Source organism: Triticum aestivum, chromosome 6B, assembly GCF_018294505.1.
Source record: "Triticum aestivum cultivar Chinese Spring chromosome 6B, IWGSC CS RefSeq v2.1, whole genome shotgun sequence".
NCBI classification, from domain to species: Eukaryota; Viridiplantae; Streptophyta; class Magnoliopsida; order Poales; family Poaceae; genus Triticum; species Triticum aestivum.
The window spans coordinates 312,831,874-312,902,450 of record NC_057810.1 but is presented as its reverse complement, the minus strand read 5'-3'; the positions used below and the strand labels follow the sequence as shown (position 1 = coordinate 312,902,450).

Sequence of the window (70,577 nt, the reverse complement as noted above, 5' to 3'; positions counted from 1 at the left end):
CTTTGAGGTATAGACCAATATTTTGACCAGTCAGTCTATAGGTCATTATAAATTCAAAAAAATTAAAATATATATATATATAACCTTGGAAACCTCTCTTTGTTTGTGCAAGAGGTCATGTGTGCAAAAGTTGAGTTGATTTGGAGGTGGTCGAAAAAATCACCGCAATCCGAAGGGGCCATTTGGTCTAACTTAAGCCAGTTTTTGAACAAAGGTGAATTTTTCCACCGCCTCCAAATCATCCAAGTTTTCTTGTACATGGTGACCCACATGTGCATAACATGGCTATGAAATAAAATTTGGAAAAAAGAATATTTTACAATGCCCCCTTGAGGTATAGACCGATGTTTTGACCAGTCGGTCTATAGGTCATTATAAATTCAAAAAAATTCAAAAAATATAAAACCTTGGAAACCTAGGTTAGTTTGTGCAAGAGATCATGTTTGCAAAAGTTGGGGGGTCATCTTATGCATGTCGCTGCCACATGCACAATGTACAAGCCGGACCATTCGGGTCTGCCGGAGGGCAAGTCTGAAAGAGGTTTTCCTTGCCGGTCCCACCAAATGATCCCAAACTTTATGCACACCCTACCATGACCATGGAATGCATGTGGGAGGAGAATTCATACACCACGGCCTCATTTTTGTTGAAATCCCATTAATAGCCATGTGTGCAAATGAGCATGTTTAAAGTTTACTAGGTGTTTTGAAGGTAGAAACATTAACTTGGCAGATATGCAAAAAAAATGTGCATTGAATGCAAGTGAGCATGTGTATAATTTAGTGTGTGAGTTGAAGAACAGGAGAATATGCCAAAAACACATGGCAATATGCCAAAAAAAAGTGCCCACCCACCAGAGCAGGAGAATTCATACACCACGGCCTGCATACGACTAGGAACCCAGCCGTTCATGGGCCAGGATGCAGGCCCGTGGTTCTGAATATCTGTGCTGCTAGTAGGCCCCACGGGGTAGAGGGGACGAGAGATAGACAATGTACTGCCTGCATATGATAGAAGCTTGGGAGGGGTTCGCAGCTGGGTATATAAACCGGTGCAGCGCTCTCTCGCTTGGCAAGGTGGGACTAAACTCCCACCACCCCACGGATGTGCGCTCTCTCGTTGTGCGCTGCGCTGTGCCCTCCGCGGCTCTGCCTTGGGCCCGATTCGGGCGGGCTGGCCCAGGGCAGCCTTACCCGCGTTGCGTTGATCTGTTTTATAAATTACTTTGTTTATCACTTCTTAACTACAAATTTTATTTTCTTGTTTATATTTCCAATATTTAAAATCAAATCTCTTTTTTCTATATTATTTCTAACAGTGTTTACTAAAATAAAAAAGTATGCCAAATTTTGTTCCGTTTTATTTCATTTGTTTGTTCTGTTTTTTATATTGATAATATTTACGAAATATAAACTAAAATGGTGTGTTTTATTTCAATTCTTCATTCTAATATTTCTTATTTTTATTATATTTGAAATATTTTTAGTTTGTAAGATAAAATGTACTGTTTTATTTCACTTCTTCATTCTAATATTTGTTCTCTTCTTTATATTTGAAATATTTTCAAAATGTAAGATAATATGTTGTCTTTTCTTGCACTTATTCATTCAAATTTTTCTTCTGTTTTCTATATTCTCCTCTTTTCTTTGTTCTGACAGTTATAAATTTAAATAATGTATGATATAATGTTGTCTTTTATTTCACTTTTCATGGTTGTCTTTCGTAATTATAAATTTTCTTTTCTGTTTCATACTTGAAATATTATTAAATCAAATCTAGTTGGGACAATCGCATGTGTGCCTCCACTTGCAGCATGTACTAGAAGCAGGTTTTTCTTCTCGGTCTCACCAATGGATACCAAACTTTATGCACACCCTACGATGAGCATAGCAAGCATGCATGGCAACTATTGTTCATTTCCGACACTCGATGCATTTTGTAGGCGTTTTGCATCGATAAAAGCCTATAACAGTGCCCCGACGTGACGCAACGTGCATATTGTGTCTGAATTCATGCACACCTTGCCTGGGGGACCACATTGGCCATGCCCGCGTGCTCCCAAAAGGTTGGGGGTCATCTCATGCATGCCTCCACATGAACCATGTACAAGCCGGACCATTCGGGTTTGCCGGAGGGTAAGTTTGAAAGAGGTTTTCCTTGCCGGTTCCACCAAATGATCCCAAACTTTATGCACACCCTACCATGACCATGGCATGCATCTGGGAGGAGATTTCATACACCACGGCCTCATTTTGTTGAAATCCCATTAATAGCCATGTGTATTACATGTAAGTAAGCATGTGTAAAATTTATTATGTGATTTGAAGGTCAAAATATTAACTTGGCATATATGCAAAAAGAAAATGTGTATTGAATGCAAGTGAGCATGTGTATGATTTAGTTTGTGATTTGAAGATCAAAACACCTGGCAATATGTGAAAAAAGTGCCCACCTACTAGAGCAGGATAATTCGTACACCACGGCCTGCATACAACTAGGAACCCAGCAGTTCATGGGCCAGGATTCAGGCCCGTGGTGCAGAATATCTCTGCTGCTAGTAGGCCGCACGGGGCAGAGGTGACTAGAGTTAGGCAATGTACTGCCTGCATATGATAGGAGCTTGGGAGGGGAGTCGTAGCCGGGTATATAAACCGGTGCGGTGCTCTCTCGCTTGGCGAGGTGGGACTAAACTCCCACCACCCCACGGCTGTGCGCTGCGCTGCAGCCTGCACGGCTTTGCCTTGGGCCCAATTCGGGTGGGCTGGCCCAGGGCAGCCTTACCAGCGGAGCTCTGATCTGGTCCAGGGCAGCCTTGGGCCCAATTCTGATATTTCTTATCTTTATTATATTTAAAACATTTTAGTTTGTAAGATAAAATGTTTTGTTTTATTTCACTTCTTCACTCTAATATTTGTTCTCTTCTTTATATTTGAAATATTTTCAAAATGTAAGATAATAGGTTGTATTTTATTTCACTTCTTCATTCTAATAGGTCTTATCTTTTTTATGTTTGAATTATTTTTCTAATGTAAGATAATATGTTGTCTTTTATTGCACTTATTCATTCAAATTTTTCTTCTATTTTGTATATTCTCCTCTTTTCTTTGTTCTGATAATTATAAATTTAAATAATGTATGATATAATGTTGTCTTTTATTTCACTTTTCATTGTTGTCTTTCCTAATTATAAATTTTCTTTTATGTTTCATACTTGAAATATTATTAAATCAAATGTAGTTGGGACAATCGCATGTATGACTCCACATGCACCATGTACTAGAAGCAGGTTTACCTTCCCGGTCCCACCGAATGATCCAAAACTTTATGCATACCCAAGGATGATCATGGCATGCATGCATGACAAGTATCGTTCATTTTCGACACTCAATACATTTTCTAGGGTTTTTCCGGCGATAAAACCCTACAACACTGCCCCCACATGACACAACGTGTGTTTTGTGTCCGAATTTGTGCACGCCTTGCCTGGGGGACCACATTGGCCATGCCCACAAGGTCCCAAAAGTTGGGGTCATCTCATGCATGCCTCCACATGCACCATGTATAAGCAGGACCATTCAGGTCTGCCGGAGGGCAGGTCTGAAAGTGGTTTACCTTCCCGATCCCACCAAATGATCCCAAACTTTATGCATACCCAAGGATGATCATGGCATGCATGGATGACAAGTATCGTTCATTTCTGACACTCGATGCATTTTCTATGGTTTTCCGGTGACAAAACCCTACAACACTGCCTCCACGTGACGCAACGTGCGTTTTGTGTCCGAATTTGTGCCCACCTTGTCTGGGGGACCACATTGGCCATGCCCACAAGGTCCCAAAAGTTGGGGTCATCTCATGCATGCCTCCACATGCACCATGTACAAGCAGGACCATTCGGGTCTGCCGGAGGGCAGGTCTGAAAGTGGTTTTCGTTGCCGGTCCCACCAATTAGCAAGTCATAAATAGGACAACATTTAATCATACATATTTGAAATGAATTTGAAAACTATGAGAAGAAGTGATATGGAATTATGATACATGAAAAAACAATTAGGAATAAGAAGGAGAAAACATAAAATAACAGGAAAATCAAATTAAAAGGGAAAGAGGAATAGTACATTTGAATATATAATGTTGCAGAAATGATAGAGATACTATAAATATTGTTGAACATATACAAGTATACAATAACTAATAGGTGTCACAAATATTTTTTATTGAGGGAAGAACCAATGATATTTATTTTGAGGAAAAAAACAATGTAGAGGTAGGTGGGTCGGCCCAGACCGCAAATAACTGTCGGATCCATATTGTGGGGGCCCACCACGCTGCGCTTTCCATGCACGTCGATCACGGAGTAGTTTCCGTTCTGTTACACAATTCCGGGATCGTGCTAATCCATATGTTCCTAATCCCTACGATTGAGGAGCACGTTCAGCCTCGACTCAACGGAGGAAAATATAGATCGCGAGATTGGCCACAGGGAAGTTACGACGACCTAGGAGACGACCTCGTATATAGTCTCCACCTCCTTGCACATGTCATCGTCTAGATCGCCTCCTGCCGGCGAGTCATCGACAGCTTCATCCGCCGCATCCCACACGCCACAAAAACCCTGAGAAGATCAAGGTCGTCCGCACGTGCTGGCCGCCCTCGACGAACTACGTCGACAATGCATCACCGACTTCTTTCATCTTCGTCGACCGATCAAGTAAGTTGTCCTCCTTACCTCGCGCCTTCATAGCAAGCTAGTTCCTCCATCTTGTTGCTTTCATGGACTTAGGTTTACCACATATTTTCAACTAGCTAGTATCAACTCGACTAGATGCGTTTTGGCCAGAAGGCGTACATGAACTAAATCTTTCATATCAGGGTAGAATAAGATGTTGTTTCTTGAGAAACCTGATGCAATAGATTTTTTGTCACATGATCCACTTATATTTTTGTCACACGATCCAATTATATTATTGTAGGCACAGAACATTAAAGAGCTATAAGCATTAGATGTTGATGAACCTCAAATAGGTACCATTGCTATAGACTGTAGTTATTTACAGCTGATCAATTTGTCACCCTATTAATAATTTATCTAACACTCAAAGAACTTGATCAGATGCAAGTAAATTCAATTACCAATTGTAGTTACTTTTTTATTGCCTCATATCAGCACACACTTGGGTGCATGTTGCTATATACATGGTGCTAGTTTTATATTTGCATTAGTGTTATTTTTGCATTTTTGTTTGCTACTGCCAGAAAGTTTTATATTTTTGCATGTCTATTGTTATTTTTGCATTGGTGTTGGCAAATGTCACGAAGTTTTATATTTTCTTTCTATAGGATGGACGAGCTGAATGGAGAAATAGTGTGCGCCATTGAAAAATGGTGCAAGCTTGTTGCCGCTCTATCGAGCGGTCAACACGCTAGAGTGGCTGATACAACATTGCACAGCATGCTGCAGATACCATCTATTAAGATGCGTACCCTTCTGATTAGGTATATGATTGAGAATTTTGATGCCAGGAAGTCCAGATTAATTATACAAGAGCAGGTTGGGGAGGTGACTCTCGGTGTGGTCGACGTCTAGTGCATCTTTAACCTCAAGAACTAAGGACTCTCCGCGGACATTCTGATTGAAGAAGGAGAGGACATGAAGGAGCGGGTGCCGCCACAATTTCTTAGTAAGACATCAGAAAACATAGTGATAGACAATCTCATTGAGGACATAATTAAAAGTAAAGCCACCGGCGACGATTTCCTTCGGAAATTAGTCCTTGTCCTATTAGGAACAATTATTGCTCCCATGTCGAGCAAGATTGTGCCAAAGCAGTACTACGCATTGGTCCATGATGTGAAACATATTTCAAAGATTAACTGGAATGCCTTCACCCTGCGTGTTCTCCTCAATTGCCTTCGCATAGTCAAGAAAGGCAAACACCTACGCCAATGGCCGAAAGGCAATTTGGCTCTGTTGCAGGTACACGAATGAGACCTGTTGCATAACATCAATTATTATATCATTGCAATTTTATGTGATGTATTGAACTAACTCTAAATCCTTATATTTTTTTCTAGTACTTGTACTGGGAGAAGGTGCAACCTGTTGAAGGCGATTGCGCCTATAATCCCAACTTGTCCATACAACGGTTGGCGATCACCACCTGCTGCTGGGTAAGAACTGGTAAGAATTTGAGATTCGCTTGAAGGATTTGTGACACACCACCACCACCACCGCTTCCTAGTAGTCTGTAGTATCATATTCTTTTGCGTTTCTATTGCTGCTAACCATGGCAGGATCACAAGCCGACGAGACTGACTGGGAGAACATGACGAACAAGGAGCTTCATGATAAGTTTCATCAAATGTTGGGTCAATAGGTGGAAGACGTGATGGCCAGTTTTGGGAAGGCATTGGAGAGGATGGATGACATTGAGAAGACAATTGACACCAAGTTGGACGCCAAGTTTGGTGAATTACTCAAACGTCTCCCACAACCAGTTCTACGCCGCGATACGATAGGGCGAGCGCAGTGTGTTCCTATTGAGCCAGGACAAAATTCTGGTGCCGCTGCTACTGTTGTTGGTGCTTCTGTAGCTCCTGCTGCTATTGCAGAGGTGGAGGACTATTATGAGGATGAGGTTGATCAAAATCAGGACTACGTGCAGCCACCAGCACCACCACCAGCAGGCCGACCTCAGGTATTTATTCACAATGGTAGGCCTGCACCACCACCTCAGGTACGAGATAATGACCATATTCCTAAACTGAAATTGAATATTCCACCATTTGAGGGTAGATATGTTCCTGATATATATCTTACTTGGGAGTTAGAAACTGAACAACGTTTTACATGTTTACAATATCCCGAGGAGAGACGGGTTGCTGCTGCTGTTTGTGCTTTCACTAGTTTTGCATGTGTATGGTGATCTGAACATTGTAGATTATATCCTATTCCAACTACTTGGGCTTCTTTGAAAACTGCTATGTGTACTCGTTGGGTTCCACCATATTATCAAAGTGAATTGCTTCAAAAATTACAGCGTTTAAGACAAGGGAAAAATTATGTAGAAGAATATTATCAGGAATTACAAACTGGCATGATTAGATGTGGTATTGTTTAGGAGAATGAAGCTATGCTTGCACGTTTTATGGGTGGATTAAATAGAGAGATTCAGACCATTCTAGAGTATAAGGGGTATACTAATATCACTCGTTTATTCCATCTTGCTTGTAAAGCTGAACGTGAAGTGCGGGATCGACAAGCATTGACGCGAACTAACTTTTATGCAGGTCTACCTTCATCATGGACACCGCGTGCATCCTCTACTTCCACTGCACCAGCACCTCCATCAGGTGCCACCTCCAGCCATGATACAAGAAAGCAGGCACAACCACCACTATCTGCCAAGAGCGCACCTGCCAAGCCTGCACAGAGCTCTTCTTCTTCTTCCATGGCATCAACTGGGCACACAAGTGATATTATTTGTCGTCGTTGTAAGGGAAGAGGTCATTATGCGAGAGAGTGCAAATCTCAGCGTGTGATGATTGCTACTGAGGATGGTGGGTATGAGTCCGCTAGTGACTATGATGAGGAGACTTTGGCTCTTATTACACGTGAAGAACATGGTGGAGATGATTCTGATCATGAGACGCAATACATGGCTCCTGAAGACGCTGACAGGTATGAATGTTTAGTTGCTCAATGTGTTTTGAGTGTGCAGGTCACACAAGCTGAGCAAAATCAGAGGCATAATTTGTTCCATATAAAGGGAGTTCTGAAGGAACGTTCTGTGCGCGTCATCATAGACGGAGGGAGCTGCAACAACTTAGCTAGCATGGAGATGGTGGAGAAGCTCTCTCTCACCACAAGACCACATCCACATCCTTACTACATCCAATGGTTCAACAACAGTGGCAAGGTTAAGGTAACACGTACTGTTCGTGTGCATTTTAGTATCTCTACATATGCTAATTATGTTGATTGTGATGTGGTACCTATGCAAGCATGTTCCTTATTACTTGGTAGACCATGGCAATTTGATAAAAATTATGTACACCATGGTAGAAACAATCAGTATACTCTTGTTCATAAGGATAAAAATATTACTTTGCTTCCTATGACTCCTGATTCCATTTTGAAAGATGATATTAATAGAGCTAATAAAGCAAAACAGGAGAAGAATAAGAGTGAAAATCAGATTGTGGCAAAAGAATTTGAGCAACAAATGAAGCCTAATAATAAACCATCTAGTGTTGCTTCTGAAATTAAATTGAAAAGTGCATGTTTATTTGCCACCAAATCTGATATTGATGAGCTAGATTTCAGCAAATCTGTTTTGCCATGATTTTGTGTGCAAAGAGGCATTATTTTCATTCGAGGACATGCCTTCCTCTTTGCCTCCTGCTGTCACTAACATTTTGCAGGAGTTCGCTGACGTCTTTCCACAAGACGTGCCACTGGGATTACCGCCTATTCGAGCGATTGAGCATCAGATTGACTTAATTCCCGGTGCTTCACTGCCAAACCGTGCGCCATACCGTACCAATCCAGAGGAGACGAAGGAGATTATGCGTTAAGTATAAGAGCTTCTCGACAAAGGTTATATATGCGAATCCCTTAGTCCTTGTGTTGTTCCTATTATTCTAGTGCCGAAAAAGGATGGTACATCGCGTATGTGTGTTGATTGTAGAGGCATTAATAATATTACTATTCGTTATCGTCATCCAATTCCTAGGCTAGATGATATGCTTGATGACTTGAGTGGCTCTACAATATTCTCCAAAGTTGATTTGCATAGTGGATACCATCAAATCCATATGAAATTGGGGGATGAATGGAAAACAGCATTTAAAAGTAAGTTTGGATTATATGAGTGGTTAGTCATGCCTTTTGGGTTAACTAATGCACCTAGTACTTTCATGTGATTAATGAACGAAGTTTTACGTGCTTCCATTGGACGATTTGTGGTAGTTTACTTTGATGACATATTGATTTAATTATAGCAGATCTTTGGAGGAACATTTGGAACATTTACGTGTTGTTTTTATTGCTCTACGTGATGCACGTTTGTTTGGTAACCTTGGGAAACGCAACTTTTGCACCGACCGAGTGTCTTTTCTTGGCTATGTTGTTACTCCACGGGGAATTGAAGTTGATAAAGCCAAGATTGAAGCTATTGAGAGTTGGCCGCAGCCCAAAACGGTCACACAAGTGAGGAGTTTTCTTGGCCTTGCTGGATTCTATGGGCGTTTTCTGAGAGATTTTAGCACCATTGCTGCACCTCTCAATCAGCTTACAAAGAAGGATGTGCCTTTTATTTGGGGTACCGCACAGGAAGAAGCCTTCACGGTGTTGAAAGATAGTTGCCACATGCTCCTTTACTCCAACTTCCTGATTTTAATAAGACATTTGAGCTTGAATGTGATGCTAGTGGAATTGGATTAGGAGGTGTGTTATTACAAGATGGAAAACCTATTGCATAGTTTTCTGAAAAATTGAGTGGGCCTAGTCTAAATTATTCTACTTATGATAAAGAATTATATGCTCTTGTTCGGACTTTAGAAACATGGCAACATTATTTATGGCCCAAAGAATTTGTTATACATTCTGATCATGAATCTTTGAAACATATTAAAAGTCAAGCTAAACTGAATCGTAGACATGCTAAATGGGTTGAATTCATTGAGACTTTCCCTTATGTCATTAAACATAAGAAGGGTAAAGAAAATGTTATTGCTGATGCATTGTCTCGTTGCTATACTATGCTTTGGCAACTTGACTTCAAAATATTTGGTTTGGAGACCATCAAAGATCAATATGTGCATGATATTGATTTTAAAGATGTATTGCAGAATTGTAAAGAAGGAAGAACATGGAACAAGTTCGTCGTTAATGATGGATTTGCGTTCCGTGCTAACAAGCTATGCATTCCAGCTAGCTCCGTTCGTATTTTGTTGTTGCAGGAGGCGCATGGAGGAGGACTAATGGGACACATTGGCGTGAAGAAGACGGAGGACGTACTTGCTAAACATTTCTTTTGGCCAAAGATGAGACGGGATGTTGAGCGCTTTGTTGCTCGCTGCACTACATGTCAAAAAGCTAAGTCATGACTCAATCCTCATGGTTTGTATATGCCTTTGCCTGTACCTAGTGTTCCTTGGGAGGATATATTTATGGACTTTGTTTTAGGTTTACCTCGAACAAAGAAGGGGAGGGATAGCATATTTGTTGCCGTGGATAGATTCTCGAAAATGGCACACTTTATACCATGTCATAAAAGCGATGATGCTGTTAATGTTGCTGATTTGTTCTTTCGTGAAATTATTCGCTTGCATGGTGTGCCAAATACTATTTTTCAGATCGTGATACTAAATTTCTTAGCCACTTTTGGAGATGTTTATGGGCTAAGTTGGGGACTAAATTACTTTTTAGTACTACTTGTCACCCCCAAACTGATGGACAAACTGAAGTAGTCAATAGAACATTGTCTACTATGCTTAGGGCTATTTTGAAGAATAATAAGAAAATGTGGGAAGAATGCTTGCCTCATATTGAATTTGCTTATAATCGTTCATTGCATTCTACTACTAAGATGTGCCCTTTTGAAATTGTGTATGGTTTCCTACCTCGTGCACCTATTGATTTGTTGCCTCTTCCATCTTCGGAGAAGGTTAATTTTCATGCTAAGCAACATGCTGAATTGATTTTAAAAATGCATGAGTTAACTAAGGAAAACATTGAGCATATGAATGCTAAATATAAACTTGCCGGAGATAAAGGTAGAAAACATGTTGTGTTTGAACCTGGAGATCTTGTTTGGTTACATTTGCGTAAGGATAGATTTATTGATTTGCGCAAATCAAAGCTAATGCCACATGTTGATGGTCCTTTTAAGGTGTTAGAGAAAATAAATGATAATGCATATAAACTTGAGCTGCCTGCAGATTTGGGGTTAGTCCCACTTTTAACATTGCAGATTTGAAGCCTTATTTGGGTGAGGAAGATGAGCTTCCGTCGAGGACGACTTCATTTCAAGAAGGGGAGGGTGATGAGGACATCAATACCATTGTTACACCCAGAGCCCCTGCTGCTATACATATTGGACCAATTACTAGAGCTCGCGCACGCTAATTAAATTAGCAGGTACTTTTGTTTCTTGGTAATGATTCTAATGTTCATGAGAATATGATGCTGCCTAAATTGGATACATTTGTTTTGCTTACAAATGAAGGGCCTAGCTTGGAGAAGGATGAACATTGGAGCAAGAAAAAGCATGGAGATGATGGCATGCGCAAGGGGAACAAGAACGGAGTTACAAGTGATGATTTCAGGACGTTGAAGCCACCATAATGAGTGCATGAAGCCTTGGAAGAAATATACAAGATGCTACTTCATAACTTTCATCAAGAGGCTATTCTAGGTGCTGTGTCACCTTATTATTGGGCCAGGCCCATGTATTTTCAAAATACTTGAGTATAGGCTGTTTTTAGATTCCGTATGTGTGGGGAAAAAAGAGATAGGGTTTGTTTCGGACCCCTTCCCCAAGGGCCACGAAATTCCCCCCTCTTCCTCCATATATATAGCCCTTAGGGCGTCGTTTAGACTTTGGGTTTTGTTTAGATTAAAAGTTTGCCATAGTTGCAACTTCGTGTACTTCGTTTGTGTTCAACGACCAGACCAAGACGCCACAGAACCCCATCTTAATCAATAAAGCTTTCATCTTATATTCGCAATATCCAGATTGCAATCTCAGTTTCTTGCTTGTTCTTCATTTGCTCGCAGGAAATAGACCCTCGTGGTCAGGTTAATCATGCTCCGGCGTGGTCAATAACCTCTCGGAGTTGGTTTAGCGACTGCTAAGGTGCGACGTCCTCGCACGTACGTAGTCGGATCGTCAAAGTCTACTCCTCCAAAATGACAATCACCATCTCATCGAAATACGGGACACCTTTGCCTCTATCAACATGTTGGCCAACTAGAATTGTTTCGCTTAAACTACGGTGAGATTATTTTACCACTTAAGGTTAATGAGGCTGAAAGGATACAACAACATAGACCTATTTGCCTCCTTAATGTTAGTTTTAAAATATTCACGAAGGTTGCAACAATCAGGCTAAATTCGGTTGCTGGACATGTGGTTCATCCTTCACAAACATCTTTTATGGAAGGCGGGCGCATCCTAGATGGAGCTGTTATCCTTCATGAAACAGTCCATGAATTACACCATAAAAAGTTGAATGCGGTGGTACTCAAAATAGACTTTGAAAAGGCTTATGACAAAGTCAAGTGGCCCTTTCTTCAACAGGCTCAGAATGAAAAGATTTTCTGCAGAGTGGCATGCTATGATCCATAGCTTCGTTTCTTGAGGTAGTGTTGCCATTAAGGTCAATGATGACGTTGAACACTATTTCCAAATGAAGAAGGGATTGCGACAAGGTGACTCCGCATCGCCCATGCTATTCAATATAGTGGTGGATATGCTAGCAGTCATGATTGAGCATGCCAAGGTTGATGGCCAAATTGATGGGTAGTAAATCATCTAGTTGATGGTGGTCTCTCTATACTTCAGTATGCCAACAATATGGTTCTCGTCATGGATCATGACCTGGAGAAAGCGAGAAATATGACACTAATATTATCAGCATTCGAGCAACTCTCGGGTCTTAAGACCAATTTTCATAAAAGTGAATTGTTTTGCTTTGGCAATGCTCAAGACGAGGCCCACCTGTACGCTGAACTGTTCGGATGCAGGTTGCGCCAGTTTTCGATCACATTTTTGGGGATACTGATACATTATTGGAGACTCACAAAGGCTGAATGGAAACACGCTGAGGAGAGACTGCAAAAAAGATTTAACAGTTGGAAAGGTAAACTGCTGTCTATGGGTGGAAGATTGGTCCTCATAAATTCAGTACTAAGTAATATGACACTATATATGATTTCCTTCTTCCAGTTGGCGAAAGGATTTTTACATAGGTTGGATTATTTCCGATCAAGATTCTTTTGGCAAGGAGATAGCGAGAGAAAGAAATATCGACTGGCTAAATGGAGTGTGGTTTGCCGTCCCAAAGAGCAAGGCAGGTTGGGCATTCATGACCTTGAGGTTAAGAATATGGCCCTCCTCGGCAAATGGTTGTTTAAATTACTGACGAAAGATGTATGGCAAAACCCTCCTAAGGAGGAAATATGTGGGTTCGAAGGCGGTATCCCAAGTACAGTGGAAGCCTGGGGATTCACACTTTTGGGCAGGTCTAATGGCTATGAAGAAATAATTTTTTTCTGCTATGGATCCTTCCTTATTAACGATGGCTCGAAAATTAGATTCTGGGAGGACAAGTGGCTAGGAAACCACACTCGGGAGAAATATCCGGCTCTATACAACATTGTGCGCCGCAAGGTTGATACTATCGCCACGGTAATGGAATCATTTCCGCCAAACATGACGTTCAGAAGAGATTTAATTGGACCCAGACTCCAATTGTGGAACATCCTGCTCGAGCGGTTGTCCACGGTGCAATTGTCACATGGGTCTGATGTATTTTGATGGAACCTCCATAGGAATGGATAATTCTTAGTGGAGTCCATGTATAGAGCGGTAATCCAGTCTGATGTACCAGTAGATAATAACAAGAAGATCTCGAAGATGAAGATACCTCTTAAGAATAAACTCTTTGCATGGCATCTTCGTCGCAGAGTCATTCTTACTGAAAATAACCTTATTAAGAGGAATTGGCATGGAAGTCCTCAATGTGTCTTTTGTCATCATGAGGAGACAGTTAAATATTTATCCTTCCAATGCAAATTGGTTCGGTCTATATGGTCAGTCATCCAAATAGCTTCTGGCTTGTATCCTCCTTGTAGTGTTGCCAATGTATTTGGCAACTGGTTACATGTGATTGATCACAGGTTTAGAATTCTTCTTAGGGTGGGAGAGCTTGCCGTTATTTGGTCTCTTTGGCTATATAGAAATGATAAGGTTTTTAATGATAAAAATACTTCTGTGATGCAGGTTATCTACAGATGTACTGAGACTCTTAGTTTATGATCCTCTCTACATTGTGTAGAGAATCGAGACCTATTTACGGAGGTGTGTACACGATTTGAGGATACAACGGGGATACTTTTACCCGACATGGGTGACAGCATGATCTTAGGATTGCCCCCCCCCCTCCGCTTTAGGCGTTATACGAACTCTACATGTCCTTTGTATTTCACTTTTCTTATTTTTCATTTCTATAAGAGGACCTTGTTTGGTTATGTGCATCTTAGTTATGCAGAGACCGGGTGTGATGCTTAAACCTTTTAAGTAATAAAGCGCCTCTTTTCAAAAAAAATTAGCACACCTACCACCATCAATCATCAACTTGCATGTTCTGCCCTTTGTATGAAACTGAGTCTGAAATAAAGTCCAACATTGACCTTTGTCAACTGCCATGCAAGTGTCATCATGTACCTTCTTGAGTTGCACATTCAACCCACTCAATGTTGCAGTCTCCTCTGCCTCGTTTCTGTGGATACTACTGTGGTTGGTGCAACCAAAATCGTGTTAACAATAATATTCTTCTCTGGGAAGTACTCAAGGGTGTTATTGCCTTGTTGTCATTCTCCATCCAAACTACTGCCTTGTCCTTCTCGGATGATGAGGACATCGCTACCATGGATACAGCTACGACCACATTACTTACTGTACATTTGGTCAAGAAATGATAGAAAAACAAAGGGACATGATTATGTTATGTACAAGGTCTCCACATGGCCTTTGGCCCACCAGAAGTTAGAGACCAAGTCCGTCTAGACATGGACTCAGATTCTGACTACACAGACATATCTGACCTCAAACATTTATAACTTTCATCCAATTTGGATATTTGTTCAGATCACATGAATTTCATTAACCTTTCAACCCAATTGGATTCGTCTTAAGCGAGCCGCTACTACCAAAATGGTTTGGTGCTATTGCAGAATCCGAGTCAAAAATCTCGGTTAATAAGTTAAGTGTCACCTATATGACCTAGGGTTAAGTTTCGCTGCCTTGGGACGTGCGTCCACCCCATTGGTCGCCACCTCTCAGTCTTATACAAGTTGATCAATCTCATAGTGTTTTCTTTAGATTTTGTTTTTGACAAGTTTTCTTTGTGTTTTGTTAGTTACTACCTTTGTCTTGGTTTATTGGCCCCCATTGTATCCTATGCCAAATTTTGACCATAAGTTCAACTTATAAAATGTTCATGCATGTCATTAAAAAATTATATTATTAAAAACTATATATAAATACGAATCCAACGATATAATTTTTGTTGACATGCATTAACGTATTGTTAGTTAAATTTTTGGTCAAAATTTGACACAAATTATAAAGAAGACCAACAAACAAGGATGGAGGTAGTAATAACGTATTGTTAGTTAAATTTTTGGTCAAAATTTGACACAAATTATAAAGGAGACCAACAAACCAGGATGGATGTAGTAAAAGTTAGTGATGGTTATTGTTTGTTCTTCGTCGGTTAGATCATGCTCCGTCGCGATCAATAACTTCTTAGAGTTGGCTTAACGATGCTAAGACACGTTGTGGTCAGAAAGTCAAAGTCTACTCCAAAATCAATCGATAGTTACTGTCTCATCGAAAGATATTAATCTTTGATAGGATCTACCTCATTTTAAGTTGGACGTTTTTTTCTTTCTATTTTGCTAGAAAACCATGCTTTATTTTATTTTTTTGTGTTGGATGTTTGTCCGTGTTATGCGGGCCAGGTTCATCTCGACATATCGATCGAATAAAGATGTCCTTTATCAAAGAAAAAAGAGAGCAATTTTTCGGTATTTGATCTGATCGTCATTACTGCAAGGTTCATCTCGCTATAACTCTTAGTATACAGCAAAGAACAACAAAGCAATTTTTCGGTATTTGATCTGATCATCATTAATGCGAACTTCATCTCGCTATAACTCGTAGTATACATCAAAGACTGATTCAAGCCCTACCACAGCCATAGAAAACAACAGCTAGATAGAAAAAGGAAATAGCATAACAAGCAGGCACCCGTCAAATTGCCCAACATTAATCAAAGGGATCTATACGTGGGTCATGCTCACTTGCCATTGCCATTCCCGTGCACAAGCATGTTGGGCACATCACCTGGAAATCACCGACACGCATGAATTAAGATAGATTGGGTGCTCAAGTATGATGGACCATTTGGTTGTTTTTCAGCTGAATCTTCCAGAAAGCATCAAATCGAATATTGTGAAAATAAACATAGATTAGACACCATACCTTCCCAGCTCCTGAACAATTGGAACAGCGTTCAGTTGTAGAAAGTGAAAAGCGTTTGGTGCCCAACAACATTTTGCTGGCAGAGCAACGGGCACATGGCAGGTATCCTGTGGTACGGAATCAAGTTTAGATAGGCAAATGAAGTAGAGTACAAAAAGCAGGGATTTTCAAGGTAATCCTCTTTGCTTATGTGCCAGATAGTTGAAAAGGAATATACTCATACCTGTCCCATGGCAATATGTGCATCTGTTCTTTTCTTGCTGCCTCACATTTTTCACTTCAACCAACATTAAGGCTGAAATTACACCAACTGCACCACCTGAAAAGGACGCCACTATGGGATCTACCTGACTGATAGATGGCCAAGAAGAAGTACAAATTATTATTCTATAAACACCGCTGGATAATCCTTTAAGAGGACAAGTTTCTTTAAATCACCTTAACTGAAGAGGCAAATACATGTTCCGTATAAAATCTTCATAAGAGGTACCACCAAGCCCTAATTTCAGTTCAAGCTGCACCAAATAATCATTTTTTAAGAAGAGTTATTACTTCAAATTACCAACATAGTCTCTGGTTTTAAGAGGACAAGGAACAACAAATTTTCAGAGAGATGAAGCTGGCACTTACTATTGGGGCTATTAAGCCACCAAAAATGATTATCCCAGATATGAAAGAGAATGATGTCAAGTAGAGTTGCTTCATTGTCTTTGGTGACTACTTCATACAAAACAAAAGAAATGAATATTACCAAGAAGAACTCAAAAGGCCATTTGCCCATAAAATAATTCAGGGTCGGGGGTCGGTCACCGTATAAGGCAAAAACGGAATGGTAGATGGCATCTCCGGCATCTCATTTTCTTCACTGCTGGAACATCTGCTTTCAGCAGCTCTGATTCGCTGCTGCACCCGCAGTCGTCTGACCTGAGAACATTGCTTATATTGAGGTAAGCTAAGTGCGCTGTTAATTACTCCCTCCGTCCGGAAATACTCGTCGGAGAAATGGATGTATCTAGACTTATTTTAGTTCTAGATACATCCATTTCTATCAATTTCTCCGACAAGTATTTTTGGATGGAGGGAGTACGAAGTTAGAAAAAAATTACAAGTGCGAAAAACAGGCACCTCTTCCATCAAAACGAATATTTTGCTGCGCCGACTCTTGATGTTGTCTTGAATCTCTTGTGATTGCATCTGAACGAAGTCTTGTATTGTCTCTGGGCCTTCAATAATGCAAAAACTAGAGAAGAGAACCATGAGTGAGTGGTCGTGGATCTAGCGGGTTTCTTGTAAACTAAGTTTACAGCGAATGTTTGTAGATGTTAGTCTAGTACTCCCTCCGTCCCAAAATAAGTGTCTTGACTTTAGTATAACTTTGTACTAGAGTTAGTATAAAATTAAGACACATATTTTGGGTACATAAGAGATAAGTCATTCACTGTAGGTAAGTATAAGTATATCTACCAGTTTGATGCAGAATTTTACGCTTTAGCACACTAATGATACTGTATCCACTCACGAGTCAAAGATAAACATTGAAAACTTGTATATACTCGGCTAGGAAGTTGTAAAATCTCAAGCACAAACCATGAATTATCGTACAAAGCAGCAAGTACAGTACTAACTTAACAACCCTGTCATTCCATCAATTTTGTACACCAGGGGAATTTTGATTTGATGTGGAGGCTGGTGTAAAAGGCAACCTGGAAAGGCTGCCGTCTCCGGGCGCCCTGGAGTCGCCGGCGGGAGAGCACCTCCGTAGCATCGTTAGAGCCCGGGGGCCTTCACTCCTCCATACAGCGGGATGAGGCTCAACGGACCGCCAACGGGGAGGAGCGGCCACCGCAACAAACAGACGCTGGGCCGTAGGCCTTGACGCTGGCGGCGTCGCCGAGGCCGCGGCTAGGCAAGACATGGCCGGTCCGCGACACGCAGTGTGGTGAGGGCGTAGGAAGAAGGCGGTGTTTGGATAAATGCCGGGCGGCTCGGGGCGACGGGCGGTTGTTTCGCGGTGGGATCTGACAAGGCGAGCAGTAGATGACAAACGTGGAGAGACGAAGCATCTCTTCACTCCCCCGTTCACAGTGAAGGATGATTCTGCATTAAAAAAAGAAGAATTGGCACTACCGGTCAAATCACTATTCCATGAGAAACAAATTTAGATACAATATAACTGAGTGTATTTCCAGCCATCTCAGTCCTGAGCCTCTTTCCAACCATCCCAGTTTATTAGCATTTTAAGCCTTTAGAACAGCAGTTTGGGATGATTTTGGCCGTTAAATTTCCACTTAATCCCGTGTCACGTCACTTCATTAGCTATTCCGAGCAGAATTCGTAGTGGGCCGCTACTCCGGTGATAATTTTGGAAGCCTGGTGTGAAATTGGGCCTGGGCTTCTACCCAGCCAGAAAAAAAAACAGCAAGCACGCCTTCCATTTCTTCATCCTTGCCACGACCAGTCGCTCATGATCTCGTGATTAGGGTTGCGTCTGCCGCCACTAGCACTCCTGGCTCTTCCGGCGTCGTCGACCGCCTAATCGGATCATGGCCGCGCCCCGCGATCCCCTCTTGACCCGGGGACAAATATGATCCTCCTCCTCCTCACCCCCGTTCCCGTGGGTCGAGCCGCCGCCTCCTCCTGGTCATCTCTGTTGTTCCCTTTTGGCTCGCATCCGTTCGCGGGGCAGTCCTCTGTCATCCCTATGCTTCATGGCGGAAGGATTCATTTGTCTTTGCCCAATCGCCGCCTACTTCCGTCGGTGCAGCTCTAGGAGAGAGGATGGGGTGGAAGATCTATATGGTTTAAGAGCCACATCCCACGTCGACATGGTAAATCCTTACCCAAGACCCCCCGTGCCATTCTCGATCTGGCAACCTTGAATTTTCATTGATGCCAGCATGCACCCGCTTGCAGAGTTGTAGGTATATCTCGCCTCTGTTCTCTTGTGTGTTGTACATCCCAGGAGATAGTCATGGTGTTATTGATGAGATCCCTCCAGCAAATATAGTACCAACCACATGGCTGCTGCTGATTAGGAGCTACACTACATAACGTGCTGCACCATGATGTGGTTCTGTGGTATTCTTCCTTGCATTGAGGAATTAATCACTATGGTTTACAAGTTTATGCAAATGTGTACATATAATTGACAAGTCTAGGCTCATTCCAAGCTCCATGGCTCATGATGCGAAATTTTGTTGCTAATAGGATTTCATCTATGGCAATTAGTATTTTCAAGTTGTAAGACTGATGGAAAGAAGACCCACGTAAATTTGTGTGATGTTATAATAAGAAATTCAAAATATGTGTTTTCCTCTTATGGGCTAATAAACTATTTTTCCTGTAACATGCGCATTGCAGCTAGGATATGCTATTCACATAAACTGCTCACCTGGAAATGAGAGTGTTATATTGCTTCATGTCCATTAATAACTAATATCGCTATGCATGGTTGGAGGCAATTTTAGATATCTGAATTACACAGTTGGTAAATAATGCCAATAATGTACTCCCTTAATTCCTAAATACAAGCCCTTTTAGAGATTCTAATATGGATTACATATGGAGCAAAGTGTGTGAATCTACACTTTAAAACATGTCTATATACATTCGTATGTAGTCCATATTGATTTTTTTTTAAAAACAAAGGGAGTAGATAGCTATCATGTCCGGATGTGCCTCCGTCAAAGGTACATGTTCAATTTCTATAATATGTTCTCGAATATGTAATTGTGCATGGTGTTAATTATTACTATAATTTGGCTTTTCATATTTCTGTACTCTGTGGTCACATTGCTCTTTTCGCAGTTTTGACTTTTTTTGCAATCAAGAACTACTCCCTCCGTCCCATAATATAAGAACGTTTTTGATACTAGTGTAGTGTTAAAAACTTTCTTATATTTTGGGATAGAGGAAGTACATTTTATCAAATAATCACAAATGCCGCGTGTCTTAATGGACAACTCTTAGAATGTATGATGAATCTTATACCATAGCATCGACATCCTGTTGTTAGTTCTGAATCACCTTCTAGGTTTTCGGCTCATAGTATTAGCCCATCACATATTGCAACATGGGCATGAAGCTGTACCTCTCCTCCATCACCCAATTTATATTCCTGTTTGAGCAAAGCATAAGCATATATGTTTAAATCCAAAATCTAAATATGTGTTTGGATGTCAATTCATTAGGCAAAAATAGAATGGTGCAGAAAAAATAGGATTGCCCAAACTTTTTCAGTTCAATGAACTGAACTTGACAATCCAAATCAGAAGATACATGTATTAGCATTACAAAGAAACATTAGAGACAATCTATAGAGCACAATACTAATGGAATCTGGCACTTTGCCATCTGCCATGGCAGATGGCAAAGGCATGGTCGACGGATGGCAAAGGCTTTGCCATCTGCCAGCAGATGGCAAACAGTTTGTCTGAAACCCTGCCGGTAAAGGCTTCTTTGCCGCCTGCTGGCTGATGGCAAAGAGCCTGTGCCTTTGCCATCAGCTGGCAGATGGCAAAGCCTCTTAACAGGGTTAGCCCCGTTAGAAGGCTAACGGCATACTTTGCCATCTGCCAGCAGATGGCAAAGGCTGCAGGCTCTTTGCCGTCTGCCAGCAGATGGCAAAGGCTGCATGCTTTGCCATCTGCTGGCAGATGGCAAAGAGCCCAAATAGGCCAGCCCAAATTTTACATGTAGATGACACGTGGCCTCTTTGCCATCTGCCAGCTGATGGCAAAGTGACTATATTGCCCCATTTAATTTTGATTTTTCTTATATCAGTTCCTTTTCACAGAAAATCAAACACAAATATATTTATATGACCAATATAGCATATTCAGCACATATTACCAATAGTCATGAACACATATATATCCAACACATGTTACCAATAGTAGCAAGTTTCATCCGTACATATACATAGTTTCATCAATATTACACAGTTTCATCCATAGGTAGCAAGTTTCACAAGGTCAAAACAAAAACTAAATACAAGCACTCCATCAATCCAAACTTCCGTGATCTTAAGTAAATCTGTAAAATAGGAAAGAAGAAAGTTAGAAGAAGAAGACTAGAAGAAGAAGATTATTATGATGCGGAAATATGCATGGATTGTCAAAACTTGCATTATCCTACTATCACTAGTACAACAAAGCTGCAGGTTGGCATAGTTCATGAACCATGTACATCATGACAAATACAATATCATCCAATGCTCAACTATGAACAAAATTGAACAATTACACCTCACAAAGGCAGAGCATAGAACCAACAAGCAAGTAGGAGGGGTATAAGAGGACTTGAGGAGCTCACTGGAGGGGGTTCTAGCCTAGGCCGAGCTTCATCACCATGGATGCAGCTAGGGGAATCAGACGAGTCTACCATCATAGGAGCACCAGCACCACCACCGCCAAAACTGGAATGGCCGGAGCGAATCACCATCATATGTGTACAACTACCAGTGTTGTAGTACTTGAGGAAGATGAATGCAACACAGCTCACACACATAGGTACAAAGTAATAGAATACAGACAAGTTACTAAGTGGAGTAGTAGTAGAAGGGACCTAAGCTAGCACCCATGCCAAGAGACATACTACTAGTAAATTGTTGTTATGGGTGAGACAAGAGCACAGGTGGTGCTGCTAGAGAGGGAACTATGGGCACTCGGAATAAATTAACAGAGTATGCATGCATGGGAAAACTCAAGAGTAAAATTGGAAGTAAACTGAGCCATCTAAACAGTACTAGTAAGCATGCACGTGCAACGCACGTTTCAAACGTTGATCAACTGAGTTCACGTGGTATAAAACTAAAATATGTTTTGCAAATAAATAAATTAAATGGATACAAAATAGCATGTCGTTCAAATTGTATTTTAAAAAGTGAGACATCACTGTGATCCAACAACCAGATGAAGAATCAGTGTCTGGCCTCGACAACCAATGTTTTTATGCAAAATGATTTCTGATATGAATTTACACACAACCAATATGTAAGTTCCGAGCAGATGCAAAATGATTTCTGGGGGCGGCGACGATGGAGTGGGATGGGATAGGGTTTGGGTGGTTGGGCTGCCCGGGGGGTAGGGGTTCTTTTTCTTTCTTTCTCTTTTTTTGTTTAGATAAATGGGATGGATGGATGGATGCCATGTCATCAATCCATGACACAAACATTTCAACCAATGAGAACAAAAATAACCCCACAATTTTTTTACCTGGAAAAAAATTACCCCATCTCTTTGCCATCTGCCAGCAGATGGCAAAGAGGTGGGGCTGGTACGCCATTACACTCTTGACGGCCACAGGATTTGCCAACCTCTTTGCCATCTGCTGGAAGATGGCAAAGATTATTTGCCATCCACTAGCAGATGGCAAAGAATTGGCTGATGGCAACCATGTTCTTTGGCATCTATCAGTTCTTTACCAACTGTTTTTTATAAGCAGATGGCAAAGACGTTCTTTGCCATCAGTTGGCAGATGGCAAAGAGCTGGCTGATGGCAAATTCCCTGTTTCCAGTAGTGCAAGGAGCAAATCAAACGTATGATGGAAACTACGAAGGGACGGAACTTTAGAATTATTTGGCAGTCCATGGCAGAAACAGGACTATAGATATGCCTTTGTTACTTCTCCAAGTTAATGTTCCTTTCTTAAAGAATCGGTGGATACATTTTGTGAGCTCCCATGCAACCACTTCAACACCTTTTACCATAGTCAGTTCATCCATGCCATCGTATTTACTATTTAGCAATCATTTTTTCAACTTCAACTATGTATCTGACATGAGGTGTATCAATTTATTTAATACACGTAAGTAGAAAACCAATTGATAATATGTGAAAATAAAAGAGTTCTGTATAGTTTTTTTGGGTTAATTTTTGCCTTTTCATTGTGGATCCATGCCCTTAAATTATGTAGCAAAACAAATGATTTCTATATTTTTATGAATGCTTTCCTCTTTGACAGGTGATGTTGTTATAAAAAACACCTTCAGCTTGTGTTCAAGGTAGTGATAGACCTCCTACTGGAAACATGACAATGGCAAACCCAATGGTTTCAGAAGGACTAAAAAGGAAGTATTCAACATAAAAAGGTTATCTAATGTAGTGGTAATGTTTTTCTTCTTATAGTGTCTGATATGCTTTTCTTCTTATGAACCTATACTACAGTGGTAATTTCCTGAGCGTGCATGTACAAATTATATCATAAATTCATAATATACTCTATATTGTATCTTTAGTTTAGTGCTCACTTCTGTTGTTTTCATTGAATTAAGTGAAATCTTGATGATGTTGCACTTTGAAGTGCTAGTGATGCCTATGCGTCCACTGAATCAACTGAATTTGTACTGATTTTGTAGTTGATGTCATGGTAACAGTAAATACTCTTCAAATCGTTGACATGTAATTAAGTTTGTAATGTACGACCAAGTGCAGCTCCATTTACCTTCTGTGATCCTTATTGTGTTTTAGAATTATAATCCATTTTATTAGAAAATTCTTGATAGCCAGATGTGTCGAGGCCTTGGGACAAGTGCTATCTGTAGATTCTGCATGGACTTTGCCTGGCTACGGCTGTTGGAATATTAGGATAATCTGACAAATATTGAAGAAAGATATCATGTAAATGATCAACATTAAATTTGAGCATGTGAAAGGAAGCAAAAGTTTAAATGTTCCACTGGAAGTAGAATGAAATTCATTTACACTTATTTACAGATATTTCGATATTCTATAGAATTCAATCGAAGACAGCACATTTAGCGGACTCAATCCCTACGGCTGTTTGTATGCTATTTAGTATTACCATTTATTTCATTTCCTAACTAATTGAAATCCTTGTTAGCACTCTTGTTCATGAATGTGATGCACTCCACAAGATAAGTACACCAGGATTACCTAATTCTTTGTTCCAACCATGACAGACCATTGGGTAGGGAAGAATGTGACTACTTATTAATGCATCATGTATATATAATTTGTAATGAAAACTTATGTCTCCTGTTGCATGTTTATTTTTTCTTCATTATGCTTCCTGGAAGTATTGATTAGTTGTATTTACTACATACATTATTGTGTGTGTTGTCATACCAAGTCAATTTGTGTATGTGAACCTTGGTTTTTTTACCGAGCATATATATGAGATTTTTTGTTGACTATGTTTGTATAAGTATAATATATTTTATGAGCCCATAATTTTACAGAAATTCATATCATGTATTGCACAAAATAGATGGGTGCGGCAATGCGCGCCATCAGTGATCTAGTTACTAGCATAAAACTAGAGTCTCTTAGAGCATCTACAGCCGAACTTTGCAAATGTGACGCCCCGATTCAATCGTACACTAATCATGCACGCAAACGTGTACGATCAAGATCAGGGACTCACGGGAAGATATCACAACACAACTCTAAAAACATAAATAAGTCTTACAAGCAACATATTACAAGCTAGGGGCCTCGAGGGCTCGAATACAAGTGCTCGATCATAGACGAGTCAGCGGAAGCAACAATATCTGAGTACAGACATAAGTTAAACAAGTTTGCCTTAAGAAGGCTAGCACAAACTGGGATACAGATCGAAAGAGGCACAAGCCTCCTGCCTGGGATCCTCCTAAACTACTCATGATCGTCGTCAGCAGCCTGCACGTAGTAGTAGGCACCTCCAGTGTAGTAGTCGCCGTCGACGGTGGCGTCTGGCTCCAGGGCTCCAACATCTAGTTGCAACAACCAGGTAGAAGGGAAAGGGGAAAAGAGGGAGAAAAGCAACCGTGAGTACTCATCCAAAGTACTCGCAAGCAAGGAGCTACACTACATATGCATGGGTATATGTGTAAAGGGCCATATCAGTGGACTGAACTGCAGAATGCCAGAATAAGAGGGGGATAGCTAATCCTGTCGAAGACTACGTGTGATGCCCGGATAATTAAGCTACAGCAACCATCTACTAATGATGCCACGTCACCTCGATTACTGATGCTAATCTTGCATTAGTTCGAAACCGATTCTAATTCAAATTCAAAATCAGGCAAACATCAAAAGTTTTCAAATATTAAAAACCAAAATGTCCGGGTTGTGTCAGTTATTGCACAGATGACTATGATGAATAATCCACATTTTTATATAATGTATAAATGCACTAAAATGATTTAAACGGTAGGAAAACCATTTTTTAAATGCCTTTGGTATTTTATAAAACACAAAACTAATTTATTTTGGGTTAAAACCTTTTGTGGCTGAGGGTTATTTTGAAACGTTATTTTAGGAGTTGTTGTCATATTTTACTAAGTAAAAATAATGTGGGTCTAAAATTTAAAACAGAAAATAAATATAATAAGAGAAAAAAAAACAAAAAAAGGGAAACAAGGGAGGCCACCCCCCGGCCACACTAGGCCTTGGCCCAGATGGCCGGCCCAGCCGCCCGAACAGGCCGGCCCACCCGCACCACCACTTAACCCCCTCGGTCCTCTGACCGAAACCCTAACCCCCACTTCTCCCCTGATCCCCCACTCGCACCCACTCCTCCCTCTCGCCCTTCCCCGATCTGGATCGGGGCAACCCCCCAGATCCCATCGCCCCATCGCCGCCTCGACGTCGCCGTCACCCCTCTCGCGGAGCCGGCCCCTCCTGGCGCCCCACCGACGCCCCGTCGCTCGTCCAGGACCACGCTGACGCGGGACCCCGCCCGGAGCTACCTCGCCCCCACATCGGACGAGGACCGCGCCGCCGGAGCCCCTCACCGTCTTCCCCGAATCGCCGTCGCCTCGTCGTCCTTGCCGGATCTCTTCCCCGCCGGAACATCGTCTTCGACCTCCTCCCCGAGCACGCCTCGCTCAACTACAGGGCGCTGTGAGCCCTCTCCCTTTCCCTCCCTGATGGATTCGTCACCGTGGCCTCCTCCCCATGCGCGCCCACCGTGGCCGCGCCCCGCACGCGCCCCGTCCCGTGCACGCCCACCATGGCCGCGCCCCGCCCCGTGCGCGCCCACCATGGCCGCCTTTCCCCGCTCTGCTACGGCCTCGCCGGCCCGCGCCCCCTCCCCCCCCACAAACCCTTGCTCCGGCTCTGCCGCGCCATGGCCGCCCCCTTCCCTTCCCCGGCGGCTGCGGCCGCCCGTTGCAGTGGCCGGCGACGCCTCGCCGTTCCCCCAGTTGGCCTGGGCGGGCGCCCGTTCGGGCTGGCGCTCGTCGCCTGCACGCCCGAACCCGATAGGCCCCTAAGGGCCTATGACAAACGGGGCCCGTGCCCTAGAACGTTTTATAAAAAAAGGAATTAAAATAAAAATGAATTAATAAAATTAATAATTAATTAGTTAGTTAATTAGTGAATTAATTAACTTAATTAATCTTGTTTAATTAACCTAATTAACTATTGATAATTAATTAAACTATAATTAGATTAGTTAAATCCTAATTAGTATATGGAGAGTATGACATGTGGGACCCACACGTCAGGTTGACCAGTCAACTCTGTTGACTGCTGACGTCAGCATGACATCATGCTGATGTCATTATTCCATTTTCGAATTAATTTAAATAACTAATTAAATTCCAGAAATTAATAAAATCTTTAGAAAATCATAACTTTTAATCCGTAACTCGGATTAAATTATTTTCAACATGAAAGTTGCTTAGAACGACGAGACGATTCCGGATACACAACCCGTTCGTCCGCCACACCCCCCTAACCTATCGAACTCGCAACTTTCCCCCTCCGGCTCCTCTGCCCGAAAACACGGAACCCCGGGAATACTTCCTGGATGCTTCCCCCCTTCACCGGTATCACCTCATACCGCGTTAGAACACGTCTAGCTCTGCCTGTTATCCTGTTATGCACTTGCTTGCTATGTATTTACTGTTTCTCCCCCCTCTTCTCTTTGGTAGACCCCGTGACGATGCTGATGCCCCAGTTCGACTACGGAGTTGACGACCCCTCTCTCTTGCCAAAGCAACCAGGCAAGCCCCTCCCTTTGATCACCAGATATCGCCTATTCTTCTCTATACTGCTTGCATTAGAGTAGTGTAGCATGTTACTGTTCGGTTACTCCTATTCTGTTGCATAGCCTGTCATTGTTGCTACAGTCATCGATACCTTACCCGCAATCCTAAATGCTTAGTATAGGATGCTAGTTTATCATCATTGGCCCTACATCCTTGTCAGTCTGCTTTGCTATACTATTGGGTCGTGATCACTTGGGAGGTGATCACGGGTATATACTATACATACATACATACTATACAGATGGTGACTAAAGTCGGGTCAGCTCGATGAGTACCCGCAAGTGATTCTGATGAGGGGGCTGAAAGGACAGGTGGCTCCATCCCGGTAGAGGTGGGCCTGGGTTCCCGACGGCCCCCGACTGTTACTTTGTGGTGGAGCGACAGGGCAGGTTGAGACCACCTAGGAGACAGGTGGGCCTGGCCCTGTTCGGCGTTCGCGGATACTTAACACGCTTAACGAGATCTTGGTATTTGATCTGAGTCTGGCCATTTGGTCTATACGCACTAACCATCTACGCGGGAGTAGTTATGGGTATCCCGGCGTCGTGGTATCAGCCGAAGCCTTCTTGACGTCAGCGACGGAGCGGCGCGCGCCGGATTGGACTGTGTTAACGCAACTTCCTTTGTAATGGAGGTTGCTAGGTCTGCTTCCGGCCGCCCTCGCAACGTGCAGGTGAGCAATGGGCGATGGGACCAGACCCCTGCGCGCATAGGATTTAGACCGGCGGGCTGACCTCTCTGTTGTGCCTAGGTGGGGCTGCGACGTGTTGATCTTCCGAGGCCGGGCATGACCCAAGAAAGTGTGTCCGGCCAAATGGGATCGAGCGTGTTGGGTTATGTGGTGCACCCCGGCAGGGAAGTTAATCTATTCGAATAGCCGTGATCTTCGGTAACAGGACGACTTGGAGTTGTACCTTGACCTTATGACAACTAGAACCGGATACTTAATAAAACACACCCTTCCAAGTTCCACAGACAACCCGGTGATCGCTTTTCCATAGGGCGACAAGGGGAGGATCGCCGGGTAGGATTATGCTATGCGATGCTGCTTGGAGATGCTACTTGGAGATGCTACTTGGAGGACTTCAATCTACTCTCTTCTACATGCTGCAAGAGGGAGGCTGCCAGAAGCGTAGTCTTCGACAGGATTAGCTATCCCCCTTTTATTTTGGCATTCTGCAGTTCAGTCCACCGATATGGCCCTTTACACATATACCCATGCATATGTAGTGTAGCTCCTTGCTTGCAAGTACTTTGGATGAGTACTCACGGTTGCTTTTCTCCCTCTTTTCCCCTTTCCCTTCTACCTGGTTGTCGCAACCAGATGCTGGAGCCCTGGAGCCAGACGCCACCGTCGACGATGATTCGTACTACACTGGAGGTGCCTACTACTACGTGCAGGCCGCTGACGACGACCAAGAGTAGTTAGGAGGATCCCAGGCAGGAGGCATGCGCCTCTTTCGATCTGTATCCCAGTTTGTGCTAGCCATCTTATGGCAACTTGTTTAACTTATGTCTGTACTCAGATATTGTTGCTTCCGCTGACTCGTCTATGATCGAGCACTTGTATTCGAGCCCTCGAGGCCCCTGGCTTGTATTATGATGCTTGTATGACTCATTTATGTTTTAGAGTTGTGTTGTGATATCTTCCCGTGAGTCCCTGATCTTGATCGTACACATTTGCGTGCATGATTAGTGTATGATTGAATCAGGGGCGTCACAAGTTGGTATGAGAGCCGACTGCCTGTAGGAATCCCCCTTCCTAACTCCTTGGCCGAAGTCGAGTCTAGAAGTTGCAAAAACTTTTACTAACATGGCTGTGTGTCTTACCAGCACACGTTGCCATTGGGTGGAAGTAGGATCTTTTATTCCTCGACCTATGCTCTGGGACTCTGACATCTCTTCTAGTCGGGTTAAACGATTTTACTAACTCGGACTCTAGGTTCTCGATAATACTTTCTCTCGGAGAGCCCCTTCAGTCCAGATGATTACTTTGTGCATCGAAGGATTCCGAAGATACCTTCCGATATTCTCCCGAGACCTTGTGCCTGTTGCTTTTGCAATTCCCTACCACTGCAATATCCCTAAGGACAAATACTTACACCCGTCATTCTTACTTTATACCCAGCTGATCTTGTTACTACAAGATACCTCGAAATTCTCTCTAATGTTCCGACAATACTTTGTGCCTACTGCCTTGCAGTTCCTTGCCACCTGAATACCCCTAAGAATAATTTCTCACACTTTCCGAGTATCCGCTCATCCCTAGTTGTTCAGATGTTTCACAAAAGTCTTTGGAATACTATTCAATCCTCCGAAAATCCTTAGCAGCTTTATTGCTCTACAAATACTTGTCTACTTGCATTATGGATGCTTCCCATATAGTATCTGGCAATATTCACTAGTATCTTTTGACACCGTCATTTTGATCCTATTGATTCAACATGTGTGCGAATGCACACAATCATCTATCAACCCTTCTAAATTATCTTTCCGGCTCAGACATCATTTTTGAACATGAGCTGGTTCTCGACCAAACTATTTGTCGTCAATTGTGCCTCTGGTCTATCCAACTTATCCATCCTTGATCAAAGCGACTGCCTCTGATCCTTTGTTTCAGAAATCGAAATTCCTTTGTTATCTAAGAATCGAATTATTCAGATGTTCTATAATATGATGCCCGTGCATTCTTCTTCCTCTGGTTGAGTACCGATGCTCACATCAGATCCCTTGTGGACCATCAGTTCCTTTGTTGGATTTTATCTGACAGTGTCCTTCATATTGAATAACCTTGAGAGCCTTTCCATGGGTATATAATGCCTTTGATAAATTGTATCATCTGCTTTTGAACAATGCTCTACTTTCGAGCTTGTATTATTTACCCCGAAGTTTGTGGTATATGTTCCTAAGAATCCCCGATGGGTTGAACCAATGCCTTCCCTAATCTGTGCAAACCCGAAAGATTTCACAGGTCATACGTATCTGGTATTGCACCAGGTAAAACTTTCAACAGCTAATGCCATTTCGAAAAGAAACGAGAAGTGAATGGAAGATTATGCATTGATGAAGTGGGAGTCGACCTTGAACCTTTGTGTTCATGCCCATGGACACGATGTATATCCTATCATGGAAACTTCTTGTAATAATAACTATTTCCTTGATAACTAACATGTGGTATCTGTGAATTGATCCCTTGCAGCCGTGGTTCCGACCATGATTGTTCTTCTTTGATCCCATTTCTTGGACAAGTTAAAACAATTGTCTTCTATGGACCATTACACCAGTCCAACCTTTACTTTGATCTTGTGTCGAGTATTAACCCCCTGGTATCTCGAGATTATCATGGAACTGCATAACTTCTTATGAGTTCTTCATCAAGTGCTACCTTCCAACTGATTCCAATTTTTCACGGGCTCTGAGTTATTAAACACTCAAAGACACCGATAACTGAACCGAGTCCGCACTATGGTTCAACAACTCTTCAGTAAGCTTCTATAAGTATGAGTTTGTACTCGATCACGTCATTCCTAGCCTATTTGACTATATCATTATCATGATGATTTTAATTGTGCTACCTGGTCCTTATTCCCGGAGCACAGCTTTCAACGATAAGCTAAGCTTGCATCGATTTTCGTCGTCATATCATTTCTCCTTGAACAACAAACTTGATTTCGAGTTTGTGTCCTAATCGTGGTTCCAATAACCTTTCGCTTCATCATTCCTTTGACTTGATGTCATCGTCGATCGATTACATCTTCGTGAAATCTCTCGACAATTGTGTCGTGATCATCATCAACATTTTGAGCTCTTCCGAGATATCAATTGAATTCATGGAGAGAAATACCGTCCTTTCCCCTCGATGGTTTGTGTTATCATCGACCACTTTATTGCCTTCCGTTCAACACAAACTTATTCGTGTTTTGTGTTATACCTGGAGACCCTTACTATCCAGCATCTGTTCTTCTTTGCCTTCGAGTATTACCATCTTTTATGTCAAGGATGTCGTGGGAAATTCACCACCCTTAAGAATTCTTGATACCAGTGATGCTTATTAACATCACCATTCTTTTCTTGGTCCCCGTGATGTTTCTAACCGAAATACCGACAGATGGTCTGTGATGTGTAAATTCTAAACTTCGAGCAACCCTCTTGCTTTGAAGTTATTGGTCTATAGCTTCATTCTACGACTATGGCTTGCTGAATCACCATTCTGACATTGGTCGTGCAACCCAACCCATATTTTGGGCGCACCTTTCAACCAATGTTTAATTGTGTATGTTTTCCTCGAGCATACTTCCTTATATCATTTGATCTGACAAATGCTATCTCCTTGTTCACTTAATTGTGGAGATTCATCTTTTGGAAATCTCGATGAATTGCCGTTGAGTTCACCAGACACCTCCTTGTCCTCTCCTTGGGATAATGATGAACTCTTGTTAACGGAAATCACTTCATAGTTCCTTTCCCGAGAATCTTACAGTGTTATCCCGTCAATTTGTGTTGCACCTTTCTTCTCAGGCATCCTGAGCCTGAGGTATCATGACACCAATCATACCTGAACCTCGGTCAGATGTGATGGTTTGAACATATTTCCAAGGGTTATAACATTGGTCTTTAACCCGATAAGGTGATGTCATCCTAACACACCTGCCCGGAGGGCCTATTGTTATAGTTCTTCCTTTTAGCAGTGTTAGTCATTCTTCCGTGAGGAAATTGGAAGACTTATTCTATAAGTTGTTCCTGATGGATCCTTTGTGTTTCCAAAGTTTGATCTTCACCTGATGACCATGTCAATGCTATCTCGAAGCATGCATGTGGTACTCCAATTTTCAATAAGAACATTTGAAGCCCAATGCTAAATGTTTCCTGCTCAATTATCCAAACACCACTGTATGGGTAATGTCATGAAATTTCTCTCCCCTTGCCTAAAAGGGTTTTCTACTTTATATCCTGTCATGGATATCATGCTCTATTTGCCCTTGGAAAGGATATACCCCTGAATTATGTATTTAAACACATTTTCCTTTCCATTGTTTTGTTTAAACCTTCTTGTGATCTATATGAGCGGTAATAATTCCCTGCTTATGTAAACACCTCGGTGTACCATCTTGTCTGGTGTAACCCTGTTACTATTGTTGATGACATTCCGGTAGCCACCGATGGACGAGAACTTGGCCTATTGGTTCGCCTCGTTCAACGAGCAGGAATTGGTTCTCTTCGTCCCTCGCCCTTGGTATCGATGTTGTTGCCGACATAACTAACATGGTACTCTCTGACATGCCTTGCAATCATGACCGTGCAAGATGACACTACTCCTATAAAAAAAACCACATGGTGGGCCCATAACCCATAGTTCCACAGGATCAAAACCTGATTCTCCTGTACACCCCCTATTCCCAAAGCTATTCCCCGCACGTGGCCTCGTATGTAATTCACGGGCTACCGTCCTAGTGATCTATTCTGGTAACAGACGCAATATTCAATCTCATTGCTCTGAACCCCTTTCACACTTTATTTCAGGCATCGAACGATTGCCTGCCCGCTGGAAACTTCCCATGATACTTTCTTACCTTGCTCTCGATATTTTCGTAAGTTTCAATTCGAGAGTTACTTTCGCCACCTTCCTCGATGTTATCGACCAGATTGTCGACCTTGCAGAGGTCTGTTCTCCCGGTATGCCCACCCTTTATCCTTTCGTAAGTACGATGGGTTCCTGAAGAAAGGACGCCAACTTCATCATGATGACCTAAAGCAGAGAAATGAAGACACCAATGTATTGGACCGGCCTCGTCGAGAAGAGCAAGCCAGGATGAGAAGACCCGCTAGATTCGTTACCAAACCTTCCCCCCTTTCACTACCTCTTAAATCTCGGGACGAGATTTCTTGTAGTGGAGGAGAATTGTGACGCCCGCATAATTAAGCTACAGCAACCATCTACTAATGATGCCACGTCACCTCGATTATTGATGCTAATCTTGCGTTAGTTCGAAACCGATTCTAATTCAAATTCAAAATCAGGCAAACATCAAAAGTTTTCAAATATTCAAAACCAAAATGTCCGGGTTGTGTCAGTTATTGCACAGATGACTATGATGAATAATCCACATTTTTTTATAATGTATAAATGCACTAAAATGATTTAAACGGTAGCAAAAACATTTTTTAAATGCCTTTGGTATTTTATAAAACACAGAACTAATTTATTTTGGGTTAAAACCTTTTGTGGCTGAGGGTTATTTTGAAACGTTATTTTAGGAGTTGTTGTCATATTTTAATAAGTAAAAATAATGTGGGTCTAAAATTTAAAATAGAGAATAAATATAATAAGAGAAAAAAACAAAAAAAGGGAAACAAGGGAGGCCACCCCCCCGGCCACACTAGGCCTTGGCCAAGATGGCCGGCCCAGCCGCCCGAACAGGCCGGCCCACCCGCCCGAACAGGCCGGCCCACCCGCACCACCACTTAACCCCCTCGGTCCTCTGACCAAAACCCTAACCCCCACTTCTCCCTTGATCCCCCACTCGCACCCACTCCTCCCTCTCGCCCTTCCCCGATCTGGATCGGGGCAACCCCCCAGATCCCATCGCCCCATCGCCGCCTCGACGTTGCCGTCACCCCTCTCGCGGAGCCGGCCCCTCCTGGCGCCCCACCGACGCCCCGTCGCCCGTCCAGGACCACGCTGACGCGGGACCCCGCCCGGAGCTACCTCGCCCCCACATCGGACGAAGACAGCGCCGCCGAAGCCCCTCACCGTCTTCCCCGAATCGCCGTCGCCTCGTCGTCCTCGCCGGATCTCTTCCCCGCCGGAACATCGTCTTCGACCTCCTCCCCGAGCACGCCTCGCTCAACTATAGGGCGCTGTGAGCCCTCTCCCTTTCCCTTTTCCTCCCTGATGGATTCGTCACCGTGGTCTCCTCCCCATGCGCGCCCACCGTGGCCGCACCCCGCACGCGCCCCGTCCCGTGCGCGCCCACCGTGGCCGCGCCCGCCCCGTGCGCGCCCACCATGGCCGCCTTTTCCCGCTCTGCTGCGGCCTCGCCGGCCCGCGCCCCCCCCACAAACCCTCGCTCCGGCTCTGCCGCGCCATGGCCGCCCCCTTCCCTTCCCCGGCGGCTGCGGTCGCCCGTTGCAGTGGCCGGCGACGCCTCGCCGTTCCCCCAGTTGGCCTGGGCGGGCGCCCATTCGGGCTGGCGCCCGTCGCCTGCACGCCCGAACCCGATAGGCCCCTAGGGGCCTATGACAAACGGGGCCCGTGCCCCAAAATGTTTTATAAAAGAAAGGAATTGAAATAAAAATGAATTAATAAAATTAATAATTAATTAATTAGTTAATTAGTGAATTAATTAACTTAATTAATCTTGTTTAATTAACCTAATTAACTATTGATAATTAATTTAACTATAATTAGATTAGTTAAATCCTAATTAGTATAAGCAGAGTATGACATGTGGGACCCACACGTCAGGTTGACCAGTCAACTCTGTTGACTGCTGATGTCAGCATGACATCATGCTAATGTCATTATTCCATTTTCAAATTAATTTAAATAAATAATTAAATTCCAGAAATTAATAAAATCTTTAGAAAATCATAACTTTTAATCCATAACTCGGATTAAATTATTTTCAACATGAAAGTTGCTCAGAACGACGAGACGATTCCGGATACACAACCCGTTCGTCTGCCACACCCCCCTAACCTATCGAACTCGCAACTTTCCCCCTCTGGCTCCTCTGCCCGAAAACACGGAACCCCGGGAATACTTCCCGGATGCTTCCCCCCTTCACCGGTATCACCTCATACCGCATTAGAACACGTCTAGCTCTGCCTGTTATCCCTTTATGCACTTGCTTGCTATGTATTTACTATTTCTCCCCCCTCTTCTCTTTGGTAGACTCCGTGACGATGCTGATGCCCCAGTTCGACTACTGAGTTGACGACCCCTCTCTCTTGCCAGAGCAACCAGGCAAGCCCCCCCTTTGATCACCAGATATCGCCTATTCTTCTCTATACTGCTTGCATTAGAGTAGTGTAGCATGTTACTGTTCGGTTACTCCTATTCTGTTGCATAGCCTGTCATTGTTGCTACAGTCATTGATACCTTACCCGCAATCCTAAATGCTTAGTATAGGATGCTAGTTTATCATCATTGGCCCTACATCCTTGTCAGTCTGCCTTGCTATACTATTGGGCCGTGATCACTCGGGAGGTGATCACGGGTATATACTATACATACATACATACTATACAGATGGTGACTAAAGTCGGGTCAGCTCGATGAGTACCCGCAAGTGATTCTGATGAGGGGGCTGAAAGGACAGGTGGCTCCATCCCGGTAGAGGTGGGCTTGGGTTCCCGACGGCCCTCGACTGTTACTTTGTGGCGGAGCGACAGGGCAGGTTGAGACCACCTAGGAGACAGGTGGGCCTGGCCCTGTTCGACGTTCGCAGATACTTAACACGCTTAACGAGATCTTGGTATTTGATCTGAGTTTGGCCATTTGGTCTATACGCACTAACCATCTACGTGGGAGTAGTTATGGGTATCCCGCCGTCGTGGTATCAGCCGAAGCCTTCTTGACGTCAGCGACGGAGCGGCGCGCGCCGGATTGGACTGCGTTAATGCAACTTCCTTTGTAATGGAGGTTTCTAGGTCTGCTTCCGGCCGCCCTCGCAACATGCAGGTGAGCAATGGGCGATGGGCCCAGACCCCTGCGCGCATAGGATTTAGACCGGCGGGCTAACCTCTCTGTTGTGCCTAGGTGGGGCTACGACGTGTTGATCTTCCGAGGCCGGGCATGACCCAAGAAAGTGTGTCCGGCCAAATGGGATGGAGCGTGTTGGGTTATGTGGTGCACCCCGGCAGGGAAGTTAATCTATTCGAATAGCCGTGATCTTCGGTAACAGGACGACTTGGAGTTGTACCTTGACCTTATGACAACTAGAATCGGATACTTAATAAAACACACCCTTCCAAGTTCCACAAACAACCCGGTGATCGCTTTTCCACAGGGCGACGAGGGGAGGATCGCCGGGTAGGATTATGCTATGCGATGCTGCTTGGAGATGATACTTGGAGATGCTACTTGGAGGACTTCAATCTACTCTCTTCTACATGCTACAAGACGGAGGCTGCCAGAAGTGTAGTCTTCGACAGGATTAGCTATCCCCCTTTTATTCTGGCATTCTGCAGTTCAGTCCACCGATATGGCCCTTTACACATATACCCATGCATATGTAGTGTAGCTCCTTGCTTGCGAGTACTTTGGATGAGTACTCACGGTTGCTTTTCTCCCTCTTTTCCCCTTTCCCTTCTACCTGGTTGTCGCAACCAGATGCTGGAGCCCTGGAGCCAGATGCCACCGTCGACGATGATTCCTACTACACTGGAGGTGCCTACTACTACGTGCAGGCCGCTGACGACGACCAAGAGTAGTTAGGAGGATCCCAGGTAGGAGGCCTGCGCCTCTTTCGATCTGTATCCCAGTTTGTGCTAGCCATCTTATGGCAACTTGTTTAACTTATGTCTGTACTCAGATATTGTTGCTTCCGCTGACTCGTCTATGATCGAGCACTTGTATTCGAGCCCTCGAGGCCCCTGGCTTGTATTATGATGCTTGTATGACTCATTTATGTTTTAGAGTTGTGTTGTGATATCTTCCCGTGAGTCCCTGATCTTGATCGTACACATTTGCGTGCATGATTAGTGTACGATTGAATCGGGGGCATCACACTACGCTTCTGGCAGCCTCCGTCTTGCAGCATGTAGAAGAGAGTAGACTGAAGTCCTCCAAGTAGCATCTCCAAGTAGCATAGCATAGCGTAATCCTACCCGGCGATCCTCCCCTCGTCGCCCTGTGGAAAAGCGACCACCGGGTTGTATCTGGCACTTGGAAGGCTGTCTTTTATTAAGTATCCGGTTCTAGTTGTCATAAGGTCAAGGTACAACTCCAAGTCGTCCTGTTACCGAAGATCACGGCTATTCAAATAGATTAACTTCCCTGTAGGGGTGCACCACATAACCCAACACGCTCGATCCCATTTGGCCGGACACACTTTCCTGGGTCATGCCCGGCCTCGGAAGATCAACACGTCGCAGCCCCACCTAGGCACAACAGAGAGGTCAGCCCGCCGGTCTAAATCCTATGCACGCAGGGGTCTGGGCCCATCGCCCATTGCACACCTGCACGTTGCAAGGGCGGCCGGAAGTAGACCTAGCAACCTCCATTACAAAGGAAGTCACGTTACGCGGTCCAATCCGGCGCGTGCCGCTCCGTCGCTGACGTCAAGAAGGCTTCGGCTGATACCACGACGTCGAGTGCCCATAACTGTTCCTGCGTAGTTGGTTAGTGCGTATAGGCCAGTAGCCAGACTCAGATCAAATACCATGATCTCGGTAAGCGTGTTAAGTATCCGCAAACACCGAACAGGGCTAGGCCCACCTGTCTCCTAGGTGTTCTCAACCTGCCCTGTCGCTCCGCCTCAAAGTAACAGTCGGGGGCCGTCGGGAACCCAGGCCCATCTCTACCGGGATGGAGCCACCTGTCCTTTCAGCCCCCTCATCAGAATCACTTGCGGGTACTCAACGAGCTGACCCGACTTTAGTCACCACCTGTATAGTATGGATATATGTATGGTATATACCCGTGATCACCTCCCGAGTGATCACGACCCAATAGTATAGCAAGGCAGACTGACAAGAATGTAGGGCCACAGATGATAAACTAGCATCCTATACTAAGTATTTAGGATTGCAGGTAAGGTATCAACAGATGTAGCAACAATGTCAGGCTATGCATCAGAATAGGATTAACGGAAAGCAGTAACATGCTACACTACTCTAATGCAAGCAGTATAGAGGAGAATAGGTGATATCTAGTGATCAAGGAGGGGCTTGCCTGGTTGCTCTGGCAAGAAGGAGGGGTCGTCAACTTCGTAGTCGAACTGTGCAGCAGCAACGTCAGTCTTGTCGTCTACCGGAGAGAAGAAGGGGAAGAAACAGTAAATACGGAGCAAACAAAGCATCAGAAAACATAACGAGGCAATACGCGGTGCTAGGTATGCCCTAACGCGGTACTAGGCGATGCCGGCGAATGGGGGAAACATTCGGGAAAGTATCCCTGAAGTTTCGCGTTTTCGGACAGATGAACCAAAGGGGAAAAGTTGCATGCTCGCTATGCTAGAGATGTGTGGCGGACAAACGGGCTGCGTATTCGGATTCGTCTCGTCGTTCTGAGCAACTTTCATGTACAAAGTTTTTTCATGCGAGTTACCGTTTATTTTATATGATTTTTCAAAGTTTTAAACATTTTTCTAAAATTTAATCTAATTCCAAAATAAGAGTGAAATGGCTAGGTGCACCCGGTGCAGTGCACCAGACGTGCACCTGTGAGGCTAGCTAGCGGGTCCAGTCAACTACTGAGTCAGCAGTTGACTGGTCCAAGGTTGACTGGTCAACTGGTCCGGTGGGACCTGCGTGTCAGCGGCCCAAGTTTTAATAGTGTTTTATTTTACTTCTTTTTTTAACCAAACGGGTTAACTATGCAGCGGGGCCCCCGTCAGTGAATGATTAGGGGGCCATTAGTACTAATTGCGGCCACGTCAGCGCCTTAAAGACGCCAGGGCCGAGCACACCGGAGTTTGGCCGTCCGGCCATTTCCGTTGACGTGGGGAGGCGCGGCTGAAGCTGTTGGGGAGCTGGGAGCCGCGCGCGTCGGACGGTGGTCGTGGGACGGCCGGGGGTGCAACGCAGTGACGCCAGCGGCGAGCGGGGCAGCGGACGATGAAGGCGGGCGCGGGCGCGGTCGCAGTCGCCGTGCGTGGGTGCCGGACTCGGGCGGGGAGGGGCGGCACCGGGGGCAGAGACCGAGCGGCGGAGGGCGCAACGGGGCGCGGAGGCGAAGCAGGGGCGGTGGTGTACGGGAGCAGCGGGCGGACGGGCGCGGGACAACTCGTCGGGATTCGGCTACGGTCACCCAAATCGAGCGCAGAAAGGCGTGTTCGAATGAGTGAACGACCATGTGTTCAACGGTGTGAGCAACACGAGCAGAACTGGCCGGAGTCAATCGCTGCGGCAGAAGGTGGGCGTCTCGGGCATCGGTGCTACGCGAGGAGATCGAGTGAGCTACGGCCGTAGGCAGCATCAGCGCGAGGCAACAGATCGAGGGGGGGGGGACAGAGGGGAAACGCGTGTATGCTCACCGCGGAGGCACACAGTGGCCCGATGAAAGCTTAGTAGCAGCAGAACGACGGCAATCGTCGATGGCGCGATGGTGGCCAAAGAAGGAGGAAGACGACATCGATCCCGGTGATGGAGAGGCAGAGAGCTCGAACTCGAGGGTGCTGGCGATGTAGTCGAGTATGACGGAGCTTCAGGACAAGTTACGAGCTTGCGGGAACGATGGAGAGCACGCAGGTGAGAAGATCCATGGAGACGGCGGCTCGGGTTCGTGTTGAGGAGAAGAGAGCGCCGCGAGGGAGAGGGGAAAGTGAGCTAGGGTTTCGGGGAGGAGGGGCCGGTCTCGGGGGCGACTAGTAGGCGGGCAAAGGGGACCGATGGCCGCCACGCACGGGCATCGCCGGCGGATGGCCGCCACGGCACCCCTGCCTCCTGTAGCGGGAGGTGGGAGGTAAGCTAAGTTGGGCTGGTCCTTGGGGTGGCCTGGCCAGCTGGGCCGGTGGCCCAGGGGGGCTTTATTTTATTTTATTTTACTCTGTTCTGTTTGCTTTTGTTTTGTTTATCTTTTTAGTCATCCTTTTCTGTTTTCTTTTAGTTTCTTTTTAAATTTAGTTTTACAAAAGTTACCACTAACACCTAAATTGGTATTAGCAAATATACTACCGCCACAATAATTATGTTACCCTAATAAAATAGTTTAACATTTTATTAATTGTAAAATGCACTTAATTAATTGTTTTTGCTGCTGTTTTATTTATTTTAGTGCATTAATTATTTTTGAGCACTTAGACAAATTATAAAAAGATGATTTCTCCACCAATATTTTCTATGGATTATTTGTCACAATTTGCACATTTTAGTTTAGACATTTTGAAAACTTTTGTTGTTTGCCTTTAATTTTGAATTTGAATTTGGAACGGTTTCGAATCAACGCGAGTTTATCAGGTGACGTGGCATCATTAGCGGGGATCACTGTAGCTTAATTGTCCGGGCGTCACAGCAAATCTGGCCCCTCAAACACCCGCGGGCGCGTCCGCGGACTCACGCGTCAAATAACACAATTCACATCTGGATACCTCAAATTAGAAATCTTAAATCCATATTATTACATGCAATGTAGCGATCTTTAAGAGGACCTCATCCGGTCATTGTGGCCATGTCTGATGGCCGGCTGCACTCACCATAGTGTTGCCCCAGTCACCGATAAGGTAGAGTAGGGCATGGGACACGAACCAGCTCACGGGACTCAAGGCACCGCCATCTCCCATGACTTACTCTTCCTCGCCGAAGCCCCTAATCCATTGGGTGCCGATGGATGTCGGGTCGATGATGGATCCGTCCTGGGGAGTTGGCGACGTCCCCCATGATGCGATTGTGGCGCCCCTACTGGTGCATCATACTGGGCGCTGGAGAATGTGACTCCGCCTCGCTGATGTCCACTTTGTCATGCGCCCGCTACGCACGGTGGGCATGCCACGCCGTGTTTGCGTTGGATGTCGCCCACGATGCTTCCATGCCCTCGGCGCATCAACGGAGGGGTTGCGCGTCTCCCACCGTGTTGAGACGCCAGATTGACCACACTGCATCCGGTGAGGCAGCGACAACTGCCCTAGTGCCGGATGCATGGACCATTAGGGCGGACGCAATGTGTTGAGGATATAACTACTGAGTGTAAACCGCCCAGGAGGGGCCGGTTCACGCTCATCTATATTGAAGCCCATGAAGACAAAGAAGATGGTGCTCTACTATTAAAGATTAGAGGCCAAGAGCCCAAAGGCGGATTAGGACCCATAGTTGTAAACCACCATAGTTGTATAACTTGTATTGTAAATTAGAGAAAGGAAGAGACCAAGCCCGACACTTGTATGAGCCGGCCTCGGGACTCTGTAAACCGGCCGGGCGTTCACCTGTGTATATAAAAGGACGACCCGGTGGCGGTTCAGGGACAAGAAACAACATCTCGAGAGATAGGTAAAGCGGATTCGCTCCCTGCTCATTGAGATCAAGCAATCCCAGAACAACTGGATCGTAGGCTTTTACCTTCACCGCAAGGGACTGAACCAGTATAAACTTCCTGTGTCCCTTGTTCCGGTTTAACCCCTTTAAGCTAATCTCGTTGCGATGGCTCCACGACTAAGTCCTTCTGCTAGGACATCTCACGTGTTAATTCCACGACAGTTGGCACCCACCATGGGGCTATCGCATGATGGTTTCGAGTTCTTAAAGGGCTACTTTGAAGGACTCAAAGGGTACACGGTTGGCCGGATGACCAAGAGTCGTCGCGGCAAGCTTTACATCGACGACGCAGGCTGGGCCCCCGAGGCCGGCTCAATCGAGTATGGGTACCGGGTCCCCTTCGGCAGAATTCACGTTTTCATCGGCAAGATCGGCGAACCGGGCCCTGAGCCGGACATCTCCAACAACCTCGTCGAAACGGCTCAGCGTGCAAATCTTACCCGAGTTCAGCCTGTCATGAAGCATGCATTCATATGGTTCATCCATGGTGCGGAATCTGAACCGGTGTTTGACGGTGATACGGCCATCTACTCAGATGGTGAATCATCCACTGGTGAAACCGAGTCACTGTATCAATTACAAGATGGCCGGATTGGGGGATATTCCGATGGCGACAGTATTCCGGGCCCCTTTGAACCGCCAAAACGGGTTGCAATCTTCATGGCCGGTACACAGCCCACCGTGCAATCTTCATCTACAGCAACAATGATCTCTGGATAGGCAGCCGCGGCAGGAGGCCCGGCGCGCCGGTCGGCTCAAGTTCTTGCCGGTTTGTTGGACGCTTTGACGACATTGTTTACCACGACAGTCACCCCGGAGACCCAAGATCAGCATAATGCGGATGTTACAAAACTGAAGGATTAGATAACTCAGGCCAAAGCGGACTTGGCGGCTGAGGAGGCCAGGTTGGCTGAGGAGCGGGCCGCTTTAGATGCCCAATCACAGCAGATCCAGGCACAGAATTACCGGCTTATGTTGGATCAGAACGCGTCAAATGAAGTAATGAGGAGGAAGTATCGGTCTCGTCTGCCGCCGGTTTATGAGGGTATGAATCTCTTCAATACACCAGGAGCCGGGCCTAGTAATCTGGCAGCAGTAAACCGGACCAAGGCACCTAGGGCGGCACCGGATCAGCCATGGGTGATGGACCCGCCTCGACGGACGGACAACCCGCCGCAATACATAACAACGCCACTAGGTCACTTCTCTAGCCCTTTGGATAACATGATTGCTGTAGCGTCGCGTTTGGCGGCTATTCCGATGGAGGGTGACTCATTAACAGCGGTTGAGACACGACGGGCCAGGGATCTTCTTCAAACCGCTATTGTGCAGCAGCAGGCTTACTCCTACAGCCGAGACAGAATACATTCAACCCCTCGTCCGAGCAAGAGTTATAGCAGGAACATGGACGAACTGGCCGTGTCAAGCAGTGCGCGACGTCGTGATGCCCCTCGAGGGCCTAATCCAGCGCACGGTGGTTTGAATGCACAGGATGTGGAGAACAATGGCAGAGCATGGCACGAGGCAGAGTTAGCAGCACAGTTGGCAGCGCAATACTAGAATCAACCTGCTTCGGTTTAGCCAGCAGCATCAGTTGAACGTGGTTTGGCCTTTAGCTCTTGGGGAGTACCGTGCCACACCCCGGCTCTGCGTAATGTGCAGCTGCCCAAGGATTTCAAAGGTCCGCGTAAAGTGCCTAATTATACCGCTGATCAACCCCTCGAGGCGTGGGTTGAAAGTTATGAGATGGCAATGGAGATGCTAGATGTGGATGAAGCGGCATGTGCGAAATACTTCACCATGATGTTAGAAGAAACGGCTCGTACCTGGCCGAAGAGTCTGCCTGTTAACTCGATCGGCTCATGGGATGAGTTGAAGGCCAAATTTATAGCAAACTTCAAGGATACCTGCAAGCAACCTATGTCCATTGTAGATCTGGCGGCTTGTGTCCAAGGAGAGAATGAATCAACAACTCATTGGGTGCACCAGGTTTCAGAAATTTTGCATTCATCAGGCCGCATCAATCCTGACACGGCAATTGTGAACTTGGAAGGTAATTGCCGGTTTAAGTCACTGAAGATGAAGTTGGGACGGCTCAAGCGTCACTGCAATGATATGGGAACGCTCATGGCGGCTCTGGTTAAGTATGCTGATTCTGATAATACCAAGGACCCCGATTCTGATGAAGAAAAGCAGGAGAAGGGAAAGAAGAATGCCGGTACAAAAGGACAGCATAACCAGGCGAGCCACCGGAACAATGGTAAGCGTAAAGCGGACAATTCAGATTTTGTGGCTAACACCAATATGCAGGGCAATATGCAGCATCGTAAGGGTAAACCGCCCCAGCGCGGTGGAGGCATGAATCTGGAATGCTTGTTAAACCAGCCCTGCCCAAAGCACGGGACAAAGGAGGCTCCGGCCATGCACCTCTGGAAGGATTGTCATATCATGAGGGAATTCAAGAACTCTGATCTCTTCCGGTATGATCAGGGTCCATCCGGTGGTTCCGGTCCAGGGTTTCACGGGCCGGGTTACAGTGGTGGCGGTTCAAACTCAGGATTTCAGAATAATCACGGCAATCAGAACAACCAAGGTGGTCATAATCAGCAGAGTAATCAGGGGAATCAGCAGCAGTCGGGTTATCAGAGCAACCCGAAGCAGTTAAATGGTGGACAGTATCATGTCTTCACTACTAGTTTGTGCAAGCGCAATCAGAAGCTCCATAAAAGGGCAGTAAACTCTGTTGAGCCGGCAGTGCCCCGTTATCTACGCTGGTCTGAGCAGCCTATTGTTTGGAGTCGGGAGGATCATCCGCCCCGGGTTGACAATCCGGGCCACCTAGCTTTGGTGGTTGCACCGCAGGTTGGAGGTTATAAGTTCACCAAGGTGCTCATGGACGGAGGGAGCACTATCAATAACTTGTATTATGAAACCTTCCGGCGTATGGGGTTGACAGATAAGAATCTTAGACCGTCAAACACCGTTTTTCACGGTGTGGTGCCTGGTAAATCGGCTTACCCAGTTAGTGAGATAGCTCTGGAGGTGGTTTTTGGAGATGATCATGATTCAAGATCCGAGATGGTGACCTTTGAGGTGGTCAAAATCAGAAGTCCGTACCATGCCTTGTTTGGACGGCCGGTTTATGCTAAATTCATGGCAAGGCCGTGTTATGTTTATCTACAGCTAAAGATGCCGGGTCATAAGGGGACCATCACGGTTCAGGTAGCCGTAAGATTGCGCTGGAGTGCGAGGAAGGTGATGCAGCTTATGCTGAATCGGTTTGTGCAATGGAGGAGTTGAAGGTTTGTAAGGACAATGTTGATCCGGCAGACATGACTTCTCTAAAGAAGCGCACTATAGAGCATGATCCAGCTTTGAAGTTTAAATTAGCTGATGAGACCAAATTTGTTGATTTTGTTCCTGGCGATTCATCCAAGCAGTTCAGCATCAGCGTCAACTTGGATCCGAAATAGGAAAGCGCGCTCATCGAGTTCATCCGTGAGAACCGGGACATCTTTGCATGAAAACCTTCTGACATGCTAGGTGTACCGAGGGAACTCGCTGAGCACACTCTTAATATTGATCCGAAGTTCAAACCGGTCAAACAGTTTCTTCGCCGTTTTAATGAAGAGTAGCGCAAGGCCATTGGTGAAGAGGTAGCCCGGCTGTTGGCAGCAGGGTTTATTGTGGAAGTGTTTCACCCAGAGTGGTTGGCTAATCCGGTGCTGGTACTTAAGAAAAATGGCACTTGGCGGATGTGTGTGGATTACACAGATTTGAACAAAGCTTGCCCAGCTGATCCCTTTGCCCTCCCTCGTATTGATCAAATCATTGATGCTACGGTGGGTTGTGAGCGTTTGAGTTTCTTGGATGCTTATTCTGGTTATCATCAGATCAAGATGGCAGTTAAGGACCAGGAGAAGACAACTTTCATCACTCCCTTTGGAGCCTTCTGTTATGTGTCTATGCCCTTTGGGCTCAAGAGTGCCCAGGCAACTTATCAGTGCTGTGTGCAGAACTGTCTTCATACTCAGATTGGGCGCAATGTTCAGGCTTATGTGGATGATATTGTGGTGAAATCCAGGAAAGCAGAGACACTCATAACAGATTTGCACGAAACTTTTGATAATCTGAGAGTTTATAAAATGATGCTCAATCCGGCTAAGTGTGTCTTTGGTGTACCAACTGGAAAACTCTTGGGTTTCCTGGTGTCCAACCGGGGCATTGAGGCTAATCCGGAAAAGATCAAGGCTATCACATCCTTGGCTAAACTAGCATGTGTGAATGATGTTTAACGTTTGGCGGGTCGTATCGTGGCTTTGAGCCGGTTTATCAGCAGATTGGGAGAAAAAGCGATCCCTCTGTATCAGATGTTAAAGAAGATAGATAGTTTTGTTTGGAGCGATGCTGCTGATGCGGCGTTCGAGGACTTAAAGAAGCAGTTAGCTGAACCGCCGGTTCTTGCTGCTCCAGTTGATAAGTAGCCACTGTTGTTATACATGGCTGCTAATGCCCGGGCTGTCAGTGTAGCTATTGTGGTGGAGCGCAAGGAGGCTGGGAAGGAGTACCCGGTTCAAAGGCCAGTTTATTATATCAGCGAAGTGCTCATTGAGTCAAAGCAAAGATACCCGCATTGGCAGAAGCTGGCATATGGGGTTTTCATGGCAAGTCAGAAGCTTAAACAATACTTTCAAGGTCATCCCATCACAGTGGTCAGTTCTGCTCCTTTGGGGGATATAATCTAGAACAGGGAAGCAACTGGACGGGTTGCTAAGTGGGCTATTGAGCTTGGACCACACGGTTTGAAGTATATGCCCCGAACAGCTATCAAGTCCCAGGCTCTTCTGGATTTCATTAATGATTGGACAGAGTTGCAGACACCGGAAGACAAACCAGAGAACACATACTGGACTATCCACTTTGATGGGTCTAGGCAATTGGAGGGCTCGGGGGCTGGGGTTGTCCTTACTTCCCCTCCAGGTGATAAAATTCATTATGTTCTTCGCTTAATGTTCCCTTGTACTAACAATGCAGCTAAGTATGAGGCCTTACTCCATGGTCTTCGACTGGCTAAGGAGATGAATTTAAGCCGGGTACGATGCTTTGGAGACTCGGACCTGGTGGCTCTGCAAGTTTCGGGTAGTTGGGATTCTAAGGATCCACTCATGGCGGCTTACCGATGAGAGGTGGATATTGTCGCTGGTCACTTCAAGGGTTATCAAGTGGAGCACATTGATCGGTGCAAAAATGAGGCGGCTGATGCTTTATGCCGGCTGGGATCTCAGCATAAACCGATGCCGCCCAATACCTTTCTGGATGTCTTGCATAACCCGTCAATTCAGTTGCCTACAGAGGAGGACCTTGCTATTCCTGATCTGGAGGCACAGTTGGTGGCCGCTTTACACATTATTTCGGATTGGACGGTTCCATACTTGGCGTATATGAACCGGGGCTAGTTACTAGAAGATGCAGTTTTGGCCAGACAGATAGTCCGGCGGTCCAAGTCCATGGTTATTCACAACGGCGAGTTACAACATTGCAGTGTCTCTGGTGTGTTCCAGCGCTGTATTTCTCCTGAAGAAGGCCGTGAGATTTTACAAGAGATCCACGAAGGAGACTGTGGTCATCATGCCGGTTCAAAATCCTTGGTTGCTAAAGCGTTTCGTCATGGTTTCTATTGGCTGACGGCTCATGCTGATGCTGAAGACTTGGTGAGGCGGTGCGATGGTTGTCAGAAATTCTCACAACGAGCTCATGTTCCGGCTCAGGAGCTACGGATGATTCCCATGACTTGGCCGTTTGCTACTTGGGGGCTTGACATGGTAGGGCCTTTCAAGCGATCCAAATATAAGAAGACCCACCTGTTGGTGGCAGTTGACAAGTTTACTAAATGGGTTGAAGCAGAGCTAGTAAGCAAGTGTGACGTAGCCACGGCGGTTCAATTCATCAAAAAGGTGATCTTCCCTTTCGGTTTTCCACACAAGATTAACACAGATAATGGCACGAACCTCTCCAAAGGCGAGATGGAGGATTTTTGTCAACGAGAGCACATCCGGCTTGATGTGCCATCTGTGGCTCACCCCCAATCTAATGGTCAAGCTGAGAAAGCCAATCAGGAAATCTTGAAGGGTGTCAAGCCCCGGCTTATGATTCCTTTGAAGAGGATGCCGGTTTGTTGGGTGGAGGACCTACCATCTGTGTTATGGAGCATAAACAGCACCCCAAACCGATCTACAGGTTATACACCTTTCTTCATGGTTTATGGGGCAGAGGCGGTACTCCCAAGTGATATCCGTCATGACTCGCCCTGGGTTGCCAATTATGTTGAAGCGGACAACGAGCAAGCACGTCAAGAAGCACTGGACTTGTTAGATGAACAACGGGACATGGCGTTGGCTCGTTCAGCAGTTTATCAACAAGACATGCGGTGTTATCACAGCCGCCGGGTTAAAACAAGAACCTTTCAAGAAGGCGACTTAGTGCTCCGGCTCATCCAGGATCAGACCGATATGCACAAGTTATCCCCACCTTGGGAAGGGCCCTTTGTGGTCAGCAAGAATCTGCACAACGGATCATACTACCTCATCGACGTTCACGAGCACAAAGACACAAGCAAATCGGAGGAGGAGACCCGTCGGCCGTGGAATATTGCTCTTCTACGGCCTTACTACACCTGAGCCATAGGCTCTCATTATGTACATATTTTGACAATGTATATATTATGATCAATATAATAAACCGGCATCCTTGCTAAAAGCGGGGCCTCTGTCGTTCTTCCAATATTTATTGGTTACAAGGGGGCTTCTGCTTACAAAGCGACGTCCTGTTTGTCCGTTAAACTGGCTATCATGCCACAATAAAGCTTGGGAGCTTCACACCAAAGGGGCCAAAGAGAGTACTGTTGCTAAAAGCATAACTCAAACATAGGCACCCATTGAACACAGCTCACAAAGTTACTTGGGGGCTCTCTGTGCAAAGCAACAAAGAGTTTGAAATGACCCTTGTAATTGGCTATCGACCCACGGCTTGGAAGCCTGGTGTATTCACCTAAAACCCCGGGTTAACCTGCCTTCATCAAGTAAGCCACTCCTATCCAGGTAATCCTGGCATGACCCGCCGAACATTTGACAAGTCAACCTTATACAGACCCTGAACTTGTCAAAGTAAAAACGACGATTGGTTAGTTGGAGGCCCATCTTAAAAGGCTTTGTCAAATGGTTTAACTCAGCGGCCTGGCAGCCCACGAAAAGCCTCGAATTTGGGCCTGGCAGCCCTTGAAAAGCCTCGACTACAAGTTTTATTTGATTTTGTTTTTGCAAAGTTTCATCTCTTTTGATAAAGTTCTCAGTTAAACCGGTGTCTATTGACCCGGCCAGACTATATGTCATTACATCAACCCGGTGTTTCTTAACCCGGCGTGGCTTACAGTTATCAGTTGTTGGCAGATAATCAATTATGAACTGGCATTTCTTAATCCGGTCTGGCATTGACTATAAGTCGCCAGGATGATCATCCGGTGTTTATCATAACCTGGCATGGCTTATTACGCACCAGCACAATGCGGTGGGCATTTTCAAACATTCAAGGTTTGGGTTATCACCCTTATTACATAAAGGTGGTAAGCCAACAAAAGTTGATTTAATATCGCAGGTATGATATATTTCATATCTCATTACTTTATAACCTTGGTTATGAGAATTCTGGTTCTGTATTGGGTATCATAACCCGTCCGGCGGTAAACCGCCAGGACATGTTTAAGATTTTCAAATGCAGAAGGTAGGATCTTATAAGAAGTACCAAGGCAAATAAAGCAAGCATAGCAAAAATCATGCCGGATTACAATATCAGGTAGCAGTGCACGATGGCAGAAGATCAAAGTATTTCAGCTAGCCTATTACAAGGCACTTTGATGCCCAAAAGAATACTTGTTTGTTACCCACAACGCTATATGTGAAAATCAAACCGGCTGGCGGATTATGATTCATCACCAGGATGATGTGAAGTTGAAGGATCATCTCGTGTCGGTTCAACCTCCTCCTCCTCACCCAGTGGTTGGAAGTCAAGGGTGGCCCAATCAATCCTGGTTAAGGCTTGGAAGACAGCCTCGTTGCTTATAAGATTCGATGGTTCAATGTCAGGGGCATAGGTGTGCTTACGAATTGGAGGGATAAGATTCTGTGCTTCTTTCACAGCTGCATCAACCCGTCTGTTGTCTGTGTCATAGCTGGACCGATAGACTGACAAGTCAACCTCTTCGGCCAATTGGCTTGCCAGCGGGCACATCTCTTTTGTCAGGGCTTTGAGGGCTTCATTATCAAAGTCTGATCCGTCTTCTTGTTGGCCAGGATAGCCCTTTCGATATCTGCTAGATCAAGATCAGCAATCCAAGCTTTGGCCTGAGTTAGTGCTATTAAAGCGCCAGCTCTTGCAGCAAATCGCTTTACCTCTTCCATCTGGGCCTGGGTCATAGATAATTTGGTCAACGTATCTTTGATCCAGATTTGTGCTGGTTTGTTTAAGGAGGCCGCATAGATGACTCGTTGAGCACCAGTATACAATTGTTCTATCAACGTGTAGGCTGCTTTCAACTTCACCTGCATGTCCGAGCCCAGATGAGCAACATGACTACCTGCAAACGGTTTAAGAATTTGCTGTTAAACCGGCAACTTCAAAAATGTTTAAGGAAGATGCTCACAAAGAGTACTTACCAAATATTGCTGAAGTCATAGCATTGACTTGATGCTTTAGCCCAGTTAGCTCCTCTGCCACCGGTTTGAGAGCTACTTCGGCATCTTCAGCCCGCTTTAATAGAGCAGCTTTTTCTGTTTCCCAATTCGCCCGCTTACTTTTGAAACCATCCTTCAATTGCTCCATGGCAGTCAAAGCGCCCTACAGTTCATCTTTGGCCTTGGAGGTTTATGTTTGCTGGGACTTAATGTTTTCTTGAAGATCGGCAATTTGGGTATCTTTGTTGCTCAAGTCAGCCTGCAAAAGACAGATGATGAAGATGTTAAGATTTTTTCTCAAAGTCCCAAGCACATAACAAGTTATACACTTGGCACTTGGGGGCTAATGTGGATTGTTTCTTTTTGACTATTATTCAAAGTCCCAAGGCTCAATACAAGTATTAATCTTGGCACTTGGGGGCTAATGTGTAATTGATCGAACAAGTCAAAGGTGAAGGAATTCAACAAGGACATGTTTTGAACAGAAAGTCCCGGTTCATCTTACAGAGGTAAACCGGCCCTTGGGGGCTAAATAGTTGAAGTCTTTTTTATCCAAAGTCCCGGTTCATCTTGAAGAGATAAACCGTCCCTTGGGGGCTACAATGGAGTTGACATACATTACAAGAAAATTTAAAGTGTTTGGAAGTTACCTCATAGCGCTCCTTCATCATGTTGACTAAACCGGCCTCATAGTCACGGCTTGTATATAGGCGGTTTAGGTATCCAGAGTGAAGTTCTTGAGCGGGAAGATGAGCATAGCTTGACAGATCAGTCTTCCATTTGCCTTTCTCTTCAGCAACAGACTCCACTTTGGCATTGTGCTTTGATAAAGCGACAGGATTACCTGGAGAAGTATGGCCAAACCCAGTAATCACAACATCATCAGTTGCTGTATTTGGGCTCGCCGGTTTATCTGAGGCCTTGGCCGGGCTCGAAGGATCAACAGTTGGACTTGGAGGATTGGCATGCGGGCTTGGCGAATTGACATGAGGGCTCGTTGGGTTAGCCTCTGGCGGATCAGCATCAGTGTCCTGACCTTGTGGCGCAGGATCATCCATAGCAATATCAGCATCTCCACTGGCACCTTTTGAGGTTCTCTCCGGTTCAATCTCATTAGTGGGAGCATTTGTTTTCACCTTCTTGCTAAATCGGGCTTTGGCGCTGCAATTTGGCAACAGAGGATCAATATGGTAAACCGGCGCAAGAAGGCAAAAGCTAAAATTATTATACTTACCCAGGGACGGTTTTGAGGGAAGGCATCTGTGTGGTTGACGAATCTCCAGAGGATGAATTGGAAGTCACCTGATAATTTGATTCAGACGGATTAAGAGGATATCGAAGTAACCCGCCAAGGGATAAGACTTGTTAGAATTACAAGAAACCTCTGCACGACGCTTCCGGATTGGGGTGTCCGGTAAACCGGAAGAAGTGACTTGCTGGCCACTCTGTCGGGTTGTGCGATGAGCTTCAGGATGCTGTGGATCCAAACAAGTGAAAGGATGTGAACATTTCACTTTCTGGACTGCACGACGGAGTTTTCTTACTGGCACAAGGTCAGAATTGGAGGAAAGGGAGATTACCTTTACATGGTTAGCACGGCTAGCTTCCGCATCATCCTCGTAATGGTCATTGTCAATAACATGTATGAAAAATGAACCAAGGGAGTCAAGTTCTACCTCTTGTTCTGAGTCATCAACATCTTCGGGCGGATCAGAGGACTCGGCGGTTTTCTTCTTGGATGGCCTCTTTGTGGCCTTGCTCTTGCCACGAGGAGCCCTCGTCGGTTTGTCTTGAGCTTTTGCCGGTTTGTCTTGAGTTTTCCTCTTCCAGAAAGGATCTTTGGCCTGTAAGAATAAACAAAAGGTTATCAAAAAAATGTTAAAGCGAAGACGGATTAAAAAGGCCGAAAAATAAAGTCTTATAGCTGGCGGTTTGTTGGAGGCATAAAAGGGACGTAGCCTAGTCTTGCTGCACTCAACAATCAGTTCATCTAGCATTTTCTTTACAGACTCAGTGACTTCATCATCATTCATCTGTATTTCAGTGTGCCATTGAGGGTCCTTTACATCCTCGGTATACTCATGCATCAACCTGGTGCGGCGGCTTAAGGGCAAGATACCCCATGAAACCCAGCAATGGACGAGGTCAATGCCGGTTAAGCCGTTTGCTAGAAGAGCCCAGAGTTTAGCAAGTTGTGGTGCATATGTTTGTCGTTCTTTGGAAGTGAGCCGCTGAGGCAATGGATGGCCATTGCTGAGACGGTGAGCATGGTAACCCGGCAGAGGGTTTTCATCAGCAGGAGCGGTGCTATGACAGTAGAACCATGTTTGATTCCAATCCTTGGGGTGGCTGTGATGTTTGGCATGAGGAAAATTGACTTCTTTCCTTTTCTGAATCGACACTCCGCCAAGTTCAGTATTGGGGCCGTCAGAAAATTCAATACGACAGTTTAAGTGGAAGAAGTCTCTGAAAAGTTCAACAGTCAGTTCTTCTTGTAAATAAACTTCGCAAAATACTTGGAAATTGCAGATGTTGGACACAAAGTTCGGTCCAATGTCTTGAGGATGGAGTTGGAAGCTGGCAAGTACATCACGGAATTTTTTTGATCTGGGAGGGCTAAACCCTCGGTCCAGATGCTGCATAAACACAACCGCTTCTCCATCTTGAGGTTCAGGAGGGTTTTGGGCACCGGGGACTCTCCAATGAATGACTTCCTTATTTGCCAAAGCGCCAGTTAGAACATATCCATTGAGTCGTGTTTCTGTGATCCGGGAAGGAACCCAGTTGCAAGAGGAGAATTGCTTGGCCATTTTGGAGGACAAACTGTAAAGGAAGTGCAAACACCGGTTCACGGTTCAAGATTGATATGCACAAACTGGTATCAAACCGGAGAATTTAATCAAAGCGTGTGTGTACATTAAACCGGCAATAGATGTTCAAGGACAGATGGCGGTTTACGAGAGGGGTAATGGTACTTGCCGGATTGTCGTTTTCTACAGGTTAAACCGCCTACAGTGGCACGAAGGGCAACAGATCTGAAAATTACTAAGTGCTATATAAACAGGTTTCACAAGCTAAGGATTGTTATTTTGGATCTAACACAGTTCAGGAAAAGAAAAATATCAAAGCCCTAAAATGGCGACAGCAGAACAGAAAGGGTCCAGATAGGATCTATTCATAGTTTAAAGGATACTATGGTGAGGCGAAACAAATTATAGCTTCGGCCGCAGAAGAAAAAGGTCAAGTTGATCTAGATTTGATGAGATAATAAGGGCAAAATGATGAACACGGACAAGCACTAATGAACACAGACAAGCACCGAAGCCCTAATGCAGATCTAGGGTTGAGGGAAGAAGGCTTACCGAATTCACAGGAGTAGCGGAGGAGAACCGCGGATCTCTGGTGCGTTCAGGTTGATGCAGCGGCCAGAGTTGATGCAATGCTTGAAGGTCGACGGTGGCCGCGGCGCTGTCGGGCTTGAGCGTTGAGAGGAAGAAGAAGAAGTGCGGAAGGGAAAAGGGAAGGACCCCTGAGCCTATTTATAAGGCGAATGGATAAAGTAGGCAAGCGCGAGAATCGAGGAGCCGAAGCGGTAAAATGGGGCGCAGCTATTGCCTCAATCTTTGGAAGTTAATTAATGAAGGGAATCTTTATAACCTTTTTATACAGAGATGACGTCATGACGATTTACTAAAATTTCAGAAGATGACGTCATGGCGGTTTACCAAAGTTTATAGGGAGAAGATATCATGGCGGTTTACGAGGATCATAAGAAGGTGTTCAGGGAATTTTTCTAAGTATTGAAGATTGACATGAACAGGTTCAAATCAATCTGGGGCCTAATGTTGAGGATATAACTACTGAGTGTAAACCACCCAGGAGGGGCCGGTTCACGGTCATCTATATTGAAGCCCATGAAGACAAAGAAGATGGTGCTCTACTATTAAAGCTTAGAGGCCCAGAGCCCAAAGGCGGATTAGGGCCCATAGTTGTAAACCTCCATAGTTGTATAACTTGTATTGTAAGTTAGGGAAAGGAAGAGACCGAGCCGGACACTTGTATGAGCTGGCCTCGGGACTCTATAAACCGGTCGGGCGTCAACCTGTGTATATAAAGGGACGACCCAGCGACGGTTCAGGGACAAGAAACAACATCTCAAGAGATAGGTAAAGCGGATTCGCTCTCTGCTCATCGAGATCAAGCAATCCCACAACAACTGTATCATAGGCTTTTACCTTCACCGCAAGGGGCCGAACCAGTATAAACTTCCTATGTCCCTTGTTCCGGTTTAACCCCTTTAAGCTAATCTCGTTGTGATGGCTCCACGACTAAGTCCTTCTGCTAGGACATCTGACGTGTTAATTCCATGACACAATGGATTCCCGATGGAAGCAGTCTGAGCGCTGCAGTGCAAGGGCCTCCTCCTGGGAGCGGCGTAGCGCAAGCCGCCCGACCATCCCTCTTCGAGGCCGAATGGATGAGCTCGGCATCGACAGATCTGGAGGTGAAGGACTCGGATCCACCGCCCGCCTTGCGAGAGACTGCCGGATAGCTCTAGAGACGAGCTTGGGTGGTGGAGGGGAGTAGCTAGGGTTTGCTCTAGCGAGCAGATGGGGAGGAATGTATATGGGGTTGGGTGGGCTAGGGTGGGGCGGGTCCAACGTGGCGGGCGTGCCCGGGCGCGCGCGCGGGCACCTGCATATCCACCAGATATTTGGGCTGGATATGAGCGGTGCTGGTTACCCCGGGCGATTGAGGCCCGATTGAGGCACCCGTCTGGGTCAAAATTTTGCGACCAAATAGTGACCGGACGGCCCGCCCGGGAGTGTGAGGCAGGTTTGAGGCGCCCGGTAGTAATTATTCTAAATATGACCGCTCATGCGCGTGTGGACGCATCCACGGGCAGTGATCAGGCACTCCTCAAATTAAGACAAATGCAACCAGACATCTCATACTAGATTCTCAAATCCATACAAAAGCATGCAAACTAAAAAACCTACATACTATGTAGATGATCTAGCTACTCCTCGTCGGAGATGTCGACAATCTCCGTGCCCGGCTCCGGATACATGGGTGGTGGCTACAGCTCCGACGCCTTGGTTTGGTCTGCTCCGGCCTCATTCTCCTCTATATCAGCATCGAGTTCGGCAAAGAGCGCATCAGACGCCGCCTGCTCCTGCCGGAGGAACTGCCAGTTTGCCTCCACATAGGCCTCATCCTTGATGGAGTCCAGGATGGCTTGCTGCTGAAGGAAATATGCCCTAGAGGCAATAATAAAGTTGTTATTTTATATTTCCTTATTCATGATAAAGGTTTATTATTCATGCTAGAATTGTATTGATCGGAAACTTAAATACATGTGTGAATACATAAACAAACACTGTGTCCCTAGTAAGCCTCTACTAGACTAGCTCGTTGATCAGAGATGGTTATGGTTTCCTAACCATGGACATGAGTTGTCATTTGATAACGGGATCACATCATCAGGAGAATGATGTGATGGACAAGACCCATCCGTTAGCTTAGCATAATGATCGTTCACTTTTATTGCTATTGCTTTCTTCATGTCAAATACATATTCCTTCGACTATGAGATTATGCAACTCCCAGATACCGTAGGAATGCCTTATGTGCTATCAAACATCACAACATAATTGGGTGATCATAAATATGCTCTACAGGTATCTCCGAAGGTGTTTGTTGAGTTGGCATAGATCGATATTAGGATTCGTCACTCCGAGTATCAGAGAGGTATCTCTGGGCCCTCTTGCTAGTACACATCATAAGCTTGCAAGCAAACGACTAAGGAGTTAGTCATGAGGTGATGTATTACGAACAAGTAAAGTGACTTGCTGGTAACGAGATTGAACTAGGTATGAAGATACCACGATCGAATCTCGGGCAAGTAACATACCGATGGACAAAGGGAATTACGTATGTTGTCATAACAGTTTGACCGATAAAGATCTTCGTAGAATATGTCGGACCCAATATGAGCATCCAGGTTCCGCTATTGGTTATTGACCGGAGAGGTGTCTTAGTCATGTCTACATAGTTCTCGAACCCATAGGGTCTGCACGCTTTACGTTCGATGACAATATAGTATTATGTGAGTTATGTGATTTGGTGGCCGAATGTTGTTTGGAGTCCCGGATGAGATCACATACATGACGAGAGTCTCGTAATGGTCGAGAGGTAAAGATCTATATATAGGACGATGGTATTCGGGCATCGGAAGTGTTCCGAAGGGTACCGGGTACATATCAGGTCACCGAAAGGGGTTCCGGGCACCCCCTGCAAAAGATATGGGCCTTATTGGCCAAGGGGGGAAACACACTAGACACAAGGGGCTGGTGCGCTCCCCATATGGGCCGTCCAAGGTGGAGAAGGAAAGGGGAAGGAGCAAAGGAAAGAAACGGAATAGGATCCCCCCCTTCCTTCCCCCCTCTTTCCTTCCCCCCCTCTTTCCTTCCCCCTCCGATATATATGGCAGGGGGGCGCGCGGCTTGGGAGGAATCCAAGTAGGATTCGGTCCTACTTGGGGCGCCTCCTGGCCTCTCCCCTCCCCTCCCACCTATATATATGTAGGGGGCGCTCCTAGTACACACCAAACAATTGCCTAGCCGTGTACGACACCCCCCTCCGTAGTTTACACCTCCGGTCATACTCTCACGGTGCTTAGGTGAAGCCCTGCGAGAATCACTTCACCATCACCATCACCACGCCGTCGTGCTGACAGAACTCATCTACTACCTCGACGTCTTGTTGGATCAAGAAGACGAGGGACATCACTGAGCTGAACATGTGCAGAACTTGGAGGTGCGGTACGTTTAGTACTCGATTGGTGGAGCGTGAAGAAAGTTCGACTTCATCAACCGCGTTGTGAAACGCTTCCGCTTACAGTCTATGAGGCTATGTAGACACACTCTTCCCTTCGTTGCTATGCATCTCCATGGATAGATCATTGCGTGTGTAGATTTTTTTTGTTTTCCGTGCAATGATTCCCAATAGTGGCATCATGAGCTAGGTCTATGTGTAGATGATATGCATGAGTAGAACACAAAGAGTTGTGGGCGGTGATAGTCATACTGCTTACCACCAACGTCTTATTTTGATTCAGCGGTATTGTAAGATGAAGCGGCCCGGACCAACCTTAAATGTCCACGTACATGAGACCGGTTCCACCGACAGACATGCAACTAGTTTTGCATAAAGGTGGCTGGCAGGAGTCTGTTTATCCTACTTTAGTTGAATCGAATTTGACTGCGGCCACACCTTGAAGAAGGTTAAAACAACACTTGACGAAACACTGTTGTGGTTTTATGCGTAGGTAAGAATGGTTCTTGCTAGAAGCCCGTAGCAGCCACGTAAAACATGCAACAACAAAGTAGAGGACGTCTAACTTGTTTTTGCAGGGTATGTTGTGATGTGATATGGTCAAGACATGATGAGATATACATTATTCTATGAGATGATCATGTTTTGTAAGATATTGGCAACTGGCAGGAGCTGTATGCTTGTCTCTTTATTGTATGAAATGCATACGCCATGTAATTGCTTTACTTTATTGCTATGAGTTAGCAATAGTTGTAGAAGCAATAGTTGGCGAGATGACCACGACGCTACGATGGAGATCCAGGTGTTGAGCCGGTGACGATGGAGATCATGACGATGCTTTGGAGATGGAGATCAAAAGCACAAGATTGTGGCCATATCATGTCACATATTTTTTGATTGCATGTGATGTTTATATTTTATGCATCTTATTTTTCTTAGTACGTCGGTAGCATTATAAGATGATCCCTTCACTAAATTTCAAGGTATAAGTGTTCTTCCTGAGTGTGCACCATTGGGATAGTTCGTCGTGTTGAGACACCACGTGATGACCCGGTGTGATAGACTCTACGTACACATACAACGAGTGCAAGACAGTTTTGCACATGCGGAATACTCGGGTTAAACTTGATGAGCCTAGCTTGTACAGACATGGCCTTGGAACACTGGAGACCGAAAGGTCGAATGTGAATCATATAGTAGATATGATCAACATAGAGATGTTCACCATTGATGACTACCTATCTCACATGATGATCGGACATGGGTTAGTTGATTTCGATCACATATCACTGAGATGACTTGAGGGATATCTATTTAAGTGGGAATTCTTAAGTAATTTGATTAATTGAACTTAATTTATCATGAAGTTAGTCTTTATAGTTTTGCATATCTATGTTGTAGATCAATAGCTCGCGATATAGCTCCTATATTTTTTTGATATGTTCCTATGAGAAAACTAAGTTGAAAGTTGATAGTTGCAATGATGCAGACTAGGTCCATGATCTAAGAATTATCCTCACAGCTGCACAGAAGAATTATGTCCTTGATGCACCGCTAGGTGACAAACCTGCTGTAGGAGCAAATACAGACGTTATGAATGTTTTGCAAGCTCAATATGATGACTACTTGATAGTTTAGTGCGCCATGCTTTATGGCTTAGAACCAGGACTTCAAAAACATTTTGAATGCCACGAAGCATATGAGATGTTCCAAGAGATGAAAATTGGTATTTCAGATTCATGCCCGTGTCAAGAGGTATGAGACCTCAAACAAGTACGTAGATGGAGGAGAATACCTTAGCCAGTGAGTATGTACTTAGAATGTCTAGGTACTACAATCACTTGAATAAATTGGGATTTAATCTTCCAGATAAGATAGTGATTGACAAAGTTCTCTAGTCACTATCACCAAGCTACTAGAACTTCGTGATGAACTATAATATGCAAGGGATGACAAAAAAGATTCCCAAGCTCTTCGCGATGCTGAATCGGCGAAAGTAGAAATCAAGAAAGAGCATCATGTGTTGATGGTTAACAAGGCCACTAGTTTCAATAAAAAGGGCGAGGGAAAGAAAGGGGACTCCAAGAAGAATGGCAAGCGAGTTGCCACTCCCGTGAAGAAGCCTGAATCTGGACCCAAGCCTGAAATTGAGTTCTTCTACTACAAAGGGACTGGTCACTTGAAGCGGAACTGCCCTAAGTATTTGGCGGATAAGAAGGATGGCAAAGTGAACAAAGGTTTATTTGATATACATGTTATTGATGTGTATTTTACTAGTGTTCGTAGTAACCCCTAGGTATTTGATACCAGTTCAGCTGCTAAGATTAGTAACTCGAAACAAGAGTTGCAGAGACTAGTTAAAAGCGAGGTGACGATGTGTGTTGGAAATAATTCCAAGGTTGATATGATCACCATCGCACATTACCTTTACCTTCGACATTAGTGTTGAATCTAAATAAATGTTATTTGGTGTTTGCATTGAGCATGAATATGATTAGATCATGTTTATTGCAATACATTTATTCATTTAAGTTAGAGAATAATTGTTGTTCTCTTTACATGAATAAAACCTTCTATGGTCATACACCCAATATGAATGGTTTATTGAATCTCGACCGTAGTGATACACATATTCATAATATTGATGCTAGAAGATGCAAAGTTTATAATGAGAGTGCAACATACTTGTGGCACTGCTGTTTAGGTCATATTGGGGTAAAGCGCATGAAGAAACTACATGTAGATGGACTTTTGGAATCACTTGATTATGAATCATTTGATACTTTGCGAACCATGCCTCATGGGCAAGATGACTAAAACTCCATTCTCCAGAACAATAGAGCGATCCAATGACTTATTGGAAATAATACATACAGATGTATGCTGTCCGGTGAGTGTTGAGGCATGCGGCGGGTATCATTATTTTCTGACCTTCACAGATGATTTGAGCAGATATGGGTATATCTACTTAATGAAACACAAGTTTGAAACATTTAAAAAGTTCAAAGAATTTCAGAGTGAAGTGGAGAATCATCGTAACAAGAAAATAAATTTTCTACGATCTGATCGCAGAGGCGAATATTTGAGTTACGACTTTGGCCTTCATTCAAAACAATGTGGAATAGTTTCACAACTCACGCCACCTGGAACACCACAGTGTAATGGTGTGTTCGAACGTCGTAAGCGTACTTCATTAGGTATGGTGTGATCTATGATGTCTCTTACTGATTTACCACTATTGTTTTGGGGTTATGCATTATAGATAGCTGCATTCATGTTAAATAGGGCACCGTCTAAATCCGTTGAGACGACGCCATATGAACCGTGGTTTGGCAAGAAACCTAAGCTGTCGTTTCTTAAAGTTTGGGGTTGCGACACTTATGTCAAAAGGCTTCAGCCTGATAAGCTCGAACCCAAATTGGAGAAGTGCGTCTTCATAGGATACCCTAAGGAACAATTGGGTACACCTTCTACCACAGATCCAAAGGCAAGATCTTTGTTGCTAAAAATGGGTCCTTTCTAGAGAAGGAGTTCCTCTCGAAAGAAGTGAGTGGGAGGAAAGTAGAACTCGATGAGGTAATTCTACCTTCTCTCAAATTGGGAAGTAGTACATTAGAGAAAACTGTTCCCATGATGCCTACACCAAGTAGAGAGGAAGCTAATAATGATGATCATGAAACTTCAGATCAAGTTACTACTGAACTTCATAGGTCAACCGGAGCACGATCCGCACCAGAGTAGTATAATAATCCTGTCCTGGAAGTCATGTTACCAGACCAAGGTGAACCTAAAACTATGAAGAAGCTATGATGAGCCCAGATTCTAACAGATGGCTTGAGGCCATGAAATCTGAGATAGGATCCATGTATGAGAACACAGTGTGGACTTTGGTGGACTTGCTCAATGATCGACAAGCCATAGAGAATAAATAGACTTTAAGAAGAAGACTGATGCCGATGGTAATGTTACTATCTACAAAGCTCGACTTGTCGCAAAAGGTTTTCGAGAAATTCAAGGGATTGACCACGATGAGACTTTCTCACCCGTAGCGATGCTTAAGTCTGTCTGAATCATGTTAGCAATTGCCGCATTTTATGATTATAAAATCTAGCAAATGGATGTCAAAACTGCATTCCTTAATGGATGTCTTAAAGAAGAGTTGTATATGGTACAACCAGAAGGTTTTGTCAATCCTAAAGGTGCTAACAAAGTGTGCAAGCTCCAGCGATCCATCTATGGACTGGTGCAAGCATCTCGGAGTTGGAATATATGCTTTGATGAGGTGATCAAAGCATATGGTTTTATATAGACTTTCGGTGAACCCTGTATTTACAAGAAAGTGAGTGGGAGCTCTGTAGTATTTCTGATATTATATGTAGATGGCATATTGTTGATTGGACATGATATAGAATTTCTAGATAGCATAAAAATGATACTTGAATAAAAAGACCTCGGTAAAGCTACTTATATATATTGGGCATCAAGATCTATTAGGATAGATCGAGACGCTTAATAGGACTTTCATAAAGCACATACCTTGACAAGATTTTGAAGAAGTTCAAAATGGATCAGTCAAAGAAAGGGTTCTTGCCTGTGTTACAAGGTGTGAAGTTGAGTAAGACTCAAAACCCGACCACGGCAGAAGATAGAGAGAGAATAAGAGTCATTCCCTATGCCTCAGCCATAGGTTGTATAAAGTATGCCATGCTATGTACCAGACCTATTGTGTACCTTGCCATGAGTTTGGCAAGGGGATACAATAGTGATCGAGGAGTAGATCACTAGACAACGGTCAAAATTATCCCTAGTTACCTAAAAGGACTATGTAAATATTTCTCGGTTATGAAGGTGATAAAAGAGTTCGTCGTAAAGGGTTACGTTGATGCAAGTTTTGACACCGATTCAGATGACCTTGAGTCTCAATCTGGATACATATTGAAAGTGGGATAAATTAGCTAGAGTAGCTCTATGCAGAGCATTATATACATAGAAATTTGCAAAATACAAATAGATCTGAATGTGACAGGCCCATTGACTAAACTTCTCACAAGCAAAACATGATCACACCTTAGTACTCTTTGGGTGTTAATCACATGGCGATGTGAACTAGAATATTGACTCTAGTAAACCCTTTGGGTGTTGGTCACATGGCGATGTGAACTATGGGTGTTAATCACATTAAGATGTGAACTATTGGTGTTTAATCACATGGCGATGTGAGCTAGATTATTGACCCTAGTGCAAGTGGGAGACTGAAGGAAATATGCCCTAGAGGAAATAATAAAGTTGTTATTTTATATTTCCTTGTTTATGATAAAGGTTTATTATTCATGCTAGAATTTTATTGATCGGAAACTTAAATACATGTGTGAATACATAAATAAACACCGTGTCCTAGTAAGACTCTACTAGACTAGCTCATTGATCAAAGATGGTTAAGGTTTCCTAACCATGGACATGAGTTGTTATTTGATAACAGGATCACATCATTAGGAGAATGGTGTGATGGACAAGACCCATCCCTTAGCTTAGCATCATGATTGTTTAGTTTTATTGCTATTGCTTTCTTCATGTCAAATACATATTCCTTCAACTATGAGATTATGCAACTCCTGGATACCAGAGGAATGCCTTATGTGCTATCAAACGTCACACCATAACTAGGTGATCATAAAGATGCTCTACAGGTATCTCCGACGGTGTTTGTTGAGTTGGCATAGATCGAGATTAGGATTTGTCACTCCAAGTATCGAAGAGGTATCTCTGGGCCCTCTCGGTAATACACATCATAAGCTTGCAAGCAAACGATTAAGAGTTAGCAACGAGGTGATGTATTATGGAATGAGTAAAGAGACTTGCTGGTAACGAGATTGAACTAGGTATGAAGATACCGATGATCGAATCTCGCGAAAGTAACATATCGATGGACAAAGGGAATTATGTATGTTGTCATAATGGTTCAACCGATAAAGATCTTCGTAGAATATGTATGAGCCAATGTGAGCATTCAGGTTCACTATTGGTTATTGACCGGAGAGGTGTCTTGGTCATGTCTACATCTCTCGAACCCGTAGGGTCCGCATGCTTAACGTTCAATGACGATATAGTATTATATGAGTTATGTGATTTGATGACCGAATGTTGTTTGGAGTCTCGGATGAGATCACAGACATGACGAGGAGTCTCAAGATGGTCGAACACCGGAAGTGTTCCGGAGTGTATCAGGACATATCGGGGCACTAGAAGGGGTTCTAGGCACCCCTGATAAAAGATATGGGTGCCGGTGTCAAAATCGGCAGATCTCGGGTAGGGGGTCCTGAACTGTGCGTCTAAGGATCAAAGGTAACAGGAGGCAGGGGAAATGATGTTTACCTAGGTTCAGGCCCTCTTAATAGAGGTAATACCCTACTTCCTGCTTGATTGACTTTGATGAGTATAGGGGTTACAAGAGTTGGTCTACCTCGAGATCATAATGGCTAAACCCTATATGTCTAGCCTGTATGATTGTTTTGGCCCTATGGACTAAACCTTTAACATCCCAAATTTCCAATTTGGAATGTTATACTTAGATCATTCATGCATATCATATTTTATTGCATTTCATTTCGTGATCCTCGAAATTCTAAACAACTCACGGACCCATGGAGAGAGTTGGGGATTTCATCGTTTTCGTATTTGAAAATTTTCTCGAATATCGAAACAAGGATCATTTTGGTTTTAATTATTTTCTCTTCCAAAATATTTCATATTAAAAATATATGAGAGGAGATAATATGACTTCTCCAAAATAAATGAAATATTTGAGGGAAATATATTAAAATCAAATAAATAGTTTTATTTGGATTTTATTGCAATTTTATTTGAATTAGAAAAATTGCACGTTTTCAAAATTGCATTTTTTAGGCCAAGAAAATGTTCACCTTGTTCTAAATATTTTATTTAGACGGTGAAAATTTGTTTTGGTATTTTAGATTTCTATTTTATTTTCTAGGATTTGACTTGTTCGGCGAAATCTATTTAAAAAAATTGCGCGCCCGACTGGGCCAACGGCCCAGCCGAGCCGGGCCGTCCCATCGCTCTGCACCGTCGCCCGCTCCGACTCGGGACGGAGTACCGAGCGCTGTCGCCACCGCCGCCATGGACGTGTCCGTCCCGGACACGCCGCCGCGCCCCCTTTCCCACGCACCCCGTCCCCTCGGGCCTTTAAATGCCACCGCCGCCGACCCCCACCACCACCCCGAGCTGCGCCGCCAGCCCTGCCGCCTGCGCCTTACGACGCCGCTCGCTGCCGCTCACCGCTGCCGCCGTTTGCCGCCGCTGCATGCTGTTGCCGCCCCGCGCCGCCAGCATCCCTGCCGCCGCGTTCCGCCATCACCCCGTAGCGCCCGCCTCGTCGGAGACGCCGCCGGAGCCGTCGGTCCCGATCCGATCCGCCTGCCGATTTTTTTGATTTTTAGGTAAAAACCTCGTTTTTTTAAAACCCTAGATTCGTTTTTTTAGATTAGATCGGTTTGGTTTTTCCGGTTTAGTTTAATAGCGGACGTTCGTCCGTATGTTCGTTTTAAAGAACGGTGTTCACTCATTAGCCGCAGACAATGAACGTTCATTCGTTAGTCTGTTCGTCTGTTTTTCTTTTTCCAGGGTTTTTCCGCGATTATTTTCGATCGCGATTTCTGCCCTGATTTTCGTATTAGTTTATCCTTTCGCTCGTTTATCGGAATCAGGCGATTCAAGCGACCAGATCTTCGTCTCGAAGCCCTCTTTTTATTTAACCAACTGGAACAAAATTTTGGTAATGTAAAATTTGACTTTAGTCCATATTAGTAAATGGATCTTGTTTCTTTCGCAGTTTGAGTTTCGTTGCTTCGTTTGATTTGATTCTTTTTGCAAACCAGAGTTCTTAAGTTGAACTTTCTGGTTAGATCTCTTATTTTATGTTTTACTCGTGCTTCTAGTTGTGTGCTTATGTATGTATTTGTTTGTTTGCGATAGAGTACCCGGAGTGCGAAGCGTGCTACTATGAGTCTCTAGGTTTCACGGATCATCAGCAAGGCAAGTAACACTTTGATCATACCTCTTTACTAACCAGTTTTATTGCATTAGATCAACCCTCAAATAGTTGCATGGTTAGGATATGATTAATATGCGCGTTTCGGAAAGTAGATGATGAGGTAGAACATATTGCCCTGTTTATTATCAAACCTTTGGGAGTTACTTTTACGTGATGCTTATACTGCTATGCTATGCTCGTAGAGGTGGTTTGGGTGAGTGAATCCATGACAAATGTGAGTATTGCTAATTAATGGTTAACTTAAGGCAGCTACTTTAATACACATCTGGGTGGATTGCTTGAGGCACCCTGGAGTACCCAGTGGTTGTTAGGGCACCTGGAGAATCCAGTGTTGTCCTAGGATATCCTAGAGTACCTCTGTGATCATCCTACGGTCCGCCACCCAGGCTCATAGGGCTCATAAGATTATTCATGCTAGAAACTTCCGTGTGCAGCCACAAGATATTATGGGCTCTTGCATAGTTGATTATGTTGCATGAACTCTTTCAGTGGTGGGCTAGCAGATGTAGGGGAAAGTAGGTGTAACTGTCCACCCAGAGTAAAGAGTTATTATTTCACAAAGACTGTCTCGAATCTCCGACCATTGATGTATTCGAGTCTTGTGGGGAAAAGTCCGCAAACATCTGCAGAGTGTACAAACTAATCATGGTTAGCCGTGTCCACGGTTATGGACGTTTTGAGTATCTGGATCTTGGATTATCATGTTGATCTCGTCACTCTAATTCTAATTTGTTGGGTTAATAATGATGATTTATTGGAATTGAGTTGGAGGAACCTTCTCAATGTTTAACAACCACCATGATAGTTAAATAAAATTTATTCCTTTTTATAGGGAAAAATTGGCTTTATGCAAAACTGTAACCATAGAGCTTTCCACCAGCCATATATGCATGTAGTGATAGTAATTATTCTATTCATTACTCTGTGTGTTACATTGCCAGCATATTCCATGTGCTAACCCGCTTCGGGCTGCAACGTTTCATGTTGCAGACTTTTCAGACAACGAGTAAGGTGCCATAGGTCGTTGTCTTTCACTCAGCTATGCCGTTGGAGTTGGTGGACTCACTTTATCTTCCAAGCCTTCCGCTGTTATCAATTTTAGATGGACTTAAGCCATATTATTGTAATAAGTTCTCTTTTGAGACATTCGATGTAATAAGTGTGTGATTGCTACTCTGTTATGAATCCTCGAGTGCTGTGCGTGTCAGCATTATCGATCTAGGGATGATACTGATGCACAGAGATCAAACTGTCCGAGGTCTTGTCACTACAAGATGGTATCAGAGCACACGCTGACTGTAGGACATGACCACTAAGCTAAAAACCTAGATCACTACTCTCTTCTCATTTCTGACTTCTCTTTTGCTACTCTATAGGATGGAGGATGAAAGGAACAAGTTCACACAACTCGATGAAGATACACCTTTTGGACGACACTTGAAGGAAGTTACTAGGTACCTAAACATCGGAACACCAAGCTTCACCGGGACCTACATCGCCACTTTACCAGAAGAGGAGCGTTGGATGATTCGAGTTCAAGTTCCAGGAAGGATGTTCATGCCAGTCACTGAGCCCATAGAGTTTTCCTTTGATGCACCAACCTGGAGCCTAGGAAAGAGCATGGCAGCCCACATCACTATGGGACGCATTGGAGAAGTTTACCATAAGGATCTCAAAGATTCTATCTATCAAATTTGTGGGAGCCGAGATGAGCAATGGGAGATGATCAGCACCCGGAGGGATAGGTCCATTGCAGCTTTCATCCAGGAGTTAAACCAGCACATTCGACACCAGGAGAACCATATGTGCGCAGGCATGATAGATCGGAAGAAGGCAATGACCAGGATCACGGAGCTGGAGGACGAACTCAAGTCTACACGCGATGGATATGAGGAGGAAATGGCAATACTTGTGGAGAAGAATGACGATTTAACGAGGAAGCTAGGAGTATTCATGGGAGACCCCGCGCCAGGAGGACAAGACAATGATTCCACTTGTCCGGAGAACTACATCATCATCAATGACACTGACTCAGACCCCGACGATAGCGATGATGACTATGATGGTGAAGCTGGAGCAGATATCATGGAGTCTTCCACTGATTAAAACTTTTAGTTGACCACCATATCAGTAGTAGTATCCCCCCATGTATATAGTATAACCCGAGCACTTTTGCAACGATAGTTAGATCGATGTATGCCCTTGTTTGAATTGATTGAAGGGATATGTTAGTGTTTGTCGCATGTGCATATGGGTAGTGTTTTCCTTCTAGATCTCATTCTATTATGTTTTTCTCATCTTTTCTAAATCCATCAGATGCCTCCGAGACGTGATAATGGATTTGCTTTCCCGCCGGAGCTCACTCAGTTGATTCAGCAGCAGAATACCCTGATGCAGCTACTACTCCAGAACCAGAACTAGGGGAACAACAACAACAACCCACCACCACCACCACCACCTGTTGATCACTTAGCCCATTTTCTAAGGCTGAATCCACCGGTGTTCTCCAGAAGCACCGAGCCGATAGTTGCAGATGATTGGCTCTGCAAGATTGGAAGGGAGTTGACCACTGCAGGATGCACAGATGCGGAGAGAGTGCGTTTTGCCGCACATCAGCTTGATGGACCCGCATCATCATGGTGTGAGAATTTCATAGCCACTTACCCCATCAACACTTTCACATGGGACCAATTTCAGCAGGCTTTTCGCACTGCCCATGTTTGAGCAGGAGCTATGACCATGAAGAAGCGCGAGTTTCGCAACTTGTGCCAAGGAGGATGCACAGTGGGCCAGTATGTGGATGATTTTAGTAAGTTAGCATGTTATGCCCCGGATGACGTTGCTACGGATGCAACTAAGCAGGAGAAGTTTCTAGAAGGACTGAATGATGAGCTGAGCATGCAGTTGATGGTGGCAACCTTCAACAACTACCAAGAGTTGGTAGATTGAGCTCTCATGATTGAAAGGAAGCCGCAGCAGATAGACAACCGTAAGAGGAAGTACGGACAAGGGAAGTACAATTCAGGAGCTCAACAGAGACCCCGTTTTACCCCAAACTCGGGAGGGCATATTCACCATAACCATGGAGGCCATAATTCCAATGGAGGGAGTTCGCACAACCATAGTGGCCCCAAGAATGGGAATGGGAATGGGGGAAGCAATGGCCAGAACCGTTCCAACCCAGCAACGCCCGCCAAGAAGGATCTAGGTCACATTACTTGTTTCAAGTGCGGGAAGAATGAACATTACGCCATGGAGTGTTCTGAAGCTAGGAATGGAAATGGCAATGGAAGCTCTGGGAAGAAGCCCAACCCTTTCAACAAGGGACAAGTAAACCACGTTAACGTGGAGGAGGTTGAAGCGCAACCAGATGCAGTAATAGGTAAGTTTTTGGTTAAGTCATTTACTGCAATCGTTCTTTTTGATACTGGTGCATCGCATTCATACATATCAAGGGGATTTGTGGATAAGTATAAGTTGCCCACCAAAGTTCTTAGAACACCGATATTAGTAAGTTCGCCAGGAGCAAAACATATGGCAAGCCAAGGATGTTTTCAGATGCCATTGACCATAGGTAGGCATGTTTTCCCCTCAGACCTAATAATTCAGGAGTCACAAGGTTTGGATGTGATTTTGGGTATGGATTGGCTATCGATGTATGTAGGGAACATCGATTGCGCCAGTAAGTCGATTATGCTCACCACCCCAGAAGGAAGGAGGATTAAGTATGTATCCCGGCATGTGCCGAAGAGGACTCAAGTGAATTCCTTATCAGGAGTTGTACAGGAGGAAGTACCAGTGGTGAAGGATTTCCCTGATGTATTTCCAGAAGAGTTGCCAGGCATGCCACCAGATAGAGACATTAAGTTTTTGATTGAGCTTTTGCCAGGCACAGGGCCAGTATCTAAGAGACCGTACAGGATGCCCACAAAGGATTTGGAGGAGATTAAGAAGCAGATTAAGGACTTACTGGATAAAGGCTATATTCGCCCAAGTTCGTCACATTGGGGATCACCAGTGCTTCTAGTGGAGAAGAAGGATGGATCATTGAGGATGTTTGTCGATTATCGAGGATTGTATGAAGTAATGATCAAGAACAAGTACCCACTGCCGATGATCAATGATTTGTTTCACCAGTTGCAAGGAGCTAAAGCATTTTCCAAGATTGATCTGTGATCAGGATACCACCACCTGAAGATTCGAGAGCAGGATATACCTAAGACAGCTTTTACCACAAGGTACGAGCTAGATGAGTATACCGGTATGTCATTTGGTCTGACTAACACACCTACATATTTCATGAACATGATGAACAAGGTATTTATGGAGTTTTTGGATAAGTTCGTCGTGGTATTCATTGATGACGTATTGGTCTACTCAAAGAATGAAGAGGAGCATAAGGAGCATTTGCGATTGGTACCTGGGAAGCTTAGAGAACATCGGTTATATGCCAAGTTCAGCAAGTGTGAGTTTTGGTTCAAGGAAGTTGGATTCCTCGGACATGTTATATCTGGAGAAGGAATAGCATTAGACCCCACCAAGGTTGTCACTGTGAGAAATTGGGAAGCACCCACGTCAGATGGAGAGATCTGGAGTTTTCTTGGACTCGCAGGATACTACCGGAGGTTCATTGAGAATTTCTCTAAGATTGCAAAGCCCATGATAGAGTTGTTAAAGAAGGACACCAAGTTCAAATGGACTAAGGAATGTGAGGCCAATTTTCATTAGTTGAAGAAACATTTGGTTACAACCCCAGTGCTGATTCTTCCAGATCAACACAAGGATTATCAAGTGTATTGCGACACTTCTCGTCGAGGACTTGGAGCAGTGCTGATGCAGGAGGGAAGAGTTGTTTCATATGCCTTACGACAGCTTAAACCCCATGAGTTGAATTATGCTACACACGATTTGGAGTTAGCAGTCGTAGTGCATGCGTTGAAGACATGGAGATATTTTCTCATCGGAAACCATTGTGAGGTGTACATGGATCACAAGAGTTTGAAGTATATCTTCACGTAGAAGGAGTTGAATCTCAGGCAGAAAAGATGGTTGGAGCTCATCAAGGATTATGATATGAGGTTGCACTATCATCCCGGAAAGGCTAATGTGGTAGCTGATGCATTGAGCCGCAAGAGTCATGTCAATACACTCATGACCGGAGAATTACCCAAGGAGTTAGCAGAAGATCTTCGCGAGCTAAGTTTGGACATAGTTTCGAGAGGCTATGTAGCAGCATTGGAAATTCAGTCTACTTTGATGAATATGATCAGAGAAGCTCAAAAGATGGACAAGGAGATTGCCGAGATAAAGGAAAGGATGATCAAAGGAAAAGCTAAAGGATTTCATGAGGACGAGCATGATACCTTATGGTTTGAGGACCGCGTATATGTGCCTAATGACCCGGAGATCAGGAAGTTGATTCTGCAGGAGGCCCATGATTCGTCGTATATGATTGTGACGCCCCCGATTCAATCGTACA

At 44.5% G+C, this 70,577-nt stretch overlaps 1 protein-coding gene and 1 long non-coding RNA gene across 2 annotated transcripts; both read right to left on the bottom strand.

Annotated features, from left to right (window-relative positions):
• Nucleotides 1-15,881: 15,881 nt before the first annotated feature.
• On the bottom strand, nt 15,882-18,337 carry LOC123137045 (protein ORANGE-LIKE, chloroplastic). The gene is made up of 8 exons (XM_044556589.1): nt 17,978-18,337; nt 17,400-17,514; nt 17,085-17,198; nt 16,905-16,991; nt 16,713-16,789; nt 16,498-16,625; nt 16,275-16,381; nt 15,882-16,136 (listed from the first exon to the last, which is right to left on the bottom strand). The coding sequence occupies exons 1-8, from the start codon at nt 18,187-18,189 to the stop codon at nt 16,059-16,061; spliced, it is 918 nt and encodes a 305-aa protein (XP_044412524.1). The 5' UTR covers nt 18,190-18,337; the 3' UTR covers nt 15,882-16,058.
• Nucleotides 18,338-21,110: 2,773 nt separating this feature from the next.
• Nucleotides 21,111-21,999, bottom strand: LOC123134116 (uncharacterized). Its single transcript, XR_006465505.1, has 2 exons — nt 21,588-21,999; nt 21,111-21,308 (listed from the first exon to the last, which is right to left on the bottom strand). It is a non-coding gene; the product is annotated as an uncharacterized lncRNA (long non-coding RNA).
• Nucleotides 22,000-70,577: the final 48,578 nt, after the last annotated feature.

Coding starts and splice junctions, on each gene's coding strand:
- LOC123137045 (XM_044556589.1), bottom strand. CDS start 18,189: ATGTCTTGCCTAGCCGCGGCCTCGGCGACGCCGCCAGCGTCAAGGCCT. Junction 17,515..17,977: donor GGAGACGGCAGCCTTTCCAG/GTTGCCTTTTAC, acceptor TCTCTTCTCTAG/TTTTTGCATTATTGAAGGCC. Junction 16,137..16,274: donor ATTGTTCAGGAGCTGGGAAG/GTATGGTGTCTA, acceptor GGTGATTTCCAG/GTGATGTGCCCAACATGCTT.